At 34.5% G+C, this 72,089-nt stretch overlaps 1 pseudogene; it reads left to right on the top strand.

Annotated features, from left to right (window-relative positions):
• Nucleotides 1-35,092: 35,092 nt before the first annotated feature.
• On the top strand, nt 35,093-42,179 carry LOC116015964 (annotated as a pseudogene).
• Nucleotides 42,180-72,089: the final 29,910 nt, after the last annotated feature.

The raw sequence follows: 72,089 nt of genomic DNA, 5'->3' as shown, positions 1-72,089 counted from the left end.
ACATATATTTCTCAGAGCGTATTTTTTTCTAAAATAAAAATAAAATTCGAATGTATATATGTTCATATATCATTCCAGATTCCAAATCACAACAGAGTTTTTTGGAGAAATTAAAACTTTGTGAAAAAAGTTTTTTTTTTTAACTGAGAAAATTATCGGAACCTGCTTTCTGGCTGGCCTATCGCCGCCGTTGTCCTGATCGGCATCCTGGTTGTCGCCAATGGCTTCGTTTCCGCTGGCTACGTTCCGGTGAAAAGTGGTGACAGCGGCAATGGCTTCGATCCACTTGTGGTTTAACGGTGTTGGTTGTACGGCGTTCCGGCAAGGGAGGCGTCGGTGGCGGTGGAGATGACGACCGGCGTGCAGGCGTCGGCATATACCGCGTTCGGCGATGGTGGTTGCAAACGGCGCTGCTCGGCCTACAGCGGCGCTGGCGACCGTCGGCGGTGGCACTCGCGCTGACCGACGGCTCTCGATCGACAAGGTCTCCTTCTGCGACGTCGTTATCTCTCCACCCCTCACATTTATTTCTTTCTCTCGTTCTGTTTTCCTGGGAGTTTGAATGGCTGCTGAATCTGCTAGGGTTGATCTAAAAGAATAACCAGATCAAATGGCTCCCTATTTTTTTTCAATGGTTTTTGGGCCAGGCCCAATCATGCAGCACAATATTCTTTTCTTTGGACTCAATCATTTATACAAAGCCAATAAAGTTTATATTATTATTATATAGCCCAACTCATAGATTATTGTTTTATAAACTATTGGGAATTTTTTTTGGAAAACAATGATCAAACCCTTTTGTTGGAAATCCAGCTTACATCTTTTATTATTCAAAACAGAAAATAATAAACTTCAAGTTGGATTGCGACTTCATTCGTCCAACCATCCACCGTAGCCTTTCACCATTGCAAAGTTATCCTCAACCTTCTCATTAGGATAACGGTTCACCTTCTCATTAGGATGACGGCTCACCTTCCCATCATCTTCTTGATGTTTAAACTTCTGCTCCTTTTTCTCTTGTTTTTGGATAGACAATGGTGAGTAATCAATTGAAACGTCATCGTTTATGGACGTTTCTTGCTTGAAGGGGGATAATACGATCTTCTCTGAGCCAGTTTTTCGCACTTCGCCTATTGCCTCCTGAACAGCTGACGCAATTGCTGGTCTAGGCAACTGGCCTTTTGAGATTTTATCTCCAACTTTTGAAAGCTCCATTTTTTGTAAAGATGGAATAGAAATGATATCCCTTCCTGTAGCAAGGGTCTTCTATTTATACATATTCAATATTCAATAAACACATTATTTCCTAATCTTAAAGATTATTAAGAATCATATTTTTGATTTAATAAGATTTTATTAAATCATACTTTGATATAATAAGAGTATATCAAATCATGCCATAACAATAGCATGAGATATCCAGGAATCTCACTTACGATTTTCTCAAAAATCAATTCTCTTTGTGATTACGGTAAATAATGCAATGCTTTATTCTTGGAGCATGAACAACAGATGAAAATTATAATATTTTCTTCATTTTTTGTCATGAGACAATTCTACCCAAAAGCTCTAAACCTAAAGGAACAATACCCTGTTAAAACCAACTACATTGCATTGCCTACATAACGTGCATGTGTTGGTCAGAGCATACTGGTAGCCTTTTTTGGTCCTTTCCGGATGATCTTTCTAAGGTTCCTTTTTGAGAGCTCTGGTCGAGCCTCACTTTTACCCTATCAGTTCTATATACCCCAGAAATGATAGGTTATTCCTCTATAAATTACGATAGTAATACTGTTGCAAATATTCTGAACGAATGCATGATCTATGAAGATCACTATCCCTCAATGGTGATAGTTCATCCCGATATGAATAATCATCACTAAGATCATTCTGGTAATAAGAAGAGGAATAAGAAATTAAAAATATATATTTTCTCTCGATATTGTATGCATCTGAGTCAAACTAAATTATCCACATCATCTTATACGACATTCATTGCTTTAATTTTTTCTTAAAAGCTATTTCGGCACTCTTGAGAAATCATACCATACTTATGAGTATCATTTGGTTTGCCAAAATGTCGTGTAAGACCCAACCAGGTATTGATGATTTTGGGGACATCATACTTGATATATTTTCAAATCTAGCAAAGTGCATATCAGTATCAATCCCCCATCAACCTAGTACGTGTAAACATTTCCCATTCTGCGTTCCTATTCTTAGTGTGCAGTCCAATTGCTATATTACCACAATTTGCGTATCTTTTATAGGCTATAAAACTCCATATATTTACATAAAGCCCATGATAAGGAATCAATAGATACGCTGACTGCATACTGAAGATCAGTTTCACGGCATTAGGGGGAGATATACCCAAATTTAAATGCCGAGAAATCCCATGAAATGGAATGATCTTCATTATAATCCACGTACTAGTAAAACTGAACCAGAAGTTCAGTAGATAGTCTATTTGCGATATTAGCAAATAATCTGCCAAATATATACCAATAATGTATATATATACACTGATCATTGCCAAATATATACCAATAATGTATATATATACACTGATCATGTTCAAATATATACCAATAATGTATATATATACACTGATCATGTTGATCAGAAAAGAGTGACAAGGTATATATACACTGATCATGTTGATCAGAAAAGAGTGACAAGGTCCCATTTATGATCCCCAAATTGGACCAAATAATATATATCTCGATACTCCTTGACACCCTAAGGAGATCTATCGGTTTAAGAGATATGAAACATAATGCTAGCAAAGAAACATTGTCACTTTTGCCTTAAAAGGAATTATGTCCTGAAGACGTTCGTCCAGATGACGAAAACCCTAGTAAGGTGCACCAACAAACTTAATACTAGGGATGCGGAACAATCAGTTCTTAATTTTTGGGAAATGTCAACGATCTGGTTAAAAATTGTCATGATTTTGGGAGAAAATTATATAGTTGTCGACAACACACGCCTATATAGTTGCTTATTTAAATAAACTGGATCCAGGTGAGGTGCTAGAAGCATCCTATTTAAATAAACTGGATCCAGGTGAGGTGCTAGAAGCATCCTCATTATTTAATATTTAAAGGGGTGAGGTGCTAGAAGCATCCTCATTATTTAATATTTAAAGGAGCAAGTAAAGGGAAGCATCCTCATTATTTAATATTTAAAGGAGCAAGTAAAGGCATACATCCTCATTATTTAATATTTAAAGGAGCAAGTAAAGGCATAGCTCGACTCGCTAAATTCTCTTGATAAATGTACACCATTGAATGATAACCCTGTTCGTTACAAATGGTTGTTTTTACGAAAGAGATGATGTGGTATAATAGCGAGTGCTTGTAACACATGGGTTCACGCAGAAACCCTTGATCAAATCTCCCATGTACGATGACATTAAGTTCCGCTATACAAGATAAATGGCAGAATAAACTTAGATATGCAGCTAATAAACGTCTTGACCATATGACAATAAGGTCACTAGACGGTATGGTCTTTATATGACCTTAGCACAGATCATAATTGACTGAGTAATTCTCCTTTTTGAAGAAAGAATTATGTGTCATTATGAATTCGTTAAAGGATTACGAATGGAGTTATTACCCTCATTTAGAAGGGATAATATGTACCATAAGTACTACTGTTCTTTATTGAATTGTAAATGAGCATAGTATAACTAAATTTGATCCTTGATGGATTTATAATTACAACATGTTTGTTGTCGAAATACAAAGTCTTTACTTAATAGTAAAGCAATTAACTGAGTAATTTCCTCCCGAAGTAGGAAAATATAAAAATCAAAATATACAGTAGTACTTAGAAGTAGGAAAATATAAAAATCAAAATATACAGTAGTACTTATTGAATCATAAAGAGCATAATGGTATTAGCTCCAAAAACTTATTGAATCATAAAGAGCATAATGGTATTAGCTCCAAAAACGAATTTTAGAAAAAAGAGCATAATGGTATTAGCTCCAAAAACGAATTTTAGAAATGAAAAGACTTGGTAAACCAATTATCACCTCGACCTGCAGATCGAGTATTTCCTTAAAAGGAATTTATACACCAATCAGTCTATTTTTAGAAGGATTTCATATGGATATGTATGATTGACTTATCACACTAACGGTTATATCTCTTGAAGAAGATAATGAACCGTTTAGACTCAAAAATGATACTGAGGACATTCAGGGACTTAAAGTCCATTACTTCATTATTATTGGAACATTATGGAAGAACCAGAAGTTCCGTGATCGTATTAGGACTGACATTGTCCTTATAATGAAATCACTTATAACTCCTAGTGCTCCAAATATCCTCTAGTAAAGATATGCGATAAACCAATGTTTGTTTCTCATAGATCACTTGGTTTAGGCATGTTCTACCTTCACTACCTTATGAGAGGATAATAAAAACATGGTTTAAGTGGGTATGGTTAAAGAATATTGGCTATATTTGTAACCCCTCGCCTATTCCTATAAGACTAAGGTTCGAAAAATATGTCTTTAGGCTATGAAATTCATAAGATGATCTCCCGATACTTCAAAGGAATTTTTATAAGGGAGTATAGTTGTTATTAAGCTGCGATCATACGTACCGGTCGCGAACCGTAAAATTTTTAAGGAACAAATTTTCATCTCGGATTTCCTAGGAAATGGATGATTATGCATATTATGACTAAGTATGAACTTCCTGCTTAGTTAAGTTGAAATTGGACGGGCTATAAGAGAAATTGTGGACTAAATATGAGTTATGGGCATCATAAATAAGTAAGGATTACAATATTGATGGGTTAAGACTAATGAGGGTAATTATGCATATGGGTTATGGTTTATTGATTTAAGGTGGAAATCAATTATGAATTATGGTTAAGGGTGGTGATTAGTGATTAAAATGGTGATTAGGAACTATTATTCTTATTAATAAATAAGGAAAGTTATGAAGATTATGAGCTTATAAGGATTATGATTAAAGATTGGATTAATGATGGAATTAAATGAGGATGATGGAATGATGGATAACGTTATTGATGATGGTGATGTCATTATGTTGTTGAGCTAAGATGTTGAATTATAATTATGGTGGTGATATATAATGCTATAATTATGGTACATGAGTTATGAATTGGTGATGATGAATTAATGGTTTAGATTAATGGATAATTATGGATTATGGTTAATAATGGTGTTAATGCTTTCGATGACTTGATAATGATGTTATAATGTTGTTGACTTGTTGTCGATGATGGATTACAAGGTTAGTAGTTACTAATGACAATAATTAATGCTTAAGAGTGATTAAGGTCAATTGTTGGATTATGGGTGACTAAGTATCGATTATGGATGTGCGATATCCTCAAGTTATGATCTAATGGTGTTGATCATGGTGGAAGTTGTTGATGTCGATAGTGACAAGGATAACTATCTATTATTAGATAATGGTGGAACCATGATTATGGATTACCGATGATGATTGGATTGTAAGATGGACTGAAGTTCATGATAAGGAATAAGTATTGGGAATGGAGATATGTAGTGTTAGTAGAATATATAAGTATCCGATGAGTGACCAGCTTGTGTTCAGCTGTGTTTTCTTCCAATTTTTGCTCGTACTTGAGCTACGCTTGAAAAGCCTTTGGGCAAGTAAAATGTTTATGAAAACTTACGTTGAAGAACGTATGCTATACAGGTTGTCAAGACCTTATTTTTTTTGAGGGAAAAATACCACTTTTACTGAGTGGGCACTCTACGTGGGAATGATGAGAAAATGATGTCTAAAATGAATAAAACCTTAGTTTCAAGAAGTTACGAGGACCTTGTTGTCTTTTTACCTCGGGCTATAATTACCGAAGGTTGTCATTGAAATATGTACGGTTGTATTCGTACTTAGGCGAAGTCTATTCGCCGAGTCTCTACGTCACTCATGTATGGCTAGACTGTGGGGGTGTGCACACTTAAGCGTATTGACTCCGTCGTCTCCGGGTTGGTGTCATTTTAATGGACCTAGGCGGGGCCACACTAGGGGCCATTCTAATGAACCATCGTCCAAGGGACCGAGAAGAGAACTTGGATAATGACCGCAAGCCCATGTTCCAGGTTCAATCGGTCAACGACAAGGAATATTCAACATTTCCTATAAGGCCTCATACTTTGAAATGAAACTAAGTCGAGTTTTCACAAGTAATGGTTGAATCAATGACTATGATGAGATATGTGATACTAGTTCCAAGAAACTAGTCGAGTGATGTCTGAGAAAATGGGATATTGTGAAGATGTCAAGTATGGTTGTGAAAATTCACGCCTGTATCGTGAAAATGATGAAATTCCTGGAAATGAGAAGGTTTGCAAATTCGTCTGAAAGACATGAAAATGATTTTGAGCGGCAGTTATGCCATTATTCTTATTTGAGAAAAGCTTTACATGATTTAACGTGTATACGCTACTATACTATCTGTGAATCATTTGGTTGCAGGTAGGTTTTCAAATCATGGGTAAAAACTTTACGAACTTCCAAATTATTTGTGTTTTCAAACCTTTGTCTACTTTTAAGTGACAATGGATTTCCCTTACTTAGCCGTCGCGCTAACTACACTTCAATGTGTTTTCTGTTAACAGATGTTGTCTAGTGTGGGCTCCAGTAGCCCGATGAGCTCTGAACAGGATGGAAGTGGATGTCGATGTTGTAAGTTTAGTCTTAACGTTTGGGCATATGAGAGATACCTAAGCGTGGCGGTAACACCCAGTTTTCTGCTAGTTAGATGTAAGCTTCCGCGATATATTATTAGGAATTTTGTAATAAATGTAAGAGTTGAAAATTGGGGTGCTACAATATTCAACCCACATAAACCCAGATGAGTCACGAGAAACATTGTATAAAATATTAATTTATAGTGACAATCCTGAAGATTGCCATATCATCTCCTCTACGCTCCTTTTGAAACAATTATTCTACTTTAAGCAATGTAGAAATCGAAGATTGTTATCTTCAGGGGGAGATGTTGGACTACATTTACTTAAATCAATCCTGAAGATTGGGTGGGTCCTTATATGGACCAACAATTGTACTCTTTTGCAACCTATATACCATGTACTCTTTTTCCTCACTAGTTTTTCCCATTGGGTTTTCCTAGTGTGATTTTTAACGAGACATGAGTATGATATAATAAACGAGGAGAAAGTTGCAAATAAATACTTAAATAGACGAACCTCGAAATCCTGAAGATTATGCCCTGAAGGCTTATGATTGTACTCTTTTTCCCTTAACTAAGTTTTTCCCACCGGGTTTTCTTAAGTTAAGGTTTTTAACGAGGCAATCAGAAAGGTTGTTGTCTTCAGGGGGAGCAACAACATACACATAAATTATTGGTCTAGAAGACCACCAACTTTTACAAATCCTGAAGATTAAACGCAAAAAGTTATGGTTGTACTCTTTTCCTTAACTAAGTTTTGTCCCACTAGGTTTTCTTAGTGTAAGGTTTTTAATGAGGCAACCAGGACAATATATATCATGTACTCTTTTCTTCAACTAGGTTTTCCCACGTGGTTTTCCTAGTGAAGTTTTTAACAAGGCATGAAAGTATTTGAATATACCATTCATATACATTGTACTCTTTTTATGTCTAGGTTTTTTTCCCACAGGGGTTTCCTAGCAAATTTTTAAACCAGGCAAGATCGTGAACGAATAATGTCCCAGGGGGAGTGTTATAATAAATATATTTATGTAGCCATTATTTGTGTAACCGTTGTAACGGTCACCATACTTAGTATTGTTATTATTACATGTACATTATATATATTGGGGTTTTCCCACTTGTAAAGATACAATGATCATGAATAAGAATGCTCTCCCATTCTCCTTGCCTCTATTCTCTGTTTATAGATTTCCTGCAAAATTCCAATCACCGGTTAGGAGCTAAAAGGCCAACGGGCACAACAAATCACTTTTCCAACAAATATCAAATATACTTCAATGTATTACATCTAAAGAATAAAACTACAAATTTATAAACCTAGGATTATTTTTTTAAAATATAAATATATTAGATTATTAGTTGGGTTGCTAATGACCTTGTGGTCTAGTGGTATCTGGTTGCACCTTTCTGTGGAAGGGGGTGGGTTCGAGCCTTAGCGGAAGCGTTGCTGTCTCTTTGTGTTTTAATAGGTTGAGAAAGTAGTTTATGAAGGATAATGGTTTTGTGTTTCAGTAGGACTTCCAGCCGAATCACGCTATTGGCGGCAATTATACCGCCCCACATTAACTTCTTTTTTTTTTAAATTCAGTTTTCTTTTGTTTTTTAATTCATTTCTACTCATCTTCTGTTTCTTAATCACACTTACAAAAACTCCTCAATAACCGCAAAGTATCCCCACTGATAAGGATGCTCTAAGGGTGGGTTGGGGATTGAGTGGCCCATCAAGTAGCAGGCTTAAATTGGCTGGCTGTTCGGGCTGAGGGTTTCAATGGGTTGGCTTCAAGTTAGCCCACCATATTAAAAAAACAAACCTTAATTCCCTAATCCACATAACCCTATTTAACAAATCACAATACCAAGCTTCCAGTATTTCCTTAGGCCTCAAAATTCGTCTGATCCTCGCTCTCCCTAGCTAAGTTGCAGCGACGTAGCCTTGCCTCACCCCACTGCAACACTGCGTCACTGCCCTCGTCCTCTATCCCTCGCAAATCGTAGTTGACACTTGACTCCTCACAAGTGAACAACGTAGATCTAAGTATCTGAGGTATTGATTATTGAATGCTTTAATGTAATAATGGCATAATGTAGATCTATTTATTTTAGTTTTTAATATGAAATTTATGGTAATGAATATATTTTACCACTGGCTAAGGCCACCTGAAGTTTTTGGCAGTAACACTTCGTTACTTGGAGTCTTCTGTTTAAAAAATTAAATTCAAAATGTCCAGAGCATTCATTTTACATTCACTGCTTTCTATAGTACAAAAATTTGAAATTTAACCCCATGTAATCTTCATGTTGACTACAAGTCTATAATTAATTAGCCTTCATGATGAATTGTTGATGAATCTGTAGTGTCATCTTCATGATGGTGGTATTGATAATTTATAAGACAATAGTATTACTTGACTTCAAATTGGTATATTCTTTATTTGACTTGCTCTCTATTGTGTTTGTATTAGTGTGTTGCTTACTTTTAGAACTTGTTAAAATAAGTATTTGTGTAATTGTGTCATGTTAGTATGATAAATTAGAGTGCACATAATTTGTGTTCAATGATTCTTGATTTCTTACTTATTTTTTGGTTGTCTATTACTGTAGCAATTCTCATTTTATTGTTATTTATTTATTTTGCAGTCCACAAGAAACAAAAATCATTGAGTCTACTTCTAAGAACCAAAGTATGACCTTCGATATAGATGATGTAGGGAATTTTTTTTCAAAGAAAGGGGTTGGTCAAGATGGTATACAAAGAGCTGAATGTAAGGGTTGTAAAAAAGAATATATGTGTGGGGATAAAAATTATGGAATTTATACATTAAAGTGTCACATTAACACATGCAAAATGTTAAGGTACCATGATGTAGGACAAGGGCTTGTTGATCATGAAGGGAAGATTAGATCTAAAAAAGTAGACCCAATGATTGCTCGCAAGTTGTTAGTGGCTGCAGTTATTGAACATGATTTACCATTTTCATTTGTTGAATATGAGTGGTTTAGGGGATTGAGCAAGTATTTAAATCCTGATATTCCTTGCATCTCTAAAAACACTCTTGTTTCTGACATTACAAAACTCTACCTAAAGGAGAAAGAGAAGTTTAAGCAAGTTTTAGCTAATATCCAAAATAGAATTTGTTTAACTTATGATGTATGGACTGCGGCCACTACTCAAAAATTTATTTGCTTGACTGGTCACTTTGTTGATGAAAATTGGAAATTAAACAGTAAAATACTTTGCTTTGTTGAGATATGTCCTCCACACTTGGGAGTTGAATTGGCTGCAAAAGTATTTGGAATTTTGAAGGAATGGGGAATTGAGAAAAAGATTTTCTCTTTGACATTGGACAATACATCTAATTTTGATGGTATGCGAGATATTTTGAAGGAGCAACTCTCTTTGCATGATAGCTTATTGTGTGATGGTGAATTTTTTCATATACGTTGTTCAGCTCATATATTAAATACCATTGTCCAAGATGGTTTGGAAGTGGTTAATTTAGCTTTGCAGAAAATTAGAGAATCTGTGGAATATGTGAAATGTTTTGAAAGTAGAGTGAAAAAATTTGAAGAATGTGTGAGTGCGGTTGGTAACGTTGATACTAGTATTGGCTTTAAATTGGATATGCCTACTTGTTGGAAGTCATCATATTTGATGTTGGATAGTGCTATTAAATACAAAAAGGCATTTGCTTCTCTTGAGTTGATTGATAGAAATTATAAATTTTGTCCTTCAGTTGAAGAATGGGAAAGATGTGAGAAAATATGTGAGTTCTTGGAGCCATTTTATGATATTACCAACATGGTCACTAAGTTTTCTTATCCTACATCGAACTTGTACTTTATTCAAGTTTGGAAGATTGAGGTTATGTTGAAAGAAAATTTGTTCCATGAAGATGCCTTGATAAGTGACATGTGTAGAAGAATGAAAGAGAAATTTGATGATTATTGGAATCAATATAGCATAGTGCTTGCACTTGGGGCTGTTTTTGACCCACGGATAAAACTTTCATTGTTGGAGTGTCTTTTTTCGAAGGTTGAGAGTGATCCTATTAAATGTCAAGAGGTAATGTCACTTTTGAAGACAAAGTTGTACAAACTTTTTGAACATTATGAGTCAAGTTCTTCTCAACCGCAATATCCTTCTATGCAAAGTGGAGGAGGAATTAAAAAAATATGGAAAAAAATCATTGATGTAAGTATTCGAACATTTTCTTTCATTTTTTTTTCTTATACTCTACAATTAGTTTAGAGTTAATGACCAATTTGGTCCTCCGACTATTGCGAAACTACCGATTTGGTCCTCCACTATCATTCTTACCAAATTAAGTCCTCAACTTTATGATTTTTACCCGATTTCGTCCTCCGTCTGTTGACCGTGTAGGCTCCGTTTANTTCGTCCTCCGTCTGTTGACCGTGTAGGCTCCGTTTAAATCAGGGATAGCAATGTAATTTCGCAATCCACCGCGCCTTCCCACTTCAGTCAATAAAAACAATCAACAAACTAAATAGAAATCCCCAAATTCGACAACCCTAGTTACACGAAAAAACAAAAACCTATCAAGTATCAGGTGGTGTATGTTCGATCATTGGCAATGGGAACGCCGGTGGGAGGGAGTCGCGCATACGCTTCAACAAGTAAGTGTCCATTACAGTTCAATGGTTTGTTATGCTTGGGTTTGTGTTGTATATATTGATGGTTGGGTATAGGAATCTGCGTGAATATTGGTGGGTGTGTTGTTAATGCTTTCCTATGTTTTATAATGACCGAATTGATAATGACTTGCAACTAGCTTTGTGGTAAAGTGTGTTTTTTGAAAAAAAAATTCCATTCTCACAACAGTAAAGTGCGTTGTCTGTTGTCCTTTTGTTACTTTCAGTATGAATGTGGTCCCATTGCTGTATATTGTTTGAAAAAGTGTCTGTATGTGCTGGGACCTTGTGCCATTAATTTGCAGTAGGTTTTAAGCATATGGGGTCTACTAGTTGTAAAGTAAATTAATATTGTATTTTTATTGTTATAAAATGCATATATCTTTGTAAAAGCAGCTTTAGCTTCTGTGTAAAGTATAAGTATTGACTACATGAACTCATTTTTTTAAACCAGGTAGTTACACATTTACCCTTAAAATAAGGCATGGGGGCAGAATAGAGTTAGGTAACCCACCTAGGTATTTGGGAGGTAGTATTAACTTTTTCAATGACATGGATTCAGATGAGTGGGGAATCATGACTTTAAGGGAAAAAGTTCAGGAGTTGGGATATAAAAGAGAGGATAGTAGGTGTTTTAGTAAGACTGCTAATGGGTTACAAGAGCTACTTATAGATTTGGATACTTGGAATTTGGTGAACTGTGGTTTGAGGCCAAAGGCAATTGAGATATGGGTTATCATAGGGGTGGTAGGTGAAGATGAAGAAGCTGATGAAGTAAATGATTCTGGTGGAGATAATTCTAGTGAAGAGGATTCTGATTGGGAAAAGAGAGAATATGGTGACCATGTAGTAGATGATTTGGATGCTTTTGAAGACAGTGATTATGAGCAGTTTAGAGTTGATGACCAAGAGTTTATCAAATTCATTGATCCTACTGTGGAGTATGCAGGAGATGGAGGTTTGGAAATTAGTATACAGTCAACTGGAAAACATAGGAGTTTAGGTGAAGAGGAGGTTAATTTTTCTGATGATGGACCTATTCCTGGTAATGAAATAGAGACTGGGGTAAATGAAGGGGAATCTGTTAGGCCTATTCTTCCAACTCCAGATTTGCCTTCTCCATTGTGGCTTGGAAAATGTTATTTGAATAAAAAGGATTTCAAAGATGATGTGTACACATATGCTGTCCAATTTGGTAAAGAAATAAAATTTAAGAAAAATGACAAGATTAGGTGTGTAGCTACATGTTCCCAAGATGGGTGTAGGTGGCAGGCAACATGTAGGAAAGATTCTGATGAAGGCAATTGGAGGGTGACTGCCTTGAATGATGTTCATGAAAATTGTCCATGGGTTAATGAAAACAGGTTGATAACTTCAAGATTAGTTGCAAAGAGGTGGAAAAAACAGATTGCTAGCAATAGTACTTGGAAGATGAATGAATTTAGAGAGACAGTCTGCACTGAAGATCACCATTCAATGACTATAAGGCAAGCATACAAGGCTTTGAAAATTGCTAAGGCAGAAATTAAGGGTGAAATTGAAGACAATTTCAATAGAATATGGAGCTACTGTGGAGAAATGCAAAAAACTAATCCAAACAGCACTTGTGTGATGAAATTATCTGATCTTCAATATGAAGGAGGTAAAAGGAGATTCCTTAGAATGTATATATGTTGGAAAGCTTGTAGAGAGGGGTTCCAACACTGTAGGAAACTGATTGGAGTTGATGGCTGCCACATTAAAGACAAAGCTGGTGGAATGATGCTAACTGCTATTGGTCTGGATGGTAATGAAGGGATATTTCCAATTGCATATGCAATTGTTGAAAGAGAAAATAAAGAGTCTTGGTCATGGTTTTTAGAGCTTTTGAGAAGGGACCTTGGAATTGATTATGTGGCTCAGCAAAGTTATACATTTATGTCTGATAGGCAAAAGGGGCTTATTCCAGCTTTTGAACAAGTATTACCAATGGTTTCTCATAGGTTTTGTGTTAGGCATTTGCATGCTAACATGAAGGTAGCTGGGTTTGGAGGAATGGCTGTTAGAGATGCATTATGGAAAGCTGCAAGGGCAACAACTGTACCAACATTTTCACAGGCTATGAGGGAGTTAAAAGCATTAGATGTTCAGGCTTTTGGATGGCTGGGAGACAAGCATCCTGCTGACTGGTCTAGGTCTCATTTCTCTACTAATGCTAAGTGTGATGTCCTTGTTAATAACTTGTGTGAATGCTTCAATGCAATGATCTTGGATGCAAGGGACTCACCACTTATACATTGCCTAGAGATTGTGAGGAAGCTTATTATGATGAGGTTATTTGCTAATAGACAGCAAGCTGTTAAATGGACAGGGAAATTATGTCCTAATATTGCTAAGAAAGTTGAGGTTTTTGAGAAACAAGCTGGTGGGTATTGGGGATACCAAAGTACTGCTGTGTTATTTGAAGTGAGGGGGGCTTATGACCAACACCAAGTTGATCTAGCTGCAAATACATGCTCATGTAGGAAGTGGGATCTGAATGGTATACCCTGCAGGCATGTTATATGTGCTCTATGGCTGAAATATGGAAAGGCTCCACTATATGATTTTGTGGATCAATGCTATACAGTTGAGACTTACTTAAAGGCATACTCTGGTGCTATCCACCCAATGGCAGGGCCTCATGATTGGCCACAAACAACTAGAGAGCCTCCATTACCACCAATCTACACGGCAAAGGTTGGAAGGCCTAGAAAGTTGAGGAAAAAAACTGCAGCTGAAATGACTAAGGATGGAATTCATATGTCTAGAAAGCATGTCAGCCTTCATTGTTCATTATGCAAACAGAAAGGCCATAACATTAGAAAGTGTCCTCAGGTAATAAACTATCACTAACCAGGATGGAATTCATAACAGTCTAACCAATTTGCTTATTCTTTATTCTGTATAATCTTTTATTGTCTGTATAGAGGAGAGCTGAAGTGCCAATACAAGAGGCAAGAGAAGAGCCACAAACTGGTGAAGCTGAAGTGCCAACAAAAGAGGCAAGAGCTAAAAAAACCCAAGAGAAGGCACAGAACATGAAGTTGCTGTAGAAGCTGAAGAAATCCCAATTGATGAATTGGGATCAATTCCTATTGAATTGCAGGTTAAGGGTGATAACTCCCAACTGCCATTTGAATGGCAAATTCCAGGTTGAAACTAAAAACATTATAGTTGGTGATGATGATTGATTTGAACTAAAATAATCTCATTACATTGGTTTTTTGTTTTATTTTTTTTTAGTTGATCCTTTGATTTCTGTTGGAGAGAGTATAGAGCATACAGTTGTTGGAGATAGTATAGAGCAAGGTATTAATAGATGATTGTTTCATTCTTACTTATTGTAGCCTCCATTGCACATTTTGTATTCATATATGATTGCTTTCTATGTAGGACTAGATGACATAGCAGTTCATAACAGTCAACAAGATGGAATGGCCATGACTACACATGGGATAACTCCAAAAAAAAGAAAACTGCCAAGCCATGTTAGCAAAGGAAAAGAAGTACAACACCAGGTCAACTATGATGCACAAGGCCAACCTTCCAAAAACCAGTGCAGATTGTCCAATTAATATAGACTAGAGTTAAATGACTACTTTTTTTGGTGAAGTGATTATGGTTTTTGATGTATGGATGACAACTGCTACTTTTGAATGCCAACTTAGACTTGTTAATGGCTAGTTAGAATGAACAACTTAGAATTGTGAATGTAAGCTTAGCATTGTATCCAAACACTTGCCCTTTTTGATCTATGGATGCTAATTGACATTATGCAAGCAAATTGTGCAGTTGATAACTTATACTTTACCATTTAACCTTGACATTCTGCTAGTGAATTAACCATTGCCTTTTAACAATTCATTGCAATTAACCATTGCCATTTAACCATACATTACCATTTAACAATTCATTGCAATTAACCATTGCCATTTATACATTACATTGCCATTTAACAATTCATTGCAATTAACCATTGCCATTTAACCATACATTGCATTTAACAATAACAAGGAAAATGAAGCCAACAAGAGGATTCATTCCATTGAACAATTAGTCAATACAAGGAAGCACAAGCCATTTTTTTTCCAATCTAAAGAGCCTCCATTACACTGAAATTACAATTGTAGCAATCCTAAGCTAAAGGAAGCCTCCCAACCATTACACATTGACCCTTGAAATTACATAACATAAGCACTGCTACCAAAACACACAAAATAGTTAACATTCTCAACCAATCCTTTGCCTTTGAAAAAAATTTCTGAAACATGCCAGGAGGAGTATCTCTTAACTGTGCTTTTAGTCTTTCAATTTCTTGGTCATTTCGATTTATTCTTCTCAACAACCTAGGAATAATTACCTTCGATCTTGAACACATTGGAGGGTCGTACCATCTCACAAATCCACACCCTCCACCACCCCTTCCCTGAACACAAAGTACGTACTCAGTATACAAAAAAAAAAAAATTTAAAAAAAAACTGGGTTGTTAACTATTAAACTCAACTCACTTGATGATCTAATGAACAATCCCAATATCTTCGTCCGGGATTGTCATCTGTCCATGAAGTTCGCACCTTCAACCTATGGCCACAGTGACAATAACATATAGATCTTCCTTCTCCATACTGACCTCTTAAATCGCCAATGCTCCCCTCACTACTTGTATACATAGGTTGGATGGGATTGAAGAGATGGAAGACTGCTTGTAAATGGCGCATTGGCATAAACAATGGTTGCCTAGGGTTTATATTCTATACGCATTAGCTTAAGACCGGTGGGATTGGCGCGACCTACATGAACTACCAAAAATACCCTTCCACTTGACGGCTAAAACAGACGGAGGACGAAATCGGGTAAAAATCGTAAAGTTGAGGACTTAATTTGGTAAGATTGATAGTGGAGGACCAAATTGGTAGTTTCGCAATAGTCGGAGGACCAAATTGGTCATTAACTCATTAGTTTATATATCTTGTGATAACATATTTTAATTAATGTAGGAAATTAAAGCTTATGAGAGCCAAATTATTACAAATGCCAAGAAATCTCAGTTGGATCTCTATTTGGAGGAGCCTAAGTTACAACTTTCAGGTTATGAAGATTTGGATGTCTTGGAATATTGGAAGAATAATATGCATAGATATCCAATCCTTGCATTGATGGCACGTGATGTTTTGGCCATTCCCATTACTACTGTTATATCAGAGTCAAACATTTTCTATTGGTGCTCATGTGCTCACCAAATACAAAGATTGCTTCCCACCTAAAAAATTGGAACCTTTTATTTGTATTCGTAATTGGTTGCATGGCTATGTTATTGGTATGTTTACAAAATATTAAATTACATTCTTTTACTCAGTTGAAGGTTTAGTTGATTGTAATTTAGCTTTTAACTATCGTTTGTGTGTTTTATTTGCAGATAATGAAGAGTTTGAGAAAGAAGAGTGTGAAGAAGAAGAAGAAGAAGAAGAAGGAGATGATGAAGAAGAAGAAGATGATTTGAATGATGTAATGGACTGTGAAGAAGAAGGAGGAGGAAGAAGAAGAAGAAGATTTGAATGATGTAATGAATGACTGTGAAGAAGGAGAAGAAGATGGTGATGATGATGATTTGAATGATGCAACGGACGACGAACTTTAATTTTCAAAAACAAAAATTGTATTAAGTTTGTTAGTGTTTTTCAAATTTATGGAACTTTTAAAACCTGTAATTTTATTTTTAGCCAAATGAGTACATGGATGAAAATTTTCAAATTTATTGAACTTTTATAAGTTTATAATTATATTTTTAGCTAAATAAATGAGTACATAGATGAAATATGGCAGAATAGGGCAAGGACTACGGAAATTTTGGACTAATTATTTGTACGCCAAATTAAAGCAAGCTGGCCAAAACCCGTTATTTGGTCAGATGGGGTGGGTTAGTTAAGATTCAAGAAAATACCAAACTGCCTAGCCCTGTTGTGGCTCACGAGTTGGGTGGGTTAGCTTGCAAATTTTTTTAAGAAGTATAAATAATAAAATATCAACTCAAAAGTTTAAAAAAAAAAAATCAACTCAGAAAGTTCATAATAGGCATTCTCAAAAAAAAAAAAGAAGTTCATAATAGATAATAAATTAGTCTTAGATAGCATAAATAAACAATAATACAAAGTTTTAAAAGTCAATAATTAGTCTAAATAATCCAAAACAAAATGAATACAAAAATGCAAAAATTCAAAACACAAATACTAAATCAATTACAATCCATATTGACAAAAACCAAATCTAATACTGAATTTTATTGTGTAAAATAGGAAATGAATGCTTGAAGGAGTGAACAACAGTGGCTATGCAATTGCGACCGATAATGGTGAGGCATTGTGATGACATGACTCATGAGTGCTTGATGGAGAGGATCGGAGTTGACGAAAATTAGGGCATGGCCGTTGCAACACTGCTTCGGGTGAGTGAGACTTGAGAAACTAGAGTTAGAGAGACAATAAACATAAATGACTTTAGGGGTTTAGAAAATTAAGAAATGGGAATTACTGATTAGGAATAAGGTATTATAGTATTTATTTTACTTTTAAATAAATGTTGAGGCATACGTGGACCGACTTGTTTAAGACCTCTTCTTAGTAGGTTTTAAAAATCACACACACATATATATACATATACGTATACATATATACATACATACATATATATATATATATATATATATATATACATATACATACATATACATATACATACATATACATACATACATACATACATACATACATATATATATATATATATTGATATTATATACAAAACACAAATATTAAAATTATTTCAAAAATAAATCACCTTCTCATTAATGAATTACATAGTTATTATCATATGAGCACACTTCATCTTTTTATTGAGACATTGATATGATATCGTTTCCTCTTTGCACACGCTGACACATACAACAAGAACACACTTCATCTTTTTTTCCCCCTTTCCCCCTTTCCCTTTCCCACACGTTGCCACCATCAAGGAGAACTCACGCCATTTTTTCCCCTTTCACATTCACACACTCTTTTGCGACGACAACAAGAAAAACGCTTATTCAGGAGCTTCTTCTAGGGTTTTTCGCGTTGGTTGGAGTGAGGGTTGATGGTTGGTGCATGTGGTGTTTCTTGTGTTTGCACACGCTTGTTATGTTAGAGTTTGTTTGCTATGGTTATAGTATTGACTGCAGGGTGTATGCATTTGTTAGTGTGTTGTTCGTTAATGGTTATTAACTATTAATTAGTTTGTGTTTGAGGTTTTCTAGTATTGAGTCCACGACTTTAATTCATGATGGAATTAATATAATTCGGTGTGTGAAACAACATGGACCGGTGTGTGCACATATGTGTTAGTTGTTTGGTTTTTGGGCCAACACAAACCCGTGATTGGTGTGGGGTGTGTGCACGTATGTGTGGTACTATGTGCAGAAGACGTTGTATATTGGGTTGGCGTGAGGGTTGACGGTTGGTGCATGCGCTGCTTCTTGTGTTTGCACACGCCAGTTATGTTAGGGTTAGTTTGCTATGGTTGTACTATTGACTGCGTTGTGTATGCATTTGTTAGTGTGCTGTTGGTTAATGGTAACTAGCTATCATTAAAAATGATGTTATTTGCGTTCATTCCATTAAAAAAATCTGCTATAAATAAGGACATGATATTTAATCTAATTAAATCCATTTAATGATTCACCATTATTTTACTATTTACCCTTTTTCCTTATTTTAAGTCAATTAAAACTTGAATTCTTAAAGAATCATAACCATTAAAATTTATCCCATATATATATATATATATATATATATATATATAGACTAGTGATCAAATGCGTCCATCTTATTATATGAGTCCGGACAAATCTTGGCCTTTTAAATTTTGTGATCAATGGTGTATAAAGGATGGTTTTTTTTTTTTTTTAAACAGTTTTAATTCAAGTAATTGGGGTGATTAATTTAGAGAAGGGTATCATAGGGATTTAATTATTTAGTGTGTTCTGGATTATGTGTGATTAATTAAGATTTTGATTAGTCTATTCATTATATAGGGTTTAGGTTGCACATCTTTATTTTGCTCTACTTCTCTCTGCTTCTGTCGTCGGCCCTTCCCTCTTCCTCCGTCGCAGACTTCAGCTAAACGCACTCCATTTGTCGTTGCTACTCACGTACCTTTGTTAACCACCACCGCAATGTTCGACCAAGCTCCCGTCTAGAGACGTCGCCAGAATAGTGGTCCCGCCGGCGTTGATCGAAGTTTTGTCTTTTATTTTTTTTGTTAGCCACCGGTGGGTGGTTGGGGTGTGGGGTTCCCAGGTATTGTTTTTTTCCCCCTTATTAGTCGATTTGGGTTGTGGTCTTGTGGGGTTCCAATGGAGGTTTCTTGATCCCTTTTCCATTTTGCCATTGATTTTGTACGTTTGTTATTGTTCTAAGCTAGAAATGGAGTAAGTTGTGTGAGTTAATTCATTATTCTGCAAAGGGTCCCAATTCACTGTGCTAGTATATTATTCCTGATTAAATTTGGTGGGGTTGGGGATTTTGAAGCCCCTGTGCACTGTACTACGTTCCACTGTGCAAGGGTTATTAAAGCCACGAAAATTTGGACACGGGTACGCTGTCTAATGTCTTCTGTGCATTGTAATGGTCATATATGTGTATATGAAATTTGGTTTGTAACATTTGTGGTGGGAAAGAAGCTACCACAGTATGTGGGTTTTTTGGTGGAGTTTTTTTTAAATGTATAGGTCCTGTGCAGTGGATCATGTTCAACTGTGCAAATGCTATACAGTTTATTCTTGATATCTGTCTTTAATTACTGTTAGTGATCTCTAATTTGGTATTTGTTGGTGTTTTGTTGGCTTCTAGCTTTTATCTACGGTGTTTTATTCTTTATCGTCGTTCTCTTGAGGATGATGTACTTGGAAAATACGCAACTAAAAGGTTATAATTGAAAACCACTCTTTATATCCTACTTATGGTGTGTGCGTAGTAGTGTGCAATAGAGAGTGGTCTATTGTGCAAGATCCTTATTAATACGAAATGGTGAATTAATGGATTAGGGGTGTGTGCTATTGTGTGCATAGTAGTGTGCAATAGATAGTGGTCTATTGTGCAAGATCCTTATTATACGAAATGGTGAATTAATGAATTAGGGGTGTGTGCTAGTGTGTGCGTAGTAGTGTGCAAGAGAGAGTGCTCTAGTTTGTTAATTGACTTTTTTTTATAAAAAAAAAAATCTAATATGCTCTAGTTCGTTAATTGACTTCCTTTTATTCACTTGTAACTTTGGTGAGGAGTTTCTGGATACTATGATATGTGCAGTCATGTATGCTCTACTGTGCAATTGTCAAGCTTATCCTAGTTTGTTAACTCCCTTGCTCTAGTTTGTTAATTTCCTTTTATTTTTTTAAATGTATAATATGCTCTAGTTCGTTAATTCACTTGTAACTTTGGGAGGGGGGGGGGNTGGGGGGGGGGGGGGGGTTATGGGTAATCTGATATGTGCGGTCATCAAGCATGCTCTTCTGTGCAATTGGCTAGTTTGTTCATTAATTGAAAATTTCTGTGGTAGTGTCACAGTTGATAAAGTAGTCATGCGTCCCCAGTGGTCGCTAGGAACAAAGGCTGAGGAAAACGTTTAAAAGGAACAAGGGAGATTGCTGCCGGTTTGAAAAAAACGAGGTGAAAGGACATGCCGCTACATGTGGAGAGGCAAATGGCCATGATAGTCGCAACTGCGCGTTACGCAAGAAGAAATCAAAAGATAAGGGGTGTGGTTATGATTCTAAGTAGATTTGTGTGATTTTTTTTTTAATAAACTTGCACGGATTAAGATCTAATGTTGGTCTTGTATTTGCCAACAAAAAACATTGTTTATTAATAAATTAATTTTGTTTGGCGTTTATTGTAATCATATCTCGAATTGTGATTAAGACATTGTATCGTATAAGCTTTTCAACACTACTAATTGGTAAGGGGTGGACATATGCGCACAAACGAGTGTTGCATAAGCGATTGGGTTTGGGGGTGGGGTGGGGGGGGGGGTTGAGGCAATAGTAATTTGACTTGTGAGCACATAATAGTATGAGTGTTACACAACTTATTTGTAGCGGGTGCATAGAATGTCCCACTGGATAGTGCATATGCAATTAATCCATAATGTTATAAGATTAATAAATATTTTTTTTGGGTATTTTAGTGCATTAGTAAACATACATACATGCACAGACAACATTGCATTGTTGCACAGACAACATTGCGTTGTTGCACAGACAATAGCGTTGTTGCACAGACAATATTCCGCAAAGACAATACTGTTGCACAGTTGGGTTGTTTAATTATAACCATGATACAAAAATTGTTACCCACATAGAAAAACAACAATGTAAGTTGCACAATAGAACTCGTGAACATGCACAGTTCTTGAAGGCGCACAGTAGCCCACAAAGTGGTGCACATGGTTGCACAATACCAAACCTGGAACAACAAATCTATGTAGTAGCANAAAAAAAAAAAAAAAAAAAAAAAAAAAAAAAAAAAAAAAAAAAAAAACTCTACATAATTGGCAACTACCATGGAGTTGCAAACATAAAAACCCCACGATGCACAATTCAAAATCCCACACGATAGAATTTTTGAAATTCGAATTCCACGATTAACACATGATATGCTCCTAAAAACATACAAATCACCTATAATTAAATTTAATCCAAATAAACAACCATTCAAAAATTACAAATCAACCCTTGGAATTACAGTAGTAAAAAAGTTTTAAAAATAATGACATTAAATCTAAACCTTATGTAGTTCCAAGATCAATGGATCTAGATTGTCCATACGGACTGATGGGGGATGGTGGTCTCACGGGAGCAGTGGCATATATATATACATATATATATATATATATATATATATATATATATATATATATATATATAGAAATCTGTTTAAATATGGTCGCGCCTTCCCGTGACTCACCACAATGAAAATACACAAAACACACCACACACCCAAAATAATGCACCATAATTCCCCTGCCCTTAATGGTGCATTTGCTAACACTATGTGGTGTATATTTGCATACCTAGTGGTGTGTTTTTTGGTGATGTGTACCTAACGGTGCATATTTGTGTGGTGCATTTTCTAACACTGAGTGGTGTATATCTGTATACATAGTGGTGAGGTCGCACTGTTCACACGTTAAGACGCGGCCACACTTGAACTCTACCATATATATATATAATATGGTTCAAATGCGGTTGGGGTGCTTAGGCGCGGTTGTGCGATGAGAGGCGAGCCATTGGTCTTGCCAAAATCAACGTTTAGGATTAACAATGTTAAAAATGTGGCTAAGGATCATGTGGTACAGTGGCACTAAGTTGCTCCCTCATTTGGGAGGTTGTGGGTCCGAGCTTCAGTGGGCGATATTGACTCTTTGTGCTTCAATAGGTTGTGAAAGTAGTTATGAACATATACTGCATTTAAATATGGATTTGTAGAGAAAATCTTAAGAAGGAAAATAACGCATCTTGAGAATGGAAACAATGTACCTTAAGAAGGAAAACTACGCACCTAAAGCTTTAGGCCGGCGCACCTTAAGTTTCAACAACAGACGCACCTTAAGAAAGAAAACCACGCACATAAAGCTTTAGGTAATCAACGTTTAGGATTAACAATGTTAAAAAAGCGGCCAAGGACCTTGTGGTTTAGTGGCACTAAGTTGCTCCCTCATTTGGGAGGTTGTGGGTCCGAGCCTCAGTGGGGCGATATTGGCTTTTTGTGCTTCAATAGGTTGTGAAAGTAGTTATGAACATATACTGCATTTAAATATGGATTTGTAGAGAAAATCTTAAGAAGGAAAATAGCGCATCTTGAGAATGGAAACAATACACCTTAAGAAGGAAAACTACGCACCTTAAGTTTCAACAACTGACGCACCTTAAGAAGAAAAACCACACACATAAAGATTTAGACGGATGCACTTAAGTTTCAACAACTAACGCACCTTAAACTCAAAAATCACACACCTTAAGTTTGACCCATATAGAAAATGACCAAATTGCCATCGTGTTTTTTTAAACATTTTTTTAATATTACTGACTCTATTACAATGCAGTAAATGTTCATAACTACTTTCACAACCTATTGAAGCACAAAGAGTCAATATCGCCCCATTGAGGCTCGGACCCACAACCTCCCAAATGAGGGAGCAACTTAGTGCAACTGAACCACAAGGTCCTTGACCGCTTTTTTAACATTGTTAATCCTAAACGTTGATTTTAACAAGACCAATGGCTCGCCTCTCATCGCACAACTGCGCCTAATCACCCCAACCGCATTTGAACCGTATTATATATATATATATACGTATACGTACGTATACATACGTATACACATGTATACGTATATATATACACACACATATATATATATATATATATATATGTATATATATATATATGTATACGTATGTATACGTATGTATACACATGTATACGTATATATACACATATATACGTATATATATATATATATATANATATATATATATATATATATATATATATATATATATATATATATATATATATATATATATATATGCCACTGCTCCCGTGAGTCCACCATCCCCCATGAGTCCGTATGGACAATCTAGATCCATTGATCTTGGAACTACATATGGTTGAGATTTAATATCATTATTTTTAAAACTTTTTTACTACTGTAATTCCAAGGGTTTATTTGTAAATTTTGAATGTTATTTATTTGGATTAAATTTAATTATAGGTGATTTGTATGTTTTTAGGAGCATATCATGCGTTATCGTGGAATTCGAATTTCAAAAATTTTATCGTGTGGGATTTTGAATTGTGCATCGATTGGTTTTTATGTGTGCATCTCCATGGTAGTTGCCAATTATGTAAAGTTTTTTTTTTTTTTTTTTTTGCGAATTTTTGTGCAACTACATAGATTTGATGTTCCAGGTTTGGTATTGTGCAACCATGTGCGTATGGCTGGCTGGGGGTTGATCTGTGCACCACTTTGTCGGCTACTGTGCGCCTTCAAGAACTGTGCATGTTCACGAGTTCTATTGTGCAACTTACATTGTTGTTTTTCCATGTGGGTAACAATTTTTGTATCATGGTTATAATTAAACAACCCAACTGTGGTCATTTTCTATATGGGCCAAACTTAAGGTGTGTGAGTTTTGAGTTTAAGGTGTGTTAGTTGTTGAAACTTAAGTGAATCGGTCTAAATCTTTATGTGCGTGGTTTTCTTTCTTAAGGTGCGTAAGTTGTCAAAGCTTAAGGTGCGTCGGCCTAAAGCTTTAGGTGCGTAGTTTTCCTTCTTAAGGTGCATTGTTTCCACTCTCAAGATGCGCTATTTTCCTTCTTAAAATTTTCTCTACAAATCCTGTAACACCCCGACTCGGCTATACCGAACAATCGGAGTAGTTACCGCCACACCTAGACTGAACCCAATCACATTCAGATAGGATTCGATCTAGATGCACAGGCTCAAGATAAGGGAACTGCACTATAACATCATAACCATCAACTTGATATGCATTTGTATAGCATCGACAAAAGGAGTAGCTAAATTAGCTACCAAAATGTACCAAGGTTTTAAATACAGCCCATCAAAAGACTTAAGCTAGACCCGACTTTGCTAGTCATTCTAGAACGGGCATAGCTACAAAAGATATATCTACACAAAAGATCAGACTTGACTCCCCACCCTAGACACTACCTAATCTAACGAGTGGTACACCGGGCCAGTGTAGGTGCCCCAAACGACGTGCCACTCACCCTCAAACCAAGTGATGTGGTCCAGAAACTTGCAGGTATTGATATACATCATCCATTCCTCGTGATAGTCTTGGGGACTCGGGTCCCACGGGTATGGATAGCGAACAACAAACTCGAGAGGGTCGCTATCGGGTAAAACCTCTATGGGGTAAAACCCATAACTAGCCTGGATGACGTCAAAAGGACACAACGGTTCGACAGGGGCCGGGAACCAAATGGTACCGCTGGTGAGACAGCAGTGGGAGCAGGATCGGGAGTACAAGTCAGCACAGGAGGATCTGGTGCATAGCCGGGTGCGTACGGGTCACCATCAAGTATGTACTGGGCGTAACCATCGTAATCTAGGACCGGGAACTCAAACTCCGATGGATCGGAGTCCGCTGGGCTGCATGAGCCCACACTAGATTCCATCTGATAAAGGACACAATGAAGTGTAGTTAGCACGACGGCTAAGTAAGGAAATCCATTGTCACTCGAAAGTAAACAAAGGTTTCAAAAACCACATAATACTCAGAAAATGGTAAACTTTACCCATCAGTTGCCATCTACCTACAATCAGATTAACAACAAAAGACAGTATAGTCTAGTATATGAGTGACATCAGCATGTAATACTTTCATCTCCGAGAATTCCATCATTTAATTCAAAATAGAGAGTTCAACAACACACTTTATTGTTCGGAATTTCGTGATATTTTATTCTGCGATCTAGTTACGGAGTAACTAGATTTGCATAGTTAGTAAAGTTTTACTTAGTTTCCCCCTAGGATAAACGTAAGGCAAATTTGGAACAAGTTCAAGAACCTCGGGCCACGGCACTCATGCCTCCCGCAGGTCACCGTCTCAATAACTTTGGGGCCACGGCTCACAAGCCTCCCGCAAAGTCAAACATCTCAATAACTTCCGGGCCCCGGCTCGCAAGCCTCCCAAGAAGTCAAACATTTCAATAACTTTCGGGCCACGGCTCCCGCAGGCCTCTCGTAAAGTCAACGTTTCAATAACTTTCGGGCCACGGGTCCCACAGGCCTCCCGTAAAGTCAACATTTCAATAACTTTCGGGCCACGGCTCCCACAGGCCTCCCGTAAAGTCAACATTTCAACAACTTTAGGGCCCCGGCTCGCAAGCTTCCCGTAAAGTCGAACATTACAATAACCATTATCCAGAACTAAGGTTTCGAACATTCTTTCTCCCTTGGGTTTAATTAGTATATTCACATGATGACTCAAACGATCATTCTCATCTAAGATATTTCCAAAATACCCATATTTGTCCAAGACTTTGCAACATGAAATTTTCAAGCGACAAGGTCACACTTGTTCCTTAAAAGCACAATTTTTCCCAATTTGATGAACATAATTTTACAAAATAATATTTGAGCTTTCAAAAATAGACTCGGTTGCCCGTAGGCCTTCCAAACATCATAACACTCGGGAGCAAAAACATCGGAAGAAGATTCGGTAGAAAACGAGTCCGCGTCACGCGAACTCGCGGTTGTTCGCAGCGACGGACGCACGGCGGACGCGTGCGTCCGGGCCGCGTCCGCACGTTCGGCAAATGACGCCGAAAATCTGGGCGCCACGGACGCGCGTCCGTGGTGGCGTCCGGCCTCTCGGCTGCGACGCCGAAATCCTGGGCGCCGATGGACGCGCGTCCAAGGCTGCGTCCATCCGATTCTGCCAACTTCGGGCAGCAAAAACTGGGTTGTAGCGTCCCGTTTTTCCACTATTTTCCCCAGTATAAGCCTATATGAACGTAAACACAACATATACATGCATAAATTAACTATGAACATGCATACAAAAATTACCAAAAAATCAAGGTGTAGTTTCTTTGAGCCAACTTGTAGATCCATAACTTAACACATAATTTTCAAATAAAAATCCTAGTCACATAATTTACTAGCATTTGATCACCTTCAAGTGACTAAACCAACTTAAGGGATTCCTTACCTCCCAAGTAGATTTTAAAACCGTAGAAAGTTGATGATCTTCTCCTTCAAACCTTTCACCAAAGATCCTAAAAAAAATCACCATAATAACAACATTTTCATGAATCCTTAGTTTAAACTTAAGTTCTAGGAAGGATTCTAGTCATATTAACCGAGCAAATCCAAAGTTTTTACCTATAATAGAGCACTTGAGTTGGAGAGAAAGCTATGGAGTCCTTGATCACAATGTAGAAGAATGAGGTTTCCTTGCTCTTCTTTTTCCTTATGATTTTCGAAAATAGGAGGTGAGAGAGAGATGATGATGGGAGGTTGGCTTGAAGATTAAGAAACAAGTATACCATCCCATACCTCTTATGACATTGCATTAATTAAATTACCATGTGGTAATTAAGGATGACACTTGTCAAATTCTCATGGTAGATCCTTGAAGAATAGAACTTATTTTGCCAGTTTGGGGTTAGATCAGATAAAAGTTCGGAGGGTCATAACTCAATTCGGGAAAATTCTAACACCAAAATTATCCTAAAAATAATCCCGTAATTAACCGCTAAAATCTGGAATTTTTCGATATTCCGTGAAAATACAGGTACGGAGGTCCGTAACAATCTCACTCTTACAGTCCGTTTAAATTTCTCTTGAACTAAGTAGAAAGTTCAGGCTTAATCGTATCATACTTAGTAATCCACTTTCTAGGAGGAATTCGAACTGTATATGCATCCTTTAAAATTTTACGGTTCGTGACCGGTACGTAGATCGCAGCTTATTAATAACTAGTCTCAAAAAAAAAATCCTTTGAAATACCGAGAGACCTTCTCATAAATGTCCTAGCTAAAAAAAAAATTCTCGAACCTGAACTCTGTCGGAAAAACCGAGGGGTCACAAATCCATATTTAAGTTAATCCAGCTTAAGGTGCGTAGATTAGAAATTTAAGGTGCATCAGTTTAAACTTTTTTTCAAAAAGAATAGATCACCGCACAAACGCATGGGAACCCTTGCATACGCCTGAACCCTTCCTTAAACCCTTCCTTATATATATACACACACACACACACACACACACACACACACACACACACACACACGCACATGCACACACACACATAAGTAAATTATCCGTGCGATGCAGGGATAACATTTTTTTATTATATATTTAAACAATAAAATTAAAGGTGAAGTTATAAATAGTTATAATTTTATAAGTGTACATTTATTTGATTATAAGATAAATGCATCGTTTGTTTGTAATTATTTTTAAAATAAATATAGGAAAAATGTAAAATAATTTTAAAAAGCATTAAGATGTGAAAAGAAAATTGAAATCATTACTGTATTTTAAAGTTGTTTTAAATTACCTGATTTAAAACTGTTTTGTTCGCATAACTGATTTCATTAATTTTTTTATTGTAAAATAAATATGTTTGAAAGGTAAAAAATTAGGTAGTACTCTGGAATTAAAAATAGTTGGAATTAAAACATGATGAATTTCATTACTACTCTAGTAAATTTTCTTTAGAAAGTAAAGAAGATAATAAATTTAATAAGAATTATAATATTTAAATATGATTTTATAATGTATTAAAACTTTTAAAAATTTTGAAAGATTTCTTTGTATACAATGTTTGCTGTTGAAGTTGTTTTGTTGCTTTCACTGTCACAAATCAATATTTTCAACTCATTTGGAGTAGTGACCCTTGAAACTGCAACATATAATTGTCCATGACTAAAGAAAGTTTTTTTTTCAAGAATATGCCTACATGAGAAAGCGATTAACCTTGACTCTTAATCGTCATTGCATATGAGACAATTAAAAGGAATTTTCTTCTTTGATATTTAAAAGGCAACATTAAGTCCAATGGGGTTAATGACATTCTTGATATCAGTACTTTCTCACTTGCACAACTTCCAGACAATACCTTTGCTTTGACAACATGGTTTTCAAGTTCAGTAATAATGGCCATCCTTGTGTCATTGCATAAACTAATTGAGTGGTCAATGTTTCTTAAAAGCATAACCAGAGTGCCATCTTTCAATGTCAATTCACGATTGGGTATACCTGAACACTGGATTCCATTTAAAAGTTTTGGAGTGTGAACATCAGCTAACATATCAACATTAGAATCTGATTTGCATGTACTATCACAACTCAAATATGTACTTCCTTCAAACTTGTTTAAAGAACTCATATATTCATTTATAGAATGTAGCATGCCAAGGGTTGGTGCCAATATCGCCCTGTTTTGTAAGTACAATGGATCATCAAGGATACTTGAGAATGATAGATACGTGCTTTCCACAATTTTTTTAATGGGATCTGTAGAATACTATAACAGTATGTCTTCACGTATCTCTATGTACTCGCATTCATCTATTTGCTCTTCTATTTTTCCATGTCCTATGTTTGCAATTTATTCAAAAAATTATTTTAGTTGTACATAATTATTATTTGAGGTTGAGTTTTGGAGTCGCATATTCTTGGTCAAATGTAGGGCTTTACAATATTTCCACAGGTAAGATGCATTTATTATTGCATGCACAATATCTTGCCTAGTTCCTTTTGGTATAACTAGTAAAATCTGTCTAAAGTCTCCACCAAACACAACTATTTTTCCTCTGAAGGGTACGTCTAGCCCCTGTGGGTTGTTGAAATGCAATATATCACGCAAGCTTCTATCCAAAGCTTCAAAGCAATGTTTGTACATCATTGACACTTCATCTCAAATTACAAGTCGGAATCTAATAATGAGTTCTGGTACTTGGCTACCTTGTTCCTGTTACAAGTAGAATCCTTAGTTGGGTTTTGTAGGATTGCAAACCTTGAATGTGCAGTTCTCCCCCCAGGTAGTAAGAGCGAAACTATACCACTTGAAGCAACATTCAGTACTATATATCCGTTTGACCTTAATGCTGCTGATAGTGTTTTCCAGACAAATGTCTTTTCAGTCTCGTGCCACCTATATTTGCGTCTACATCACTAATTATTGTGTTATAAACACCGTGTTGCTCGGGTTTCAGATTGCAAACCAGTCTTGTATGCTCTTCTTGCATTTCTATTTTGTCATATCGCAACTCATTTGCACCATTCGATTTATTGAACTGGATACCCACTCAATGTCTGGAAGTGACATTTGTACATAATCACGCAAACTCTTTCCACATCGTCTCAACAGTTTCTCAATCTCAACTAATGCATGGTTCTTTATTTCATCCTCAGTCATGATCAAATCTATACATTATTAAAAACATAATTATCAAATGTATTAAGATATTATAACTAATTCTCCTATTTGGTCTGTAACACCCCGACTCGGCGGTACCGAACAACCGGAGTAGTTACCGCCACACCTAGACTAAACCCAATCACATTCAGATAGGATTCATTCTAGATGCACAGGCTAAAGATAAGGATACTGCAGTATATCAACATAACCACCAAAATAAAATGCATTTTCGTAGCATTAATAAAAGTGTAGCTAAACGAGCTACCAAAAGGACCAAGGGTTTAAAATACAGCCCATCAAAAGAGTTTAGTTAGACCCGACCTTGATAGTCATCCTAGAATTAGCACCGCTACAAAAGATATATGTACACAAAAGAACTGACTGGACTCCCCACTCTAGACACTACCTAGTCTAACGAGTGGTACACTGGGCCCGTGTAGGTGCCCCAGACGACATGCCACTCGCCCTCAAACCACATGATGTGGTCCAGAAACTTGCACGTGTTCATATACATCATCCACTCATCGTGATAGTCTGGGGTACTTGGATCCCACGGGTAAGGATAGTGGACCACAAACTCGAGAGGGTCGCTACCGGGTAGGACCTCTATGGGGTAGAACCCATAGCTAGCCTGAAGAACATCGAACAAACACATCGGCTCGACAGGAACGGGGGACCAAACCGGTACCACCGGTGAGACAGTAGTAGGAGTAGGCTCAGGAGTACAAGTCCGTACAGGCGGATCTGGTGCGTAGCCTGGGGCGTATGGGTCTCCATCAAGTAGATAGTGGGCATAATCATCATAGTCAAGTACTGGGAACTCAAACTCCGAGGGGTCGGAGTCCTCTGGGCTCCAGGAGCCCACACTAGATTCCATCTGATAAAGGACACAATGAAGTGTAGTTAGCACGACGGCTAAGTAAGGAAATCCATCGTCACTCGAAAGTAAACAAAGGTTTCAAAAACAACATAATATTCCGAAATTATAAACTTTACGCAACGGTTGCAATCTACCTGTAATCAGATTAGCAACAAAAAAAATAATAGTACAATATAGTATATAAGTGACATCAGCACATAATACTTCCATTTCCTAGAATTCCATCATTTAATTCAAAAGAGTTTAACAACACACACTTTACTATTCAACTCTGGTGACATTTTACTCTGCGATCTAATTACGGAGTAACTAGATTTTATAATTAGTGAAATCACTTAATTTCTTTTTGGATAGATATAGTGTAATCTTAGAATGGTTTCAAGAACCTCGGGCCGCGGCACTCATGCCTCCCGCAGGTCAAATGTCTCAATAATTTCATAACTCCTTCTCTTCTCAGCGAATAGACTTCGCTCTGCAGTATGAATTGATCATACAAAAACATTTCAATAACTTTCTCTCTTCTCAGCGAATAGACTTCGCTCTGCAGTATGAATTGATCATACAAAAACATTTCAATAACTTTCTCTCTTCTCAGCGAATAGACTTCGCTCTGCAGTATGAATTTGATCATACAAAAACATTTCAATAACTTTCTCTCTTTTCAGCAAATAGACTTCGCTCTGTAGTATGAATTGATCATACAAACCTCGGGCGGTGGCATTTCCAGCCTTCCCGCAGGTCTCCTTATCCCAACCTGTGGCATTTCCAGCCTTCCCGCAGGTCTCCTTATCCCAACCTCGGGCCATGGCACTCCAGCCCTCCGTCTCCTTATCCCAACCTCGGGCCATGGCACTCCAGCCCTCCCGTAGGTCCACCCTTATTCCAACCCCGGGCTGTGGCATTTAAGCCTTCCCGCAGGCCCCCACCTTATTCCAGAAATTAAGGGTTGCAAACATGATTCTTTATTTTCCTCGAGTTTAATTAGCATATTCACAAGATGACTCAAAACAATCATACTTGTTCAATTGTGTTTCCAAAATACACATATTGGTTAATGATTTTCCACCATGAAAATCCAAGTGACAAGAGCCACAATTATTTCTTAAAACACAATTTTTCTCCAAGTTAATAGATATAATGCACAAAAAAAATATTCGAGCTTTCAAAAATTTACTCGGTTGCCCGTAGGCCTTCCAAACATCGTAACGCTCGGGATTAAAACATCGGGGAAAAGTTCGGTCGAAAACGAGTCCGCGTCGCGCGGACTCGCAGTTGGCCGCAGCTGCGGACGCGTGCGTCCGAGCCGCGTCCGCTGCTTCGGCATTTCTCGCCGAAGTCTGGACGCCACGGACACGCAGCGGACGCGCGTCCGTGGTTGCGTCCGGCCTTTCGGCTGTGACGCCGAAGGCTCTCCCACGATGGGCGCGCGGTGGACGCGCGTCCACTGCCGCGTCCATCCGATTCTGCCCCCTTCGGGCCGCACGAACGGGGTTGTAACGACCCGATCTTCCACCATTTTCACATGTATAAGCATATATGGCCCTAACATAACATATACATGCATAAAGTAACTGTGAACATGCATACTAAAATTTTCCAAAAATCAAAGTATAGTCTTTTGAGCCAACTTGTAGATCCATAATCTTAACACAAAATATTTTCATATAAAATTCCTAGTCACGTAATTTACTAGCATTTGATCACCTTCAAGTGACTAAGCCTACTTAAGGGATTCCTTACCTCTTTAGAAGATTTTAAAACCGTAGAAGTTGATGATTTCCTCCTTCGAACCTTTCACCAAAGATCCTAAACAAAATCACCATAATAACAACATTTTCATGAACCTTTAGTTTACACTTAGGTTCTAGGAAGGATTTAACCGAACAAAACCAAAGCCTTACCTATACTAGAGCACTTGAGTTGAAGAGATGCTTAGGGAGTTCTTGATCACAAAGTAGAAGACTAAGTTTTTCTTTCTTCTTCTTTTTCCTTATGATTTTCGAAATTATGGGAGATGAGAGAGGGGATGATGGTGAGTTTTGCTTGGTGTTTAAGAAACAAGTGCAACATTCCCATACCTCTTATGACATGCATTAATTACCTCCACCATGTGGTAATTAGGAGTGCCACATGTCAACTCCCCATGGTAGCTCTTGAAGAGTAAAAATTCATTTTGCCAGTTTGGGGTTAAATCAGATGAAAGTTCGGAGGATTATAACTTAATTCGGGAAAATTCTAACACCAAAATTATCCTAAAAATAATCCCATCGATAACCACTAAAATTGGGAATTTTTTCAGTATCTCACGAAATATAGGTACGAAGGTCCGTAATAATTTTACCCTTACAGTCCGTTTAAATTCTTACTTGAACTAACTAGAAGTTCAGGCTTAATCGTATCATACTTAATAATCTAATCTCTAGGAAAATTCGAACTGTATAAGCATCCTTTAACATTTTACAGTTCGTGACCGGTACGTAGATCGCAGCTTATTAATAACTAGTCTCAAACAAAAAAAATTTTCTTTCGAACACCGAGAGACCTTCTCATAAATTTCATAGCTTAAAAAAAATATATTCTCGAACCTTAACTTTGTCGGAAAAACCGAGGGGTTACATGGTCGATATAAATTGAAAGGAAAATTNGCAGGTCTCCTTATCCCAACCTCGGGCCATGGCACTCCAGCCCTCCCGTAGGTCCACCCTTATTCCAACCCCGGGCTGTGGCATTTAAGCCTTCCCGCAGGCCCCCACCTTATTCCAGAAATTAAGGGTTGCAAACATGATTCTTTATTTTCCTCGAGTTTAATTAGCATATTCACAAGATGACTCAAAACAATCATACTTGTTCAATTGTGTTTCCAAAATACACATATTGGTTAATGATTTTCCACCATGAAAATCCAAGTGACAAGAGCCACAATTATTTCTTAAAACACAATTTTTCTCCAAGTTAATAGATATAATGCACAAAAAAAATATTCGAGCTTTCAAAAATTTACTCGGTTGCCCGTAGGCCTTCCAAACATCGTAACGCTCGGGATTAAAACATCGGGGAAAAGTTCGGTCGAAAACGAGTCCGCGTCGCGCGGACTCGCAGTTGGCCGCAGCTGCGGACGCGTGCGTCCGAGCCGCGTCCGCTGCTTCGGCATTTCTCGCCGAAGTCTGGACGCCACGGACACGCAGCGGACGCGCGTCCGTGGTTGCGTCCGGCCTTTCGGCTGTGACGCCGAAGGCTCTCCCACGATGGGCGCGCGGTGGACGCGCGTCCACTGCCGCGTCCATCCGATTCTGCCCCCTTCGGGCCGCACGAACGGGGTTGTAACGACCCGATCTTCCACCATTTTCACATGTATAAGCATATATGGCCCTAACATAACATATACATGCATAAAGTAACTGTGAACATGCATACTAAAATTTTCCAAAAATCAAAGTATAGTCTTTTGAGCCAACTTGTAGATCCATAATCTTAACACAAAATATTTTCATATAAAATTCCTAGTCACGTAATTTACTAGCATTTGATCACCTTCAAGTGACTAAGCCTACTTAAGGGATTCCTTACCTCTTTAGAAGATTTTAAAACCGTAGAAGTTGATGATTTCCTCCTTCGAACCTTTCACCAAAGATCCTAAACAAAATCACCATAATAACAACATTTTCATGAACCTTTAGTTTACACTTAGGTTCTAGGAAGGATTTAACCGAACAAAACCAAAGCCTTACCTATACTAGAGCACTTGAGTTGAAGAGATGCTTAGGGAGTTCTTGATCACAAAGTAGAAGACTAAGTTTTTCTTTCTTCTTCTTTTTCCTTATGATTTTCGAAATTATGGGAGATGAGAGAGGGGATGATGGTGAGTTTTGCTTGGTGTTTAAGAAACAAGTGCAACATTCCCATACCTCTTATGACATGCATTAATTACCTCCACCATGTGGTAATTAGGAGTGCCACATGTCAACTCCCCATGGTAGCTCTTGAAGAGTAAAAATTCATTTTGCCAGTTTGGGGTTAAATCAGATGAAAGTTCGGAGGATTATAACTTAATTCGGGAAAATTCTAACACCAAAATTATCCTAAAAATAATCCCATCGATAACCACTAAAATTGGGAATTTTTTCAGTATCTCACGAAATATAGGTACGAAGGTCCGTAATAATTTTACCCTTACAGTCCGTTTAAATTCTTACTTGAACTAACTAGAAGTTCAGGCTTAATCGTATCATACTTAATAATCTAATCTCTAGGAAAATTCGAACTGTATAAGCATCCTTTAACATTTTACAGTTCGTGACCGGTACGTAGATCGCAGCTTATTAATAACTAGTCTCAAACAAAAAAAATTTTCTTTCGAACACCGAGAGACCTTCTCATAAATTTCATAGCTTAAAAAAAATATATTCTCGAACCTTAACTTTGTCGGAAAAACCGAGGGGTTACATGGTCGATATAAATTGAAAGGAAAATTATAAATTCATACCTTGGTAGCCTAATATTTTTCGTTGTCTATACAAAATGTCGTCTGACAACTGTGTCCAACATTTCACCCAAACAAGTTCAGGATGACTTAGAGAATTTGAGGATAACAATGTGGTGAACAAATTTCTCAAGGATTGAGCAGATACCCAATGACTTACTTTAACAATGACATCATATTCTTTGTCATCTTCTAGTAGGCCTAGCATAACAAGCATAACGATAGATACTGTATAGTACTCTATTAACTGTTCTTAAATCTTCATAACACGTAGGACTTCGTATCACATTCAAGAGACATCTCAAGTAATACATTTCAGCACTCCCAGGGGGAACATAGAAAATCGTGAATTATATCTAAAAACAAAATAAGTGTCAATACAGGTTATGTCCTCAGGTTTTTGTCCGTGTTGTTATTGCTAATCTGATTGTACTTTGTGTTATCAATATTGTACATAATATTTTTAAGGACAAAAATGCCCCAGAATATTCTGTTACTGTTAAATACCATTTGTAACTACGTTTCCTCCTTCATCTTCCTTCGTGCGTAAAAGAATATGAAATGTTTCCTCCTTTATCGCAATCAGAGACGTTTCATCCTTCATCCCCTAAGAATCTGAGTCTCAATCTACTACCATAATCAATGGGTTTCCTCCTTTATCGCAATCTGAGACGTTTCCTCCTTCATCTCCTAAGAATCTGAGTCTCAATCTACTATCATAATCAATGGGATAAGTTTCTCCTTCACTTACTTCATTTTCGCCCTAATAGTAAGCACAAATTCCGATCAAGGATTTAAGCAATCAAAGGAGAAAAAATGTAACCCCTCGTCTATTCCGATAAGTTTATGGTTCGAAAAATATTTTTTTTAGGCTATGACATTTATGAGATGATCTCTCGGTACTTCAGAAGGATTACTTTTTTATAAGTGAGACTAATTATTAAAAAGCTGCGATCTACGTACCGGTCACGAACCGTAAAAATTTTTAAGGACGTATATACAGTTCGAATTTCCCTAGGAGATAGATTATTAAGCATGATACGATTAAGCGTGAACTTCCTACTCAGTTCAGTGGAAATTAGACGAACTGTAAGAGTGAAATTTATTACGAACCTCCGTACCACTGTATTTCGCGAGATACCGGAAAGTTCCCAATTTTAGTGGTTAATGACGGGATTATTTTTAGAATAATTTTGGTATTAAAATTTTCCCGAATTAAGTTATATTCCTCCGAACTTTTATCTGATTTAATCCCTAACTGGCAAAGCAAACTTACTCTACAAGGCATACCATGGGATTGTGACAAGTGTCACATTTATTCACCACATAGTAATAAATAATTAATTAAAGGGGAAGAGTATGGGATAAGCTAGCTAAGAAGATTGATCTCCAAGTCTTCCACATCCCTACCATTTTCGAAATTAAGAGAAGGAAAAAGAGAGAAGGAAAATATCATCTTCCTCTTGGATCCAAGAACTCCATAGCTATTTTCTTCAACACAAGTGCTTCCATAATAGGTAAAACTTTGGTTTTATTCAGTTAATATGGCTAGAATCCTTCCTAGAACTTGAGTTTAAACTAAGGATTCATGAAAATGTTGTTATTATGGTGATTTTGTTTAGGATCTTTGGTGAAAGGTTTGAAGGAGAAGATCATCAACTTTCTACGGTTTTAAAATCTACTTGGGAGGTAAGGAATCCCTTAAGTTGGTTTAGTCACTTGAATGTGATCAAATGCTAGTAAATTATGTGACTAGGATTTTTATTTGAAAATTATGTGTTAAGTTTATAGATCTACAAGTTGGCTCAAAAGACTACATCTTGATTTTTGGTAATTTTTGTATGCATGTTCATAGTTAACTTATGCATGTATATGTTGTGTTTACGTTCATTGAGGCTTATACTTGTGAAAATAGTGGAAAAACGGGGCGTTACAACCCAATTTTTGCTGCCAGAAGTTGGCAGAATCGGATGGACGCAGCCTTGGACGCGCGTCCACCGTGTGTCCATCGGCGCCCAGGATTTCGGCGTTGCGGCCGAGAGGCCGGACGCCACCATGGACGCGCGTCCGCTGCGCGTCTGCGGGTGTCCGAGACTACGGCGTCACGGCCGAAAGGCCGGACGCAACCACGGACGCGCGTCCGCTGCGCGTCCGTGGCGCCCAGTTTTTCGGCGTCAATACCGAACGTGCGGACGCCGCTCGGACGCACGCGTCCGCCGCTGCGGGTAACCGCGAGCCCGTGCGACGCGGAGCCGTTTTCGACCGAACTTTTCCCCGATGTCTTTGCTCCCGAATGTTATGATGCTTGGAAGGCCTACGGGCAACCGAGTCAATTTTTGAAAGCTCAAATATTATTTTGTACATTATGTTCATTAATTTGGGGAAAAATTGTGTTTTTAAGAAACGAGTGTGACCCTTGCCACTTGGAATTTCATGGTGAAAAGGCATTAACAACTATGTGTATTTTGGAGATATATTTGGATAAGAATGATCGTTTGAGTCATCACGTGAATATACTAATTAAACCCAAGGACAGAAAGAATGTTTTGAAAACCTTAGTTTCTGGATAATGTTGTTGAGATGTTAACTTTACGGGAGGCCTACGGGAGCCGTGGCCCGAAAGTTATTGAAATGTTTGACTTCTTGGGAGGCTTGCGAGCCGGGGCCCGGAAGTTAATGAGATGTTTAACTTTACGGGAGGCCTGCGGGAGCCGTGGCCCGAAAGTTATTGAAATGTTTGACTTCTTGATAGGCTTGTGAGCCGGGGCCCGGAAGTTAATGAGATGTTTGACTTTACGGGAGGCCTGCGGGAGCCGTGGCCCGAAAGTTATTGAAATGTTTGACTTCATGGGAGGCTTGCGAGCTGGGGCCCGGAAGTTATTGAGACGTTTGACTTTGCGAGAGGCTTATCAGCCGGGGCCCCAAAGTTATTGAGATGTTAACCTGCGGGAGGCATGAGTGCCGCGGCCCGAGGTGCTTGAAAATATTCCAAGTATGCCTTACACTTATCCAGGGGAAAACTAAGTGAATTTTACTAACTATGATAACATAGTTACTCCGTAACTATGTCGAACAATAAGATGCTACGAGTCTTGGACAGTAAAGTGTGTGTGTTGTGAACTCTCTATTTTTGGAATTAAATGATGGAAATTTTCGGAAAAAAGTATTATATGTTGATGTCACTCATATACTCTACTATACTTTCTTCGGTTGATAATCCGATTGCAGGTAGATTTTCAACTTATGGGTAAAACTACAGTTTTCTGAGTATTATGTTGCTTTCGAAACCTTTGTTTACTTTTGAGTGACAATGGATTTTCCTTACTTAGCCGTCGCGCTAACTACACTTCGATGTGTTTACAGATGTTGTCTAGTGTGGGCTCCTGAAGCCCGATGAGCTCTGAATAGGATGGAAGTCGAGGTTGAGGACTACTCTATCCTAGAATAGACACCCTGGAAGAATTATTTCCATATGTACATATTTGGATGTTGATATGGTTATTTGAGGTTATAAGTTTAGCCTTAGCGTTTGGGTATAGGAGAGATACCTAAGCGTGGCGGTAACACCCAGTTTTCTGCTGGTTAGATGCTTCCGCAATGTATTGTATTATTAGGGATTTTGTAATAAATCCAAGATGTGAAAATTGGGGTGTTACAAAAAAACAAGATATTTGAAGCAGCGATTGAGTTGAAGAATTGAAGCAATTAAAGGGGCTCAATGGGTTTGATCATTGATCGCGGCTCAAAGTTCAGGTGGAGTGATGATTGCATGGTTTCTTCTAATTTTATTCGTCAAAGGTAAATTTATTGATTAAAGCCTAATTTTTAAGTAGTTGTTCTGAATCATTGTTATTGGTTGCAAATTAGATGCATTTGTTATATACTGGTTATAATTATCGTAATTGTTAGTCGAAGTATTATGTTTAATAAAATCCATATTTGGAATTCGCGCATACTTGTTCCACTGTGATTGCTTAGAAAGCACATATAAATTTCAGAATTTTTAAATGTTATAAATGGAAGGAATTACTGGGTGTGTAATTTACTTTTATGCTGTATTTGAAAAATCACAATTCTCCCGCTAATGCCTGCCAGATGAAAGTGCAGATTTAGATGACTATTACAATTTACTTATTGTATTTTGTAATGTTTACAAAGGTGTGGAAAAAGGAATTATGTGTGTGCTTAGTTGCAAAACTGTTACATGGATGTCTAATTGCATGGTCCTGGGAAGGGATCATAGTTCTCATTATAGACCATGATCATCACAGATTTTGATCTTAGCATCTTAATGTCTAAACTTGAGGCCGACACTTGATATATTCTACCACTGCATGTGTCTTTCTGGTGGTGACTGAGAAACATGAGAAATATAATAATTTGTGCATTCTGTTTTGAAGTGCCTAACCAGCCATGAAGTCCTACCTGTTTTTTTTTTCTTTTTTTAGTGGTCTGTTGTGCTTTTACATCCATTTTGTAAAGAGTTTCATTCTTTTTTCTGATGTTTTGCTGTTTGGTTGATAGGTACATTTACCTCCCACACTAGCAGGCAATATAAGTCTTCTCCATCTGTAATTGTAATTGGTGGAGGTATTTCAGGCTTAGCGGTTGCACGTGTCCTCCATAATGCATATTTCAAGGTAGATTGAATTCATTTATCTTATCTTCATTGGCTGGAAACTTACTTTTTTTGGGACCAATTTCACTGTAACAAAGGCTATATGGTATTGTACTAGGCGATATTGCTGGAATCAAGAGATAGAATTGGTGGACGTATTCAAACTGACTATTCGTTTGGTTGCCCTATTGACATGAGAGCATCGTGGTAAGTGTTTCTATTACAAAAGTTTTATCAAGAATGCACTTTTCTGCATCTTGACATGTAGGTTCAATGAGCTTGGTTATATAACTACTATTTGATTTAGTTAGGAACAATAAATACTGGATATTTTGTGTTTTGGTGTGCTCCTTTTTATAATTGTTGGCCACAATATTTTATTATATATTTATATTACAGATCACTACCTTAAGAAAGCATATTTTGTTTCAGGCTACATGGTGACAACTCTGTACTGTATGACCATGATCTTGAGGGGTAACTTACCTTTCACCAGATCATCTATGGTATCAGTGCATTACTTGTGCACTTCTAGATCATCTCAGTCAAAGTTTCATTGACACTTTATTATTATTATTATTATTATTATTATTATTATTATTATTATTTACTTTTTTGGTGATTCAGTATCAGTTTTCTTACATAAGAAAGTACTCTTTAGTTGCTATACCCATAGGGTGGCTTAAGCCTAACAGATTGATACAATGAGCCTTGGGTTATTTGCGCCACTATTTTACAATTTTATGCCCTTTGGTATTGATGGCAAGCAAGTCCCTCAACAGTTGTTGAAGTTGGATGGAGATGCATTTAGAAAAATTGTTCCCAAAGAGGTATGTTTTCCTTGAATTATTATTTCTATTTTTTACTTTTATAATCTTCCATGAGCTGTTTTCTTATATTAATTGTGATGATCCGTTTTTGGCTCCTATAGACTGAGAAAGTGAGGGATGAACATAGTCAAGACATGTCAGTTTAGCAAGCAATATCAATCGTACTGGACAGATATCCAGAACTAAGGCAAGATGGACTTGCAGATGAAGTGATGCAGTGGTACATATGCAGAATGGAAGCATGGTTTGCTGCTGCTGCAAACTCAATATCTCTAAAGACTTGGGATCAGGCAAGTTATTGTAAATTGTTTTTTGTTTTTTATTATATTACAATATGATGATTGTATCTCAAATTGAGATAGTTCAATAGTCTAAAAATTTATGATTAGTTGGCAGAAAGGTCAAACTTCTCTCGGCCTCAGACTATTTAAACCTATGGTCCATAGTTGTTGAGATGTTAGCATTTTTTATCAAATAGCCCTGGCTATCATGACCACCTTTTGGTGCAACACTTGAGATAAAGGAGGATGAAATTTTGTTAGGAATCAATTTGGGAGCTTGCTTATTTGATTCTAGGGTGCTTTTTTTTTTATTGAGTTTTGTTTTGTTTCTTTTCCTTTCTTTTTCCTTTTTTTCTTTCTACCATTTTTTTACACTTTTTTCCTTTCATTAAAGTTTATATAACCTTCTCAAATATTCATAATTTATACATGTATGCCTGTCAAGTACTCCGTATAATGTATGTATTCTATTGCCAATGGCCCAATGCTTATGCTAGCTTTTGATTAAGTTCTTTCAAATTCCATGTGCAGAAAAGAGTATGGGATACACAATATATTTTCAATAAATATGATTAGTACTGCATGAGTGCTTATATGATAAATAATGGTACATTATGTGCAGGATAATGTACTTTCTTGTTGCCATGGACTAATGGTTGAAGGTTATTATCCTGTATTACAGACTTGGGCTAAAATTACCTTAATTTATTAAGTATTTTAATACAAAGGTCAAGATTTATTTTATTATTTTTTAGTTCAAACGCGTGCATTTTAAATTAGGATGATATTTTCGTAATTAAAACGCAAAGTGTATCTGTGTTTTATTTGGCTTCAGCATGATATTCTCGTTAATTCATTGTCAATTATTTTCATTTCTATAAAAATCACTACGTTAATTACGAATTAAGTCCGAGAGCTCATATTGTGTTATAGAACAAAAAAAAAATAATTATCATATGTATCTATGGTAAGGTGAAAAGACAAGAAAGGAATTTTGAAAATGAATTGATATTCTTTCATTGCATATGTTGAGTTAATTTGATGAAATAGATTGTGAATTTGTTAATCTACCAAAAAAAAATTCATTCCATATACTATAGAAAGAAAGAAAAAAGATGAGTGAAATGTGCACATACCAATTAACACATTCTTAATTTAAATTTTATTAATGGAAGATACATATTAACTAAATAATGCATGCAGAGTATAGTTGTAATAGAATGTTCAATACATTTACTTAAAATTACAAATGTATATATTCATCATAATGAATTTGCATTTCTTTGTGTAAATTTCAAATACATCAATAAAATAAAATTTACGTGAATATTTATGAAACTTCGTCAACTCAAAAAAAAAGACTTTACAAATACATTTTATCTATTTCAAAATGATTTACTAATCGAACTTAAACATTGGGCACAAGTTTTCGCGCAAAGCGCGTAAAAAAAACTAGTATGATTATAAAAGACAAAACTTTTGCATAAGAATGGAATTTAATTGATGTTAAAAGGTTATTTTGACCAATACTAAGTAAAGTAATGCATAAAAAACATTATCATCATAATATTTGATATTAATATTTGGGATTCTGCTTTTTATTATTAAAAAAAAAAGGAACATTAACCAAGAAAGTGGTCATTAAAATCAAACCAAATTGGCAAATTAATTATAGGTAACTGTAGCTTGCCAATTGAGTGGCTAAAACAGTAAGAGTGGCAAATTAATTTTTCGGTGAGAAAAATGTGTGGATATAAATTAACATTGTGGTGACAATTATTTTCTAGTACATCACATATGAAAAAATGAAAAAGTAAATAAGAATATATAATACCTCCACATATTCAAGAACATATTCTAAGGTTGTTGTGGTGTAAGCTCCTCGGTTATTCTTGACCTCGTAGAGTCGAATCAATCGTACTCTTATTGCCCACGCAGTACTATAGACGTTTAATTTATTGAGTAAAACAAGAGTTGAGGCCATTATGCGCATATTTTTTTAAAATTTAATTCTATTTTTGGTCCTAAATTTATATGTGACAATCCACTTTTAGTCTTTTTTTAATTAGAACATCCACTTTTGGTCCTAGTATTATTGTGGCATGACCATTTTTGGTCCTTTATCAACAAATCAATTTAAATATCGTTAAATACAAGGACATTTCGGTATTCAATTATGAATGTTTTCAAAAAAAAAATAAACATAAAAAATATAGTGGTTCAACATACTTTGTATAAAAAAGATTGAAATGTCTTTATATTTAACGATATTTCAATAATTTTGTTGCTGGAGGACTAAAATTGGTCATGTCACGATAATTCTAGGACCAAATGAGGATGTTCTAATAAAAAAGGACTAAAAGTAGACTGTCACCTATAAATCTATGACCAAAAATGGAATTAACTCTTTTTTTTATTATTATGTGGCTATATGAATTATATTTAGAGAGAGAGGGAGAGAGGGAGAGAGGGAGGGAGAGAGAGCAAATTCCACTTTTAGTGCTCGACTATTGTGACATTGCCACATTTTGTCATATTTTTTTTTTTAATTTTGTCATATTACATCCATGACTATATATATTAACTAGTATTTTACCCGTGCGGTGCACGGAAATTTTTTTTATTATGAACTTAAATAAAAAAATTTAAAACATACAAATATATTAAAATGTACAATATAATAATATAGTTGGATTTTTATATATTTAATCAAGTATCTATTATCGTAACATAAAAAATTAACATTTTGTATGATTAATATAATCTTTATTCATGTAAATATTTATATAAATTTATAGAGAAAAATGTACATAATTAAATTGAATTATTCCTAATCTTATTTCATATATATATTATAATTCTAACAATATGAATAATAACTAAGAAAATTATACTTAGAAATTAAAAAATGTAAATTTTAAATTTTGTATATGTGATTTTAAACTCTAATCAGACACACTTTCTTATATGATTGTGTAATACAGTGTATATACAAATAATATTTATTAATATGTATATATGCAAATTCTATAATATAATTTATGTAATTATAATTTATATTGGTATATTATAATTAAAATAATTAAATTTAGAAATTAAAAAATAGCATTTTAATTTTGTATGATTAATATAATGAATAAGTATATGAATGTATGCATTTTTAAAAATATAAATATTTATGAATACACATTTTGTTAACTTTATAATTTTATTCTTAATTATATTTTATATTTTATTAATTATAATTAAGAAAATTAAATTTACAAATTAAAAGAATTTAATTTTTAAATTTATATGGACTAATGTAGTCCCTAAATATATTACATATTTAGACAAATTTTTAAATATTTTTAAATTTTTAATTAAGAGTATGAGTTTAGACATATTTTAAAATAATTTTTTAATAAGTAACCATTGCAGTAATTAACGTGTATAATTATGCCAGTAATCACAATTCTATTAAAAATGTGTATATATTTTCATATTGTACAAAATACTATAAATATAATATATGTCTACATAAATGGATAAAAATAGAAATTGATAATTTTTTTATTATATAGATATCGATAAATATTATATTTTTTTTTCCTTGCATGAAAACACATTCTTATTTTCAAATTTTACATTGATATTTGAGTTTTCTTTCAAAATATACTTTGGTGTTATTTTAAACTTTGAGTAACATTTGTGTAAGACCATCTCATGGGTCTCAATCCGTAAGACGGGTCAGATCTTTGACATCATTAATTAAAGATTCGACCCGTCTCACGGATTGATACCATTAGAAGGTCAAACACAAGTTTTTGCCTTAAACTATTGTCTGTTATCATAAATAGTACGTAATAGATGTCTGGAAACCACTTAGCTTTGTTTTTAAATATTTTTCAACCCGTAGATGTAGCACAGTCTAAACATCTCTAGATCATCATTTAATTAATAGGTCCACAGTAGACTTTGTGGTTCAATTCAATATTTGTAGATCTATGATATGTTTTTAACTAATTTATTGAAAGTTTATTTCTTTTAGTTCTATTGTCTCTTATTCTTTTTTCATTTTAAATTGATAGATCTCGATATGATGCATCATTCGTAAAAATTTGAATTTCAATTAATTTAATAACATTATATTTAAATGTGAGACATTTACTCAATAACATTATATTTTTTTCAAACTCCGCAAATGTAATTTAGTTCATTTTTATGTTAGTTTTCTTCAGTTATGTTATTAACGTAAATTAATTTGTTTTGGGCTCATAATATTTAAATAATAACTATTATTTTAGATTTGTAAATTTTTATAATTTATGGTATTTTATAAAATTTGTTTACAACATTTGTACTACAAAACATTTAAATTAATACAATAATACTTATATTTGTTATTAGTAGAATGCTAAAATCATAATAATGATATATTTTACCTTTCACATTTTTAAACTTTGAAAACCAACATTATTTATGTAGGAAGAAATTTATATATAGTAGTAATAATATTGTAGTTATTTTTAAAAGTTAGATGAAGTAAACAAATTGACATACAATAATTTTTTTTGGGTGAACTTTTGACATGCAACAATGATTCAATATGTATATATGTATTATAGTTATTATTTTCTCTTTTTAGCAATACATACATACATACATACATACATATATATATATATATATATATATATATATATATTACTTTAAATTATAATTTTATCTTATTAGAATAAATTAAATTTTACATATCTATTTTGATTTAGATTTTTTTTTATTTTAATAGAATATATATTTTTGTTTTTATAAATTCTATTACCATTAAATTACCATATTATTATTTATGACTTTATGAAAGATAGAGATGTATATATATAGCAATATAATGATGGAAAATAGAATTACAAATAACAATGAGATTTATTTTTTTTTATTTGCACCAAAGTTTACTTTTATGCGAATGAAACGTTTGAAAAAGAATTATTTCAATTGTCATACGTAATTAGGTTGATTTAATATAATTGTATGTTAATTTAATACATTAAAATAAAAATATCAATATAGATGTTATTTAAAAAATTTTAATTAGAACTTTTTAATGATATATTTTTTATATATTAATTTTATTTGTATATAAAAAAATTGAACTTAAATTGAAAAAGAATATATTAAGTATTAGTTTAGTGTACCTTAAAAGTAGACCATGATTCATGTTATAATAAATATTTAGGTAATCATTACTATAAATTAAATTATTATATATTTCATTTTTTTATTTTTTAATTAGGTAAAAAATGTTTGTAATTTTAAATTTCAAAACAGAAGTATTTTCTTAGGATGTGCGGGAAAACAACACTTCTATTTTAATATATATTATTATCTAAATCTATGTTAAACTTAATTATATATTACAATAGTATTGTAAAAAATAAATCTACAACATTTTAAAAATGAACCAATATTATATTGAAAATGAATATAATATAGTGATTTAATATAATTGTATTTTAATTTAATACATTAAAATAAAATATCAATATAGGTGTTATTTAAAAGTTTTTAATTAGAACTTTTAATGATATATTTTTATATTTTAATTTTATTTTTATATAAAAAAAGTGAACTTAAGTTGAAAAGAATATACAGAGTATTAGTTTAGTGTACATTAAAGTAGACTATGATTCATGATATAATAAATATTTTAGTAAACATTACTATAAATTAAATTAACATATATAGCATTTTTTAATTATTTAATTAGGCAAAAAAATGATTGTAATTTTAAATTTCAGAACAAAAGTATTTTTTTAAGATGCATGGGAAAACAACACTTCTGTTTTAATATATATATATATATATATATATATATATATATATATATATAGAGAGAGAGAGAGAGAGAGAGAGAGAGAGAGAGAGATAGATAGATAGATAATATACATCATATAGTAATTTGGTTGTTGGAATTTTTTTTTGAATATTATAATGAGAAAATTTTAATTACATACATTAACATAATATAGTAATATTTTTTTTTGAATACTATATTATAGATCATATAATAATCTATATATATATATATATATATTAAAAATACGCAAAATTAAAATATTTTGAACCATAATTGAATTGCATGGTATAATAACTATAATTTTGTTTAATAATTATTACTTTCCGTGTGACTATTTTGTTAATATATGTATATAAATAATTTTGTTAAGTATTGTAATATTCTGTTGATTGATTTCAAATTTTTAAATAAATAAATCGATAAATATATAAATACATATATAATCTACAAACACGCAACCGTATACTTGAATAGCATTTAATTACATACATTAACATAATATAGTAATATTTTTTTGGAATACTATAATATACATCATATAGTAATTTGATTATTGAAATTTTTATTTTTTGAACTTAAGTTGAAAAGAATATACAGAGTATTAGTTTAGTGTACCTTAAAGTAAACTATGATTCATGGTATAATAAATATTTTAGGTAACCATTACTATAAATTAAATTAACATATATAGCATTTTTTAATTATTTAATTAGGCAAAAAAATGATTGTAATTTTAAATTTCAGAACAAAAGTATTTTTTTAAGATGCATGGGATAACAACACTTCTGTTTTAACATATANTATATATATATATATATATATATATATATATATATATATATATATATATATATATATATATATATATATAAATCTGTTCAAATGTGGTCGCGCCTTCCTGTGCGGTCGGTGCGGTTCACACCACTCAATGTTAGAAAACGCGCCACAATGAAAATAGACAAAAGCACCATAAAACACACCACACAACCAAATAATGCACCATAACTCCCGTGCCCCTAATGGTGCATTTGCTAATACTGTGTGGTGTATATTTGCATACCTAGTGGTGTGTTTTTTGGTGATGCGTACCTAATGATGCATATTTGAGTGGTGTATTTTCTAACATTGAGTGGTGTATATTTGTATACATAGTGGTGAGGCCGCACTGGCCGCACGTTAAGGGGCGGCCACACCTGATTATGACCCTATATATATATATATATATATATATATATATATATAATTTCAGGTGCGGCCGTGCTCTCCCGTGCGGCCGTGCGGTCACACACCACTCAATGTTAAGAAATTTGGTTGTTGAAATTTTTTTTTGAATATTATAATGAGAAAAATTTAATTACATACATTAACATAATATAGTAATATTTTTTTGAATACTATAATATACATCACATAGTAATCTATATATATTAAAAATACCTAAGGTTAAACTATTTTGTTTAAGGAATCCATACAGGAATGGAATTGAATAAAATATTTAATTAATTTCATATAAGAAGGAATGGAATCATCTTTTGAATATTTTGTCAATTTTAGCCATAAATAAGAAATGATAAAGAATGATAAGGAATGCTAGAATTTCTAATAAGTAATTATTATATAATATTATGTTGACCGATTTCAAATTTTTTGGACTAAAATGAGCGGGAAAGCTAGCACTTCTGTTTTAATATATATATATATAGAAGAGAGAGAGAAAGCAAATTCCACTTTTAGTGCTCGACTATTGTGACATTGCCACATTTAGTCCTATTTTTTTTTTTAATTTTTTCATACTACATCCCTGACTTTGAAAAATTTCTACTTTTAGTCCTCGACTATTGTAGTATTGCCACATTTAGTCATATTATTTTAATTTTGCCATATTATATATCCACGACTTTGAGCAACTTCCACTTTTAGTCCTCGATTATTATAACATTGCCACATTTAGTCATATTCTTTTAATTTTGTCATATTACATCCATGACTTTCATTTGATTGCCACCATTAATCTTCCGTAAAATTAAAAATTCCATTATTTTACCATTAGAAATATGAGCTACGATATTGAAATACAGTGATATCCTTAAATTGATGTATAACAAAGGAAAATAAATATTTATACCTATCGTAACTCATATTTCTATGAGTTACGATATTACATATCAAATCATATATATGTGTTGGACTTTCAAAAGAAAAATTGAATTGAGTTCTTAAGTATGCGGGTTGTGCATTGATTGTTACATACATACATAGGAACATAAAAATTTGAAAAACGTGAACATAAAATTTTGATTGGTAATGCTCGGAGGTATACAACTTTCATTCTAATTGTGCTAAGCTATATATGTTTGACCCAACCTGTTAGCTTAATTACAATTAATNGTGGTGTATTTTCTAACATTGAGTGGTGTATATTTGTATACATAGTGGTGAGGCCGCACTGGCCGCACGTTAAGGGGCGGCCACACCTGATTATGACCCTATATATATATATATATATATATATATATATATATAATTTCAGGTGCGGCCGTGCTCTCCCGTGCGGCCGTGCGGTCACACACCACTCAATGTTAAGAAATTTGGTTGTTGAAATTTTTTTTTGAATATTATAATGAGAAAAATTTAATTACATACATTAACATAATATAGTAATATTTTTTTGAATACTATAATATACATCACATAGTAATCTATATATATTAAAAATACCTAAGGTTAAACTATTTTGTTTAAGGAATCCATACAGGAATGGAATTGAATAAAATATTTAATTAATTTCATATAAGAAGGAATGGAATCATCTTTTGAATATTTTGTCAATTTTAGCCATAAATAAGAAATGATAAAGAATGATAAGGAATGCTAGAATTTCTAATAAGTAATTATTATATAATATTATGTTGACCGATTTCAAATTTTTTGGACTAAAATGAGCGGGAAAGCTAGCACTTCTGTTTTAATATATATATATATAGAAGAGAGAGAGAAAGCAAATTCCACTTTTAGTGCTCGACTATTGTGACATTGCCACATTTAGTCCTATTTTTTTTTTTAATTTTTTCATACTACATCCCTGACTTTGAAAAATTTCTACTTTTAGTCCTCGACTATTGTAGTATTGCCACATTTAGTCATATTATTTTAATTTTGCCATATTATATATCCACGACTTTGAGCAACTTCCACTTTTAGTCCTCGATTATTATAACATTGCCACATTTAGTCATATTCTTTTAATTTTGTCATATTACATCCATGACTTTCATTTGATTGCCACCATTAATCTTCCGTAAAATTAAAAATTCCATTATTTTACCATTAGAAATATGAGCTACGATATTGAAATACAGTGATATCCTTAAATTGATGTATAACAAAGGAAAATAAATATTTATACCTATCGTAACTCATATTTCTATGAGTTACGATATTACATATCAAATCATATATATGTGTTGGACTTTCAAAAGAAAAATTGAATTGAGTTCTTAAGTATGCGGGTTGTGCATTGATTGTTACATACATACATAGGAACATAAAAATTTGAAAAACGTGAACATAAAATTTTGATTGGTAATGCTCGGAGGTATACAACTTTCATTCTAATTGTGCTAAGCTATATATGTTTGACCCAACCTGTTAGCTTAATTACAATTAATTCCTAAATTCTTTAATTTCTTAAATCCTTAATTAGTATAATAATAAAAGGAGGAAGGTATATATATTAGGAAAAGTATAAAAGCATTGTTATAAAAGGTGAGAAAATGGTGCAATAATAGTATCAATATACTAATACTAATTATGCTGAACTATATATGTTTGAACAAGCCTATTAGCTTAATTACAATTAATTTCTTAATTCTTTAATCCTTAATTAAAAGTAAAAGGAATTAAAAAATATATATATTAGGAAAACTATAAAAGAAGTGTTATAAAAGTAGAGAAAATGGCATAATAATAGTATCAGTATATTAATACTAATTGTGCTGAGCTATATATGTCTGACACAATCGATTAGCATAATTACAATTATTTTCTTAATTATTTAATTCTTTAAATCCTTAATTAGTATAATAATAAAAGGAAGGAAAATTGTGTGTAGGAAAACTATGCATATATACATCATATCACATCATATATACGAGTTGGACTTTTAAAAGGAAAATTGAAATGAGTTATAAAGTATCTTTTTTTTTTTGAATACTACTAACTGGACCACCACCTCCCGTATAAAGGGAAGGGTTTGATGCCACTGGACCACAAGGTCCTTGGCAGTTATAAAATATCCTTAATTTCATTTGTTTTTATCATCATAAAGGAGGAATAAAGGTCCTAAACGGATTAACATATGGATCATTATAAGAAAGGGAGAAAGTGTTTTAGATAAGATATATTAGAAAAAGCATCAAAATATGATAGAAAAATTATATTAGGAAATTGATTAGCTAGTATCAATTATATATTTTTTTTGTAATTACCGTTATAAAGAGATTTAATAGGAAAATTTAATTAGGAACTTATACTAAGAGTTTATTATTATTATTATTATTAGGAAAATTATATTAAGAGTTCTGGATTATTATTATTACAGATTATTATTATTATTATTATTATTATTATTATTATTATTATTATTATTATTATTATTATTATAATAATAATAATAATAATAACTGAATATAATTTAAATTGAGGCTACAAAATTTAATACTATTATTTCATTTATTCAACTATAGTAATAACCATTTTTAACTAAAAATTGTGCATCGGAATATTTCAACTAAACCTACAATATTGTGCAATTAATGATAAAGATTTGGAATCAATGATATAATGAACCATGTTTAACTGCCAATGCACCATTTTTAATAAAAGTAAGAATATGTTACAATATAGTATATGTTCATAACTACTTTTTCAACCTACTAAGCACAAAGAGTCCATATCGCCTCTTCTTAGGCTGGAACCCAAGACCTCCCATATGGGAGTAGAACTTGGTGCTACTAGACCAAGGTCTTGGCAAATAACTAAGGATTTATTCAAGTACAGTAATCACTTTTTTTTATTGACATTAATGATAATTAGAATCAACATTCATTGTTATATGGAATGATACAATGACCCATGTTTAGCTCTCGATGCACCATTAGTGCTTCTTAGGAGCCAATCTGATTGAAGTTCATCACCAACCCTCTCTGATTTCACCTCTTAATCATGATTAACATAATCATCATGGATTTTCTTAGGATCATGAGTGGATATCCTAGAACACTTTCTATCCTTAACACGGTGTGCAACATCATCGTTAGATTCGATAACATTACCTAATGTTGTCTGCTTTAATTTGTTTTTTCTTCTTTTTGTGTTGCTGTCTCGACGTCTTCATGGAAGTCACCATCATCTTTGCAACTACCAAGAAAGAGGTTGTGGAAATTCATAGGCCAGGGCAGCATCTTCTGCGCTGTCAAACGTGCTTAATCAAAGGCGAGCTCAGTTGTGAGGGAGGCGAATCTCCGCCACCCATCTCCCGAAGTGGCGTTGCCTCACTCCCTAGTATAGTTTGGGCAAGGGAGAGGCTACCTCATCGTGACCCAAACCAACCGACCCAGCTCTAGATTTGCAGTATCATCGTTGGATTTGCGGCATACAGGTTTTCGTTGCCTTGAATATATATCATCCATTGTTTCTCTACAACACACAAAACCAAAACCAAAACCAAATCAGTAAATAAACACATTCATACTTTACGTGCATGCAAATCCAAAAGATATAGTGCAGGAAGAGACATACATACTGGTGAGTAGCTGGGCAGAGAAAACATTGAGACGTCGGGCTTCAATAATTTATAAGTATATAAGCATGCAGATACATTATAATATGATAACATTTATAGAGGATGCATATTTTTAACTTTATTTCAATGAAAATCATTGATTTCTGATTTTATGAAAATATAAATGGTTAATTAATGAAATCAATGGTTTTACTAAAATAACCCTAAGCTTGGGCGGGAAAACTTGGCCAGCCACTTCTAACTTTCCATTTAGAGGATGTGTGTCGCTGTGCTTTTATGATTTTTATTTTGTTTTTTAATTCTAGTATCAGAGGGTTAATTTGGGTAATTTACACTTGTTTTGTTAATGTTCGGTACTTTAATTTAGCGAGACAAACACGTGAAGTAGACGACTGTAAAATGATATGTTGTGATGTGTCCTGGAAGACTGTGTGCACTCATGCACAATATCATGTGCATCGTAGAATGTCACCAGAATTGTGTTCACACAGACCACAAGCCACACTTATACATTACATTGTCCACACTCTAAAATTGCACTACGTACAAGTTTACATTGAAATGTATATATAAACATAATGCACCACCACAAGTAAATTCGCACACATATGTATAATAGTGCAAACATGTCAACTTTATAGTGCACCCACACATTGCATGAACGCGAAGTGCACATTTGTCCATGAAGAGGTGCACACATACGATAAAAATCCAGCAACAAGGACAGATAGTGCAAATCCACATGTTCGGAGGCCACAATACACAGTAGTACATTACTTATGAAAAGTACACATGCCATTCACAAATATAGAAAGACAATATTATACTCAAACGCTAGACAATTAAAAAACCCAATAATAAACTTAAGTCCATGGTTGAATAAAAGAAAGTTAGAATAATAAAAATTCAGAGCAAGATGGAGAAAGAACTCCACGAAGAAGGAGAGTACATCAACAAGGAAATAAAAACATACCATAAATTCCTTTCATAAAATCATGCATAACAACCATATAAAATACTATACATATTTAAAACAAGCCTAAATACCCCCAATTACCATTATGAAAATTATTTGAATTAAAAAACAAAATAAAAACCATAAAATCACAGCCACAAACATCCTCTAAATGTAGAGTTCAGATTTGTTCAAAGTTTTTATGTTGGAGGGTGTTATTTGCTTTCATATTACAACACCCTCCCCCTATAAAAATTATGGACAAATCTGAACTCTCCATACTCCATTTAGAGGATGTGTGTGGCTGTGATATATATATATATATATATATATATATATATATATATATATATATATGGTGATGTTCTAATGAGAACATCTCTCCTTGTGAGAATCTGCGAACTTTTACATGAATGTACACAATCTTCTACATGAATGCATTATTTGCGTTCACATTACAACACCCTCCCCCAAAAATATTATGGACAAATCTGAACTCTCCATTTAGACGATGTGTGTGGCTGTGATATATATATATTTGAATACAACTAACTCTATTACATTGTAGTATCTGTTCAAACATACTTTCTCAACCTATTAGAGCATAAAGAGTCAGTATCGCCTCCACTGAGGCTCGAACTCATGACTTCCCATATGAGAGCATCTCTCCTTGTGAGAATCTGCAAACTTTTACATGAATGTACACAATCTTCTACGTGAATGCAAACAATCTAATATTCTAAACACATAATGCACACAATCTACTTTGTGTGCATTCGTGTAATAAATTGTGTGCATTTATATTGGATATCAAATTCTCACTTAAGGGGTGGTTCTCACTTGAACGCAAACCTTGCTTCGGCTCCCATAAAAACCACCCATGTGAGTAAGGCTGAGCATCAGTCGGGTTTGGATGGATCGGATTTCAAATCCGTCCATCCGACTGGACTTCGGTTATATTTTTGGAGACCCAATCTTTTATTTTTCACACGTTAACCCATCGGATATTGCAAACTCGGATTACGGATTTTGAACTTCGGAGTTCGAATGTTATTCGGATATATATATAAACTAATATTAATATCATTTTTATTAAAAAAAAATTAGAAAAAACTACTAAAAATGAAAACTGAAACATAATATTGCTTAACTACTTCTTTACAGAGTACAAACACTAAAAAACTAACCTAACTTCATAGAATCTAAGTTAAACTTCTAAGTTCTAAACTTCCAAGTAAACAAAATAATGTACAACTTTGAACTAGCGTTGAGCATCGGTCGGGTTCGGACAGATCGGATTTCCTATCCGTCCATCCGACCGGACTTCGGTTTTATTTTTGGAGATCCAATCTTTTATTTTTAACATGTTAACCCATCGGATATTGCAAACTCGGATTACGGATTTTGAACTTCGGAGTTCAGATGTTATTATATATAAACTAATATTAATACCATTTTTATTAAAAAAAATTTAGGAAAAACTACTAAAAATAAAAACTGAAGCATAATACTACTTAACTACTTCTTAGAGAGTATAAACACTGCAAAAACTAACCTAACTTCATAGAATCTAAGTTAAACTTCTAAGTTCTAAACTTCCAAGTAAACAAAATAATGTACAACTTTAAACTTAGAAGTTACAATTTAAGTTTAACTTACAAAATTGTAACTTCTAAGTCCAACAAAATAAGAAAGAATTTACAACTTAGCAGTTAACAACACTAACTGTCTCATTATACAAAAATATAATTACACAAAATTGACAAAAATCAGGTTTCAGACATTTCAGCACATCAACACTAGCACTCTAGCAGTCAGCTTACTCAGCTATCAATCTACTCTTCTTCCTGTTAATATCACAACTTAAAACAATATTAGGGAATCATTAAGTGATAAACTAAGTAAACACTAAATAGCTAACTAGCTAAGTAACAAATTATTAGGCTATAGCCATAAGGCTAATAGGCTCAGATTGCATTTTTCCAGATCAATTAAGGATATGGGGGCAAATTGCTCACAGTGTGTTTTACAAGCACATGAGCGACATGCCAACTCCATTCCATTTATTCAGTTAAAGGTGGAAGCATCATCATAGCCAGCCAAGAGAACACACATTAATAACTTACTAAACAAAATAAAGCATTAAAAGTAAGTTCTTCCTTACCAGAATTCCAGAAATGGGATATTAGTTGGACTCAACTCAACTAAGGGCAACAACATTTCACCAATAATACTCAGAAAGTTGCCCAGCCACTTAGAGGTTAGAAACCTTACCAGCAGACCAAATAGGCAATATCAAACAACAATACAAGTATACAATATACATAAGTGAAATAATCAAATAAATACATTACAGGTATTGATGCCAACATTGATGGAATACTAGATGCAGCTCCAGTGGGCAATTCCGCAAAACAAAAAAAGAACAAGATTAAACAAATATAAATAAGAAAATACCGAATAAAAAAAACTAGGAAAAAAAGTAATAAATAAGTTATACTTTTTTCTAATCTTTCAACCTCACCTAAGTTCTCCTCAATTGTGACTGGCTGATTTGGTAATCTCAACCAATCTTGGGTACAAAGTAGGGCTTCCACTATTTTAGGAGTCAAGGAACTCCTAAATGCATCAAGCACCCTCCCACTTGTACTAAAAGCACTCTCAGATGCAACTGTGGAAATAAGAACTGCAAGCACATCTCTAGCCATTTTAGAGAGAATAGGAAATCTCTCACTATTCCCCTTCCACCACTTTAAAACATCAAAAGTGGCAGATTCATCATCCTCCACTATACTTTCACTCAAGTACACTTGCAGCTCTGTCTGCTTACTGCTTCCATCACCACCCTCCATCCTTTTTTTTTTTCCAGCTGACTCTTCAACCTTGGCTGAGGCCTACCAATTGAGGTAGCCTCAGACTAGACAGATTGAGTAGAGGATTCAGAGGGGATTGAACTGACAGAATAGGTAGTTGCATAATCAGCATATAACTCAGCCATGGCAGATTGGACCTTGGCAAAAAAAGATTTGCCTTTCTCTTCTCCATACAGCTGGACAAACTGATAAGGCATGTATTCCTCCTTATCTCTAGGGTCCAGAATATTGGCAAAAAAAATGACAAAGTTCATTTTTCCTGGATCCCCCAATATTTATGTAACTTGGTTTTCATTTGTTGCCCCATTACCTATTACAATATTAAACAATAGAAGAGAAATAGTCAAATAGAAAGCAGATAACAAAGAAAACAATTAGGAACACAAAGTAGAAAGCAAAAAACAAAGATTTACCTTTTCAGTTTCAGGCTCAGCTGCAACCATATCTTTCAACATGCAACTGAGATCAGAGATCTCAGAGAATGAAGAATGTGTTAGAAGTGACATAGAGATAACCAGAAATTCTCACTATCATCTCATAAAAAGTTTTCAAAAGCTTAACTAAGCTTTCCACAGAACTCCAATCCAGAAAAGAAAGAACATCATCCAAATCAGCAGAAAAGGAGGGGTCAGTTTCTGCATATGTATCAAACACTCTTGCTTTGATATTCAATTGCAGTGTTAAGCATGATGTAGGTCCTGTTCCACCTAGTAAGGACATTAAGATGTAAGGCTGATTTGTCTTCCACCCCAATCAGATTAGCTAGCTCCCTAAACTTTTTCAACCTAGCAGGTGAGTTCCTAACCCATCTCACTGCATCCCTCATCCTTTTAACTGACTCATATGCAAACTTCAAACCATCTTGGACCACTAGGTTTAGGATATGTGCTATGCACCTCATGTGCAAGTACTGCACCCTAACAGAAGAACAACCCCAAGATAATAGCTTGCTCTTCAAAAACCCCAAAGCTGTATCATTAGAGGAGACATTGTCCACTGTAATAGTGAACACATCTCTAATCCCCCGCTCTAATAGACAACTCTCTAGGGCTTTTGCAATATACTCCCCCAATGAGAAGAAATTGGGACAAATGATATTATTTTTTTCTGAAGCTTCCACTGGTCATCAATAAAATGTGCAGTAACGCACATATAATTAATCCTCTGGACAGAAGTCCAGGTATCAGTGGTGAAACTGACTCTTTGTGTGCCCACCCTAAGTAACTTTCTAAGACTTAGCCTCTCATCTAGGAAAATTTGGTAGATGTCCCTAGAAATTGTCCACCTAGAAGGGATCAAAAACCTAGGACAACAGACAAGAATAAACCTCCTGAAACCCTGGCCCTCAACAAACCTAAAAGGGGGCTCATCTATGATAATCATCTCACATAAGGCCCTCCTAATGGCCTCTTGGTCAAAGACCCATGTCCCCATAACTCCTTCAGGAGCATCTGTTCCAAAAGTGGAAACAATATTGAATGTGAGTATGGACTGCCTTGTGTCCTTTGAGTGAGGATTTTTAAGACAGGCTAACATGTGGTTCCTTAAAGATGATGTGGCATGTTTTTTAGATTCACAGGCAAACATCTTTTTGCAGTAAAGGCAACTGACCTTAAGTACTTTCCCCTCAGAATCTAGGATCTTTTAATAGTGATCCCAGACTTTGGACCTAGACTCAATTTCCTTCCTCTTCTTAGCAGTAAGAGCAGCAGGAATAACAGGAGTGACCATAGGATGTTGAGTACTTCTCTCAATGCCTTGGGGTTGAACTCCTTGTTCATCTACTGTTGAGGTTGGAAGAGGTCTAGACCCACTGATATTTTGATTGCTCTCCATTTATATAGATGGGTAATTGAGCATCAGAATCACAGTAGAACATATTACAGTATAACGGATTAACATAATCAACATATAAACATTGATAAGGCTTCCACGATTCATATAGAAATGCCCAAAATCACTCAACAATTAACAATCATCATTCATAATGCACACAGTTACATTTAATATTTACAAATTACATTTGACAATTTACAATAGACTTCCACCACCACCAGTACACTGTACACTACAATACATTTACAAGTTACAATATACACAATTTAAGGGTCCTCTCACCATTAACTTGAAAGTTGCAACCATAATAAGGAATTCATGTTTCTCGAATTCTCATCATCTTATGGCACTGCCCATTGCCCACAAATTAGGGCTCAATAGGGCTTCCACTAGAAATCTAGAATCATCATTCATATGGAGAATACGGTTACATTTAAAATTTACAAACATATATCAGAATTTTTACAAATTCATCACACATATGAAAAGCCCCAAAAATTAGGGCTAACATGCTCAATAGGGCTTCCACTAGAATCATCATTCATACAGAAATGCCCAAAAATTACTCAACAGTTAACCATCGACATTCATTATTCATACGGTTACATTTAAAATTTACAAACATATATTAGAATTTTTACAAATTCATCACACATATGAAAAGCTCCACAAATTTGGGCTCAATTAGGGTTCATGCAACATCATAGTATCAACAGACTAACAGAGAAACAGACTAACAGGCAACTATGCAAGATCAATTGAGAACATATAAAATAAATTAGAATTACTTGTTTTCTCAATTTTCCCTCTGAGAACGAGGGCTTCAAGCAATCAAGCCTTCAAATTAGGGTTCGGGCAAGGGGCTTCTACCACCGATTGCGTTGTCGTCGAGCCTAGACCACCAGCGATTGGGACTACAGATGACGAGTTTTGCACAGAGAAGGGGCTCCCACCACCACCAGAGTCTACACAGAGAGGACGAGGGACTAGAGACTAGAGAGGAAAGTACAGAACTCACTATCACAGGTCTCAGAGAGTGAGAGCCTGAGAGAATCAGAGTTGAGAGTTGAGAGAATCAGAAAAATGGAGGAGAATGGAGAAGAGTCGAAGACAGAATGTGAGGGGAGTCTCGAGTCTCGACTGCGCAAATAAACAAAGTGACGAACCCTAGCTGATGGATTATATATATATATATATTCTTAAACGACGCCGTTATATATATACATATACACGCATACATATAAAGTTCGGCTTTCGGACGGGTTCGGATATGAAATATCCTAACCCTACCTAATACCCTTAACCCTTCTTCAAATAATGGTGTGAATCGGATATCCGACTTCGGGTTCAGACTTCTTTCCGCTATGGTGTTGCGGGTTTGGGTTCAGGCGGGTATTTCGGGTAGGACGGGTTTTGCACAACCCTATATGTGAGAATCTGTGGTCTAATCTAGGTTGTCCATTTTTCTCCATCTATGGTTGTTTGTTAACCCATATTTTTCAAAAATTAAGCATTATTTTACGATGGAAAATCATCTAATTAGGCCCCTAGGGTATTTTTGTCAACAACAATAAACCTCTAACCACCAAATTAGCATAAAATCTAAAAATTTCTATTCTTTCTCCATCACCTCATCACCATTATGGACTGTGAATAAAAAATTTCAAAATATAATCTCCTTCATCTTTGACCTCCAATTCAAAGTTCAACCATACTGACACAGAATGCACAATAGGCCCCAAAGAATGCACACATTTACTACTAGCAATGCATAACTTTTACTTTGAAAGTGCACAAATGTGTACAACATTTTGTAAGTGCACATTTTTACCTCCAATTCAAGGCTCAACCATACTACCACATAGTGCATAAACACTACCCCATAGATTGCACACCTTTACTACTAGCAATGCACAACTTTTACTTTGAGGATGTACAAATGTGTAGAGCATTTTGTAAGTGCACACCTTAAACCTCTAAACCGTAAGTCGCACAAAATTGACCCTACGATGAACACAGGTTGCACATCTCAATGTCCTATGATGCACTACACTAAGTGTACCAATACACATCCCAACATTTTATGATGCACCATCCCCAACAAATATCCACAAGCGACCCTTGGAAAGATATTCCTTGACAAATATCTCCAAATAAGGATTAGTCACTTTTATTTCAAATTTTTTTCCAATTAGACCCTTGAAAGATGTTCTCTTTTTAAAATATGTCAAAAAAACATTTTCTTATTAAGGAAACAACTTTAAAATATTTTCAAATATTTTTTGAAATATTTTTTCTTAGTACTACTAACTCTATTACAACGTAATGAGAGTTCAAACTTGTACTGTATTATTACGATTAGTAATTTTAATCTAGAATTGTATTACGAATAGGAACGTAGCGAAGAATATATTTTCTTAGGAATTGTATTATCATATTTTAATGTACAATTGTATTACGAATTTGAATTGTATTACCATATTTTACAATATTACAGAAACCTTAATAGCATAAGAGTGTTTTGGGCGGAAGGTTAAACTTGAAGATATTGTTTTTATTAATAGTATAGATTGCATTATAGAGAAATATATGTACTGTGTTATTACAATTACAAATTTCAATCTAGAATTGTATTACGAATTGGAACGTATGAAATAATATATTTTCTTAGGAGTGGTATTACCATATTTTAATGTATAATTGTATTACGAATAGAAATTGTATTACCATATTTTACAATATTACAGAAACCTTAATAGCATATTAGTGTTTTGGGTGGAAAGTTAAAGATGAGGATATTTTTTTATTAATAGTATAGATTGCATTGCATAGAAATATATGTACAGTATTGATGTTGTGTGTTTAGTGGTGAGGTGAATGTGAAGGTGGTAGGGTGTTAAAACGAGGAAAATTCCCCGAGTGTCATGTCTCTCAAGGATAGCGAATGGGAATCAAATTTATGTTGGCATTTATGAGGTTGAAAGGTAAGAGTTGCAAGAATCGTAGGGAGAGGTTTTGTTCATGGTTGGTTTTGTGAAGGGTTTTGAAGGTAAAATAAGATGGAAAATACAAAAAGTAAAAGAAGGGGATGCATGCCAATGCTAAGCCAAAGGATTGATTATCGTAGGTAGCTTGGAATTGGGTTTCGGGATTGAACTAGGGAGTCACGGTATTGGTACCGAGTGGCGTCACACTCGGACTCTTAATCCTCATTCGGTTGAGGCATTTTATCGAACACCTAGCCTACCACTCCTCTCGGATCTCATCCTTTCGGATTAAGAGTGGAGATATAGATGAGTTGGGCTCGTGAGAGGCCGCTATCACGCACTCTCTCACTTCCACTCGGTTTACTAACTACCCCGGCTGGAAATAGAAGCAAAGATTGAACAACATCATCCATAAACATCAATCATACTCCCACAATACTCAAGATCATAAGATAAAATCTAAGCATCAATCCATAGGTTAACAAGGGCACACACACCCAAACTACTCTACTCTAACATAGAAAGCATTAAATCAACAAAACAAGCAAAGCAAGAATGTAAAAGAGCAAACTTTATAACATAAAGAGTATATTACCTAAGAAAGCTTTGAATCTACATGATCTTCATCTTCTACACTAAGCTAAGCTAACCTAAGGAGGAGTATTTGTCTTCCTCCCCAAAGGGGAAGAAATTGAGAAAAGAAAACTAGATCTAAGATTATTTGGGTGCCTCCCCCTCTCCAAAAGTCTGAAATAATGAGCCTTATATAAGGGGAACAAAATAGGGGCAAGATAGACTTTTTCCCGCAGCAGATTTTTAGGGCTGAAACAGGGCTCTCGACGCGTCGAGCCCTGAAGAAATTGTTCCGCAATCCTTTCACACGCATGGTGGAGGGCGTGGGGAGCTACTGGAATGATTCCACGCCCCTCCACACGCGTGTGAGGCTGCGTGGGAGGTTCCTGCTTCATGACTTCTTCATTTTCTGCTCAGTTTTGGCCTTAAGTCTTCCTTTTGGCTGTAGAATAGCTTAAAAACATCTTCCATACTCTCGTTAGAAGTTTTGGTCACATCTGAGTCTAAATGCGTGATATTCTTATGAAATGGGTAATAAACAATACAATTCTAGCCCGTAAATGACCCTAAAAATAGACCATTCTTGGTGCTTATCATGTATTATTACGATTACTAATTTTAATCTAGAATTGTATTACGAATTGGAACGTAGGAAATTATATATTTTCTTAGGAGTTATATTACCATATTTTAATGTACAATTGTATTGCGAATAGGAATTGTATTACCATATTTTAGAATATTACAAAAACCTTAATAGCATATGAGTGTTTTGGGCGGGAAGTTAAAGATGAGGATATTGTTTTTATTAATAGTATAAATAGTATAGATTGCATTGCAGAGAAATATATGTATTGTATTATTACGATTGGTAATTTTAATCTAGAACTGTATTACTAATAGGAACGTAGGGAAGAATATATTTTCTTAGGAATTGTATTATTATATTTTAATGTACAATTGTATTACGAATACGAATTGTATTACCATATTTTACAATATTACAGAAACTTTAATAGCATAGGAGTGTTTTGGGCGGAAAGTTAGAGTTAAGGATATTGTTTTTATTAATAGTCTAGATTGCATTGCAGAGAAATATATGTACTATATTATTACAATTACAAATTTTAGTCTAGAATTGTATTACGAATTGAAACGTATGAAATAATATATTTTCTTAGGAGTGGTATTACCATATTTTAATGTACAATTGTATTATGAATAGAAATTGTATTACCATATTTTACAATATTACAGAAACCTTAACAGTATAGGAGTGTTTTGGGCGGAAGGTTAATGTTGAGGATATTGTTTTTATTAATAGTATAGATTGCATTGCAGAGAAATATACGTACTGTATTATTACGGTTACTAATTTTAATCTAGAATTGTATTACGAATTGGAACATAGGAAATAATATATTTTCATCGGAGTTGTATTACAATATTTTAATGTACAATTGTATTACGAATAGAAATTGTATTACCATATTTTACAATATTACAGAAACCTTAATAGCATATCAGTGTTTTGGACGGGAAGTTAAAGATGAGGATATTTCATTTTTTTAATAGTATAGATTAATAGTATAGATTGCATTGCAGAGAAATATATGTACTGTTTTATTACGATTAGTAATTTTAATCTAGAATTGTATTACAAATAGGAACGTAGGGAAGAATATATTTTCTTAGGAATTGTATTATCATATTTTAATGTACAATTGTATTACGAATTCGAATTGTATTACCATATTTTACAATATTACAGAGACCTTAATAGCATAATAGTGTTTTGGGAAGAAAGTTAGAGGTAAGGATATTGTTTTTATTAATAGTATAGATTGCATTGCAGAGAGATATATGTACTGTATTATTACGATTACTAATTTTAATCTAGAATTGTATTACGAATAGGAACGTAGGGAAGAATATATTTTGTTAGGAATTGTATATTATCATATTTTAATGTACAATTGTATTACGAATTGGAATTGTATTAACATATTTTACAATAGGCTAAAGTGTCATCTAGCACCCTGAACCATATCCACTTATTCATGCCGCACCATGATCTTTCATAATGTATATATCGAGCCACAAACTAATTTTTTTTTTTCGTTTAGAATTTTTTACAGGTTTCCCAGTTTTGGTGATGACATGGCATGGTAATAAGCTGATGTGGCTTTATTTTTCAGTCCATGTAAGCTTTTTTATTTGTTTTGGAGGAATTAAAAAAAAAAAGGTTTACCCTATTCCCCCAAACTCTAATTGAAGCAGGACAGAGAGAAGCGCAGAGTTTCAAGCTCCGATTCCCTCACAGCTTTGTCTATCTCTCGTCTTTCTCTCTCCAGTTTCCACCTTCACAAAGGAGGTAGCATAAGATGTCAGAGGGAGAGGATATTCAGCCACTCGTCTGTGACAATGGTATAGGAATGGTCAAGGTTGGGTTTGCTGGAAATGATGCTCCATGGGCTGTGTTCCCTAGCATTGTTGGTTGCCCCCATCACACAGGTGTTATGGTGGGTATGGGTAAAAAAAATGCATATGTAGGATGAGTCTGGTCCATCAATTGTGCAAAGAAAGTGTTTCTAATTTTTAAAGAACAATGATTTTGATGATGATATGCAGATTTACTGCCTTATATTCTACCTTTCTTTTTTCTGTATTTCTTGTTTACATGGGCAAAGAGTTGTTTTGGATTTTCAATGTTTTGATTCTTTTATTTTTGTTAACTTAGAAGTTTTAAACTGTTATATGATTCTCCCTTTTTGTTTAAAAAAAAAAAAAAGAATAAAAAGTTGAAGCAGGACAGGGGTTTAACGGAAAGGATCACCGGCGTACATTGCACCTAATCTAGCGACCAACTGCAAGTTATAATTTCTCCAATCCCACCTCCATCATACTGAAGGATGATAAGACCAGTATTATACTATTATGAAGTTTTTTGAAATCCTAATCCAAGTTCATAGGAAAGATCGAGCTTCGGCCGCAATACCATAGACTGCAGCAACAATGCTAGAAGAAAAAAGAAAAAAGAAAAAAGAAAAAAAAATCCATGTAAGCATATTATTACCTGTAACCTGTAGATAACTTGTAAAAAATGCTAGGTGAAAAAAAAAATTTTGGTTCGTAGCTCAATATATACGTTATGAAATATCAGGGTGCGGCATGAATAATCGAATATGGTTCATGGTGCGGGGTGACACTTTAGCCTTTACAATATTACAGAAACCTTAATAGCATATGAGTGTTTTGGGCGGGAAGTTAAAGTTGAGGATATTGTTTTTATGAATAGTATAGACTATTATTATTATTATTATTATTATTATTATTATTATATTTGATATTGGGACAATGCCTTCCACCACCATATTACTTCCTACATATTATTTTAAAAACTAAAATGTAAAGTACTAAAGTTTGTTTGTCTGTCATTAAATGTAGTGTGTGTTAATTGACTAAAAAAATTAATGAAATCTCAATTTCTTTTCTTTTAGTTAAATAAACATATATAATTTGTTTTATGTGAAAGTATGCAACATCCACATGCTTGTCTTGATTATGGGTGTGTAAACTTTGGTAAATTTTCGGTTAATGATCAAACCGACGAAGTTCGGTTAATCGTTTTTTAACTTAACTTTTTCGCTTCGGTTAATGGTTAAATGTTTTTTAAAATTTTGGTTAACGGTTAATTGAGTTTAAAATTATCGGTTAACAGGTTACCTGAACTTTTCCGGTTCGGTTAATGATTAAAGCTTTTTAAAAAATTTAATTAATGGTTAATTGAGTTCGAAATCGTCAGTTAACCACACACACACACACACACACACACACACACACACACACATATATATATATATAGGATCGCGTTCAGGTGCGTACGAGCCGTCCTGGAGAGAACTGTGGACGAATCGCAACGCGCCACGTGTTCAGGATGTAGTTGCACCTAACGTTATAACTAGGTGCACCTAGGTGCATCCAGGTGCATAAATGTTAACAAGGTAAATTACTTGCACTTGTAAGTGAAAATAGGTGCACAAGTGCAAGTAAAATGTATTACAAGTGCAAGTAAATGTACACTGAGCATCAATACTAAGTGCACCTAATGTTATAACTAGGTGCACCTAATGTTATAATTAGGTGCACCCATGTGCATGAATGTTAACAAGGTAAATTACTTGCACTTGTAAGTGAAAATAGTGCACAAATGCAAGTAAAATGTATTGCAGATGCAAGTAAAATGTATTACAGGTGCAATGAATTGTACATTGAGCATCAATACTAAGTGCACCTAATGTTATAACTAGGTGCACCTAATGTTATAATTAGGTACACCTATGTTGCACCCAAGTGCATGAATATTAACCAGGTAAATTAATTGCACTTGTAAGTGAAAATAGGTGCGAAAATAGGTGCACTTGTAAGTGAAACTAGGTGCACTTATAACACAATTACTTACACCAAAGTTTGAGTTATTTACAAAAATGCCACCGCGTCGTTTTTTAAAAATTACATATGATTCGTTGATTTGGACACGTGGACAGCTGTGAGACAACTGTTTCGGCTGGCCAACACTACCGTAGAACTTAAAGAAGAATATTCAAACTTTAAAGAGAGAATAATTATACGTGTATTCCAAATCGAGAGAGAGAATGAGCTCCCTTACAATGTGACCCTAGGAGGGTATTTATACAAGAATAATAAGTCTATTCAAGGAAATAAGTAAAATTCTTAACAAATACTACGTATAACTTTTTTTTTGAGTACTACTGACTCTGTTACAGTGTAGTATCTGTTCATAGCTACTTTCTCAACCTACTGAAGCACAAAGAGTCAACAGTCACCTCCACTAAGGCTCGAACCCACTCCCTTCCAAGTAAAATTCTTAACAAATATCACTAAGGAAGGCATTTTAGGGCTGCACAACTGACATGGAAGTTACCAAACCCTGATTAAAGCAAAATTCACAAATCTCTCCTCGAGCTTCCTAATTTTGCGCCAGGTAACCGCCTTTCAAAGTGCACCCGGTCGGGCACGAACTCCTGACTGCCTACCTGGACTAAGCCACACAGATTTAAATAACTCGAGCTACATATCCGTTCCTGCTCGGTCAGCCAGCGGGCTCCCAATACCGATCTTCTTAGATCGGGTACCCTAGTCGGGGTATCCATCAACCTTAATAATTAATTATTAATAATTACCTAATTTAAATTTACAATTATTAATAATTATTTATGAGAATTATTAGGCATTTAAAAAAAGGATAAAAAGAAAAAGAAAAAGGAGAGGAAAGCATATAAAAGATGTCATACAATATCTTACATAAGATAAATTAATATAAAATGTAATAATTACTTCAAAATCAAATATAGAAAATATGGCATGAAACATTGATTTCATCCACATGAACTCCGATCTTCTTAAATTTGTGCTCCTTTGCCAACTTTTTCTTCTTCCACACGAACCTCGTTTTCCAGTTCCTGCCCCACTTCTGCGTACTCGACATGTGAATTTCTTCCTACAACTACATGGATTTCTCTTTGCACACCGCCAGATTGGTGAAGACCTTGGCGTTCTCACAGTGGTTTACAGTGGCTTTCTGCTAAGACAATTAATTATTACCATAAAGTGATATTGTAATATGATTTAGACAATTATATTATTATTAAAATAAATATAGAAAAAATAAATGAGAAATAATTTAAAAAGTAAATATAGTACCAACTATTATATAATAATGCATATTACATATCAATTTATAAAGTTGTAATATGATTTCTTATTGGGCAATGGAAGAAGGGAATGAGAGAGTCACCAGCATGGGAAGAGGAGAGAGCTAGGGAGGTAGTGCAAAATGAAGAATGTATTTATAGGTGGAGAAGGTGAGAACTATAAATCTGTATAATTTTTCAAAATGAAAGTGTAATTAACTTTTTTTAAAAGTTTTTTTCAATAATTTTTGGTCAATTAGTAATATCCTTTTCCATTTCTAATTTGCCTAATTTCCGTTTCCTTTTCCAATAGGATCTTTTTATATTTTCAATCAATTAGTAATATCAGTTTTTTTTTCCATTTTGTCTTTAATATTGTTTAAGCGGGAATTTCACAAAGGATGATTTTATTTTTGTTAATAGTATATATATATATATATATATATATATATATATATATATATATATATATATATATATAATTATTTGAATTATTATTATTGGTGTAAATAATAATTAATAAATTATTATTTCTTATAAAATTACGCAGAATTTTCAATAAATTTTCTTATTTATTACGCATAATTTGTTTCCATTATTCTCATAATTACAATGGTTTAATTATTCTCAGAATTTGGCAAATAAAATTTTGTTACTAAATAAGCTTTATTAATATTTTTTATTAATTAATTAATAATATTAGTTTGGACGGGAAAGTTGAAGGGGAGGATTTTACTTTTATGACAAAAACTTGTGTGAGACCGTCTCACCGTGAGACGAGTAGGGCCGGGTCGGGTCAAGCTGTAAATGTAACACTCATACGCACAAATGTCATACATATATGCTCAAATGCAATACTAATCAGGAATAAAAAGTTTGTTACTTATAAGGGTAAATGTAATACTTTTAAGGGAAAATACAATACTTTTACATTTCGATTTAAAAGTATTACATTTTTCCTCAAAAGTATTATATTTTCCCTTATAAGTAAGTAAAACTTGTCAACATTACTTATTATGGAAAATGTAATATTTTTTCGATTATATGTAACAAAAATTGTATTTCTGATTAGTATTATATTTGAGCATATAAGTATGACATTTGCACATATAAGTGTGACGTTTGCATGGTGCTTCGAGCCGACCCGACCCGTCTCACAAATAAGGATCCGTGAGATGGTCTCACACAAGTGTGACCCTACTTTTATTGATAGTATTGATACATGAATATAGAAACAATTAATATTACCAATTAATAGATATTAGTTAATTTTCATTTTACATTTTCTTACCAAATAAACTTTATTAATTATTTGACAAATAAAAATTTAATTAATTGACTACAAAAGTTTGGGTAGGAAAATGAAATAGGATGATTTTATTTTATATATAATATAGATTCCATTTCTATTTCTTGATCCAACCAAACACCGGAACAAAACAGTTGCTCAAGTTTAGTTCAATCCTTATACTTAAGTAGATAGAGTTTGTACTAAGATCAAGAGTTAGTTCAAGTAAGTCTCATGACAAACTCAAAGTATTGAAGATTGAACCAATGAAACTGATAGTTCAACTAAAGTTCAAGATAGTTATTTTGTTAAAGATCTTTTTAGAGAATTTGGAATTACACAACAAAAATCAAGATACATCTTGAGAAGATCCAAAAAGTTAAACTGAGTGAGATGACATTCTTCTTGATTGAATCTCAACGCTAAGTCAAGTCAATCATCACGTTATTTGTTGTTTATGAATTGTTAATCACATGGAGTGGACACCTGAGTGCTGCAATTGAGGGGAGCCTCAATTGAAATTAGGCAACTAATGCCCCAAGTCCAGTTATTGATAGGATTAACTATTTGGTTGAACAGTCTGGATCTATAACAATTAATGAACGAGAAACTTTCGATCGATATGCCAAGACGGAAGTGCACACCTGATGTAGTGATTTTTATTGTTTGTGACTAAAAACTAAATAACCTGCAGAAGTGGAGGACGCTTCGAAGAAGCAGGGCCAAGCTAAGCCTCACATCTGGACTTTTCCAACACCAGAAGAAGCAACAGTTTACTGGAATAAATTTTTGGGCAAACTATTAATAAAATGATGTGATGATAGAAACCTGAAATACAAATCACACAATTTTCTTATTACTTCCATTGATTTCGTTATGGAGGAATTTTTTACTGTAGATCTTGTGATTCCATTTTGAAGAACTCTGCTGTTGCTTCTGTACCGGAGCCGCTGCGTCTATGAATTTGCTATGAGTTTTCTGGATGGTACACATGCTGAGAAGGAATTGAATCACCATTAAATTGTCAAACAATCGTATTAAAAGCTAAGTATTTTAATACCCATTTGTGGACATAAATATCTATATGTGATTTTATCTTATAATGTACATATATGTGATTATTTATAAGTAATGTGCAACCATGAATATGTAAGAATCTCATTCTCGAAAGTTACAAAGCAAATGGAAAATACAAATAATAATAATCCACGAATGATAATTAAAACCAGGAAAATAAACCTATAAAAGGTTGAATAAACCTGGAATAGCCAAGGTGATCTGATGAAACTGAACGAACTCGGGTTGGTTGGAAGCACGAGTCATAGTGCCACTGTCCTTAAAACCTTATTTACCGCCTCCCGGGGTGCTGGAGCGTTGCGTTCTAGGTTTCCAAGGATAAAACGTACTACGACTCCGGCGTTTGAGCACACAAACTTGGAGCCCGGCAAACTAAAACGTAGGATGAAACGCAGATGGCTTGAAGGAAAGGATGGGATGAGCAGTGTTTTGAGGGTAGAAAAGCAGTGTATTCGGGTGTTCTCTTGTGTCTTGTACAAATCTACTGCTCATCAAACGAATATATAGTAGAGGATGAGGATCATAGCATTAAATCTGACATTTAATTCTGTTCGTAACATCCTCCCACTAAGCAAAATAATAACACCAACTAACATGTCCTTTAATCATTTTTGAACGGACAGAGTAGGTGAAACGCCAAGAGGGGTAATCATATTAATTGGCGTAATGTCAAGAGTCATTTTTGATTAATTGGCGTAATGTCAAGAGTCATTTTTGAACGGACAAAATAGGTGAAACGCCAAGAGGGGTGAGCTGCAAGACATCCGCAAACGTCGCTTTCGAGAGGTCACCAGAGTCGTGCCGCGAGACATCACACGCAGTGCATCGCGCGCACCAACCCGCGAACTACCTCTCCGCGCATTTTGTCTCTCGAAAAATCATTTTTTCGGGGGGTGCCGACGTACACGAGTTGGGATTTGGTGGATTTGCTTTGCACCCCCTGTGCGCGAAAGAGAACATCTATGTTATACAAGTTACTTAGTCATAAAAAGACTCTTGTATATATAGTGGTTCAAATCTTCATTCCCAACCAATGTGGGACAAAAGCTACATAAGTTTTTTCCTCACCCAAATTCCATCTCAAATGGGTCTACTTTGAGAACCAATTTCTCATTCACCCATTATCCATTTTGAGCGTACAATATATGGATCTCTTTGTCTAACTACGAAAAACCCGAATCTACATTGATCTGGCCCAAACCGGATGTGGACCCCACTTTTAATTGTACCACAAAATAGCCACTTAAAATGTCATTTAGTGTTATTTATCCAACAGAATATTTCTCATAAGCTTTGTTGTGGTGATGAAATTTTTTTATCAAAAAGGTCTTGTATTATCAAAATTGTTGATATTGATGACAACGAAAGGAAAGCTAAGGGAGCTGAGATGCTGTTCAAATTCACAGCAAGTGAACATCGACTTTGGATATTAGTATCACTAGTACATAAACAGGCATCTGCGTCCGGAGTTTTGGACTATCTGCGTCCGGAGTACTCCGGACGCATATGTCGGAGACGCAGATGCCATGGACTATCTGCGTCCGGAACTGGGCAGTTCCGGACGCAGCTTTATTTTTTTTATTATTATATACCAGCTGCGTTCGGAACTGCCCAGTTCCGGACGCAGCTGACATTTTTTTTTAATTTTTTAAATTTTTTTAATATGCTATTTATTTTGTT

The sequence above is a fragment of the Ipomoea triloba genome, chromosome 4 (genome assembly GCF_003576645.1).
Source record: "Ipomoea triloba cultivar NCNSP0323 chromosome 4, ASM357664v1".
NCBI lineage: Eukaryota > Viridiplantae > Streptophyta > Magnoliopsida > Solanales > Convolvulaceae > Ipomoea > Ipomoea triloba.
This window is presented reverse-complemented; position numbering and strand designations above follow the sequence as displayed.